Below are 71,391 nucleotides of genomic sequence, written 5' to 3'. Positions count from 1 at the left end.
AAAAAGTTAACCCTAGTTGGTGCCGATTCTAATGCGAATAACAATAATGATTCCAATCCTAATGCTAATGTTAATGCCAGTACATACTCCAATGCGAATACTAATCCCAATATGTAGCCATGCCAATGCGAACTTCCCATTAATACCAATGTCAAAGAGATCTTTCAATGCTATACCAAAAAACAAAACCAAAAACTGATACCAATTTAATTGAGATGATAACATCCATTCTTGACCATCTTCAGTATTGCACGATCTACAACCATCCTTGACCATCTTCAGTATTGCACAAGATTGAGCGGATCTTTACTCGTCCATTTTTTTTCTTTTATTTTTTTCGTAAAAAGTTCAAATAAGGGCATAAGGTCGAGACATGCAGACCTCAAAATGATAGAGAACAAAATACCAATCAAAGACGGATCAAACTCAGTAGAGAGGGATCTAACCAAATTAGAGGATGAGAAAAGAATAAAACTGGTTGCAAACTCTGGCTCTTACTTTATTGACGAAAACAAAGAAGACTACAAAAGTCAGACAACTACAGAAAAAAAGACTGTATCCTATGAGACTTGATTTCTTTTATTGAATTATTAGTATTTGTGAAAATCTAACTTTAAACAAATTAGAAAGCAACAGTAATAAAAAATAAGAATAGTGATAGGTTTTTTTACAACGACCAAATACAAAATCCCTCATATATTTGTTCAAATCGCGTCTCATCAATGCCGGAGAATATAGCATCCGTACATTTTCACGATTATGTTCATATGGAGTTACCCTACTTCCACAGGACTTTGCAGGGAGAAATTAGCAGTCCATCAATTGTCTTAGAGATTTTCATCCTCTACAATCAAGGTCAAGACTATTGATGATCCCCAGTGGCTAATTCAAAGGGGAGTGCAAAATTTGGGGGTACATGATTCGACGGATCCGAAAGAGTTGGCCCTTCCCATTTGCATAAGAATCTAGGATCCTAAAGTCATCATATACGTTGGTTTAAACATTTAATACTTTGGTGGAAATAAAAAATATTGACGACATGAGAAATCTTTCAAAAGTCAACCTCATGTTTTTGGCATAATATTTTAAAATATTGATATGAAAATTAACGTAAAATTATAAGATAAAAGAGAGATTATATAAAGAAAATTACTTTAAGAGAGTTCCCTTAGCATTTTTCTTGCTCACATGTTTGCTTCATTAAGCAGCATTGGAAAAGAAAAATGTACATATACGTACATATGGATTCTAAACTTAACCATATGTCCACTTCACTCGTGTTGTAATGCGGTTTAACTTGCCATCATTGGAGGAGATCTTGAGTACGTGGTCTCTGTCTTACAGTCCTTTTTTAAGTTTTTGTAAATTCATATTTGTCTCAATATTTGGTTTTAATTTGTTTGCAAATAGTGAATTGCTTTAGTGTTTAGGATATTTCTTTTAAATACACTCTATTCCGAATTCTCTTTCTCTTTTTTTTTTTCTTTTAATGTAGATTAATGTAGAATATCTCTTATAATAAATAAAAAAATAAGGGTTTTTTTTTTTAATATGGGCCCACTTTTATATGTATGTTTTGAATGGAATTCACTAGTATTACATCCTTATAGATGGGGTATAATATGTCACTAGTAGAAAAACATGTTTGCGCGACCGAAACTTGCGTGACGCATCAAATTTTGTCGCGCAAAGTCTGTTTGCGCGACGACAAAAACAAAACGTCACGCAAACGACCTTTGCGCCACGACACTTTGCGCGACGTCGGCCTTCGTCGCGCAAAGTGTTGGTGCCAAACCAAGAAAGACTAACCATTTTTTTTCCAACTTTGCGCGACACAGGGACAACGGAGTCGCGCAAAGTGTTTTTTTTTTTTTTTGGGTTCCTTTTCATTTTCTTTTGGGGTTCTTGCATTGCCTTTTTCTTTTATGGTATCCACTTGTGTAAATTTTTTAAATTGGCGATAGAATTAGTTCATTGTGTTCATATAGGTTTAAAGAGTGTAACTGAAAAAAAATATCAAAATTGGAGTTAAAACTACCATTAAATCATGAATTTTCATTTATATCCGTCGAAAAGTTTTATCTTGTTACTTGATTTCTGCATGTTTGTTTTTTGCAATTTTTGGCGTATGCAATCTCGAAGTAAATGCAAACAAGTTTGACGGTTGGATCTTTTAAACTAGTTTTGTACAATACGTTTCCCATCATGTTCAATGGTATATATATTTACTAAGTGAATTTTAATTTATTTATTTTGTACTCATAAGGAAAAAAAAAAAAAAAAAAAAAAAAACTTTTGCGCGACGCAGTTGTCCCTACGTCGCGCAAAGTGTTTTTTTTTTTTTTTTTTTTTTGGTTCCTTTTCATTTTCTTTTGGGGTTCTTGTATTGCCTTTTTCTTTTGTGGTATCCACTTGTGTAAATATTTTAAATTGACGATCGAATTAGTTCATTGTATTCATATATGTTTAAAGAGTGTAGCTATAAAAAATTATCAAAATCGGAGTTAAAACTACCGTTAAATCGTGATTTTTCGTTTATATCCGTCGAAAAGTTTTATCGCGTTACTTGATCTCTGCATGTTTGTTTTTTGCAATTTTTGGCGTATGCGATCTCGAAGTATATGCAAACAAGTTTGACGGTTGGATCGTTGAAACTAGTTTCATACAATGCGTATCCCATTAAAACAATAGATTCACAAACACTTTGAGTTTATTTGTACTTTCATTAAGTATTACATAAGATTTTGTGGTATCCACTTGTGTAAATATTTTAAATTGACTATCAAATTAGTTCATTGTATTCATATAAGATCCAGGAGTGTAGTTGTAAAAAATCATCAAAATCGGAGTTAAAACTACCGTTAAATCGTGATTTTTCGTTTATAACCGTCGAAAAGTTTTGTCCTGTTACTCGACCTCTGAATGTTTTTTTTTTTTGCAATTTTTTGCGTATGTGATCTCAAAGCAAATACAAACAAGTTTGACGGTTTGATGGTTGAAATTAGCTTCGTAGAATGCGTATCCTATCAAAACGATAGATTCACTAACAATTAGAGTTTATTTGTACTTTCATTAAGTATAACATAAAGATTTTGTGGTATCCACTACTGTAAATATTTTAAATTGACGATCGAATTAGTTCATTGTATTTATATAGAATGAAGGAGTGTAGCTGTAAAAAATCATCAAAATCAAAGTTAAAACTACCGTTAAATAGTGAATTTTCGTTTATAACCATCGAAAAATTTTGTCCCGTTACTCGACCTTTGAATGTTTTTTTTTTGCGATTTTTTGCGTATGCGATCTTGAAGCATATAAAAATAAGTTTGACGGTTGGATCGTTGAAATTAGTTTCGTAGAATGTGTATCCCATCAAAACGATAGATTTACTAACACTTAGAGTTTATTTATACTTTCATTAGGTTTAACATAAAGATTTTGTGGTATCCACTTGTGTAAATATTCTAAATTGACGATCAAATTAGTTCATTGTATTCATATAGGATCAAGGAGTGTAGCTGTAAAAAAATCATCAAAATCGAAGTTAAAACTACCGTTAAATCGTGATTTTTCATTTATAACAATCGCAAAGTTTTGTCCCGTTACTTGATCTCTGAATGTTTGTTTTTTGCAATTTTTGGCGTATGCGATCTCGAAGTATATACAAACAAGTTTGATGGTTAGATCGCTCAAACTAGTTTCATACAATGCGTATCCCATCAATTTCAATGGTGTGTATATATATATATTAAGTAGATTTAAATTTATTCATTTTGTACGTATAACACTTAAGAAATTAAAAAATATGTATATATATATATTAAGTACCTTTAAATTTATTGTAGTTGTTATAAAAATATATTATTATGGGTTTTATGTAAAAAAAATTGAATTTGAAAGTAGTAAAGTCACATTTTGAGTACATTTTATAATAATTAAAAAAAAAAAAAAACCTTGCGCGACGCCACTGTATAATCGTCGCGCAAAAATCTTTTGCGCGACGTTGAAAGGTAAATCTGCGTCACGCTATGTGTGATAATTTTGGCGGCACCCTTGCTAAAAATAGGCGCTTTGTTTAAATTTTCGCTATCTGTGATAAACCCAAACTCTCTCTTCTCACTCGATCTCCCTCATCCTCTCACGCAGGTGATCAAATCACCCTCTCTCCCTCTCTCGCTCACTCGGTCTTCCTCATCCTCTCACGCAGGTGAATCACCCTCTCTCTCCCTCTCGCTCACTCGGTCTCTCTCTTCCCTCTCACTCATATTAACTTCCGCCTTATCCTTCATCCTCATCCTCTCCCGACTGCACAGCAGGTATAGACCCAGGTCAGAATCAAGCTTAATTCTTTATTTTTCTTCTTTCTAAGTTCAGAATCAAGCTTTAATGCCTTAATTTGAAGATTTTGGTATTGTAATTAGATTCAATTTGGGAAATTAAATTAGAAATTGGGTTAGGAAAGTTAGGGTTTTAGTGTTAAATTGAATTTTAGGGTGGTGGGTTGGTCTGCTATGGTGTTAGTTTTCTGGTTTTTTTCTCTGCTTCTTCACAAATTTCGTATTCTTACAAGTTCATATTTTTTGTACTGAAAAAGTTTAGAGCTATTGAAATGTTACTACTTACAGGTTCATATTTTTGCACCAAATGGCAAAAATATCGGTTGAAACTGCGGGCGAAGAAATTGGTTCCTCAGTTCAATCGATAAAAATAGAAGACGCATAAAGGAAAAGAATGCAGGAGTGATTAAAGAACTTAACAACTAACGTGACTGCTTATGGACTCAAGTTCCAGTTAACACGATGATACGAAATACAATGTCCTACTGTCACAAAAGAAACAAATGTATGTAGACAATTAGACATCTATGTTTGTTAGCTTTCCCAGTACTGGAAATCTGCTATGTTTCCATCATTTTGATTGCTATTCGCCTTTAGGATTTAACCTAGTTGCAACACAGGTATGTAAAGGCAAAGGAATGTAAAGAAGAACTTTCAGTGCAGGAATTTGCAGTTCGACTTGCAAAGCACTTCACATTGCTTTACCAGCAGGTAAATACTATGTAATTTAAGCATTTTTTTTAAAAATTAAATTTCATTAGTTAATCCCATATTGTAGACGAAAAGGAAAAATGTACGATACTTTTACTATTGTCGCTGCTGAAACGATGGCTGTTGTTGTTATTCTTGGTCGGCTTCCTAGTCTTTGTTTTCTCATATAACTGGTCTTCCTTTGGTTAGAGGTGCATCTTCTTCTAATGGTTTACGGTGTATATGTTATTATCACTAATTGGTGGTACTCACTAAACCAATTATGAATTTCTGGTCACTTTAACTAATCAAGCTTTCATCTGGACAACTTAATGTTTTTACCCTTTCCCCGAAAGCATGACTCATGGAAATTCATTAATATTTCATTTGTAGAAGTTGGTTTCTTTTAAGTTTGATTGGTTGTCTTAAGTTTGGACTTTTTTTTGCTCTGTCTCTCTCTATCTCAAGCGTGAACACGAACACCTGCCCTCTTTCCGATACACACACAGTTTCACACTTTGAATATTGCCTTGTTGGAACTGCAGCAACTTTTTCTAGCCATGTTTTATGCTTTTAGTATTTGCATAATCTAGAAAGAGAGTTGTCGTTTTGAAATATAAAGTTTGGACTTTTTTTTGCTCTGTCTCTCTCTATCTCAAGCGTGAACACGAACACCTGCCCTCTTTCCCATACACACACAGTTTCACACTTTGAATACTGCCTTGTTGGAACTGCAACAACTTCTTCTGGCCATGTTTTATGCTTTTAGTATTTGCATAATCTAGAAAGAGAGTTGTCGTTTTGAAATATAATGTTTGGACTTTTTTTTGCTGTCTCTCTCTATCTCAAGCGTGAACACAAACACCTACCCTATTTCCCATACACACACAGTTTCACACTTTGAATACCGCCTTGTTAGAACTGCATCAACTTCTTCTGGCCATGTTTTGTGCTTTTAGTATTTGCATAATCTAGAAAGAGAGTTGTCGTTTTGAAATATAAAGTTTGGACTTTTTTTTGCTCTGTCTCTCTCTATCTCAAGCGTGAACACGAACACCTGCCCTCTTTCCCATACACACACAGTTTCACACTTTGAATACTGCCTTGTTGGAACTGCAACAACTTCTTCTGGCCATGTTTTATGCTTTTAGTATTTGCATAATCTAGAAAGAGAGTTGTCGTTTTGAAATATAAAAACGATTAAAAAAAAAGGAGAAAGCTTTCTTCTCTGCAACTTTAGTGTTAGAGATATTGATCCAATAAGTTGTCAGATGTTCCTAATTGTTGTGAACGTAAGGCTTCATTTAGAAACAGAAATGAATGATTTGTGTAATTTAACTAAATGGTGACTCAAAAGAATCATTATTGAAATCATGATTGAGTTCAGAATATATATGCAATGGGGTTTATTGTTCTATGATTAAGGAATCACAGTCATCTCAGTACTAGGAACGTGATGCGAGCACGGATGCAGGTGGACTATTTTAGCCAATAAGCTATACTTTGTTGTGAAGAACTTCAATTATAGGTATCATACTGTTATTCATGTTCCCTGTTGTTTTATGTATGTAATCAAACTAGCTATGAATGTCTAGTTCTTAGGTCAACATATAAGCGTACAACAGACGAATCTCTAATTCAAAGGTAAAATTGTATAGGAGCATCCATGTCTGAGGTCACATGGTATATGGCTTAGATGAGCATTCCCTATATGGTATATTATATCATATATATTAACATATAAGCAATTTACCTTGTCATAAAACCCATAACATTATCTGTTGCATTTAAGAAAACTGTTGTAGGATTAATTTCTAATGTTATATTTTTATGGTTGAATAAGTGTATAGATGTCGCAGTTGATTACTCGTCGTCGGAGTGTGACCAATGCACCTCCCGCATTATCAACATCTACTGCTCCAGCCGTGAGTGCTCCATTGATTAGGGAGCCTACAATCTTTGCTGAGGCCACTTCTACAGCGTCCTAGGTGCCCGTATCATTAACGTCATCAGTGCCGGTTGAGCAGCTCAGTGCACGGCGGCCACCTCACCCTGCCGATACCTAGTAGCTTGATGTATTAAACTTAGTTCACTTGTAGTTTTTTCTTTTTTGTTCGGATCTTGTATGTACATTTTCATATATTTTATAATTAAATACTTTTTCTTGGTTAATTAATTATTCTTTCGAATTTAATTACAATATTTATCAAAAATAAAAAATAAAAAAAAAAGTTTGACCAAAACTACTCCCCACTTTGCGCGACCAATCACTTTGCACAACGCATCGATCCGTCGTGCAAACCCACTTTGCGTGACTCATGCGTACGTCACGCAAAGTGGGTTTGCGCGACGCACGCCGTTGGTCGCGCAAAGTGAGTTTGCGCGGCGCATGGCCTCCGTCGCGCAAACCCACTTTGCGCGACGCACGTCGTGGGTCGTCGCGCAAACCCTAGCGTCTCAGACTTTGCGCGACGATTAACACGCGACGAAGGTTGTGTCGTGCAAACCCTTAGGCAACGATTTTTGACTTTGCGCGACGAAAGTATCTACGTCGCGCAAAGTGTTTTTTTTACTGTAGACATCAGCAACTAAAGTGTCCATGATTTTAAATCAACTTACATCAATTACCATTGTATGTTTTAACACAGTTCATCCAGAAATTAATGTGAAATAGATTTGGGAAAATTAATTTATTATTATGTACCATCGTTAGGGAAAAGGGACAGTCGAATAGGTATGTTAATTTGCTGCTGGCTTCATTTTTATTTCTTCTTTGTATCTCGTTAGTATTTGTGCTTTGCGGAAAGATTATGCTACTTGTGATGGTGGAACTGTTTTCCTACCGACGTGGGGGGAATGGGGTTTATGATACCTCTTGGTCAGAAGCTCCCATCGCTATAACAATTATGCTAATTGTTGGGTTCTAAACTTTTCTTCTCGTTAATGTTAATGTTTGTCTTCCTGAATTGGTGGAAAATCTAGTCTAAAATTTGCTTGAATTTTATTGTTCTTCCCGTTGAACATATATCATTATTGTTTGAGTAAAGAAGAGAAGAGGAAAACGATGAGGATTGAAGAAAGAGGAAGAAGATCAACGTGCACATGGTTAATAAGCTAAAATTTAGTAGAATTAGCGTCTTACTTTTTCATGAAATTAAGGGATTATAATAACTAAGAATAAGATTAAGGTAACTTTGGAATGAGAAAAAAGAATGCAAAAAATAGGAATGATACTGATGTGGAATTACAGTCATCGGACCTAATTTATATAAAAAAAAAAAAAACAAGGACCAATCTTAATACAAGATAGCTGAAATCCAAAGCTGCAAGTAATGAGACCTTATGGATATTAAGGGTACAAATGTTATACAATTAGAAATACAGTTAGTAATATAGTTAGTAATGTTGTTAGTATTTGGTTAAAGTAGTTAGAATTTCTCTTATAAAAACAATGTGTGTAATCTTCATTGTTTAGTCAATACAATACAAATCCTATTTCTCTCTCTCTAATATTTCTGTGTTCATCCTTTTGTTCATCCTTTCTTCTTGATTTTTCCTTCAATTCCCAAACATTGCAATGTAGTTTACAATGGATACCTTGTCACATCCCGGCCCGGGGGAACCACTTCCCGGGCTCGCTCCACCACCATAGCACGATATTGTCCGCTTTGGGCCCCGACCACGCCCTTACGCTTTTGTTTTTGGGAACTCACGAGCAACTTCCCAGTAGGTCACCTATCATGGGAGTGCTCAAGCCCCCTTCTCGCTTAACTTCGGAGTTCCTACGAAACCCGAAGCCAATGAGCTCCCAAAAGGCCTCGTGCTAGGTAGGGATGAGAATATACATTTAAGGATTACTTCCCTGGACGATGTGGGATGTCACAATCCACCCCCTTAAGGGCCCGACGTCCTCGTCGGCACACCACGGCCAGGGTTAGGCTCTGATACCAAATTTGTCACATCCCGGCCCGGAGGAACCACTTCCCGGGACCCGAAGCCAGTGAGCTCCCAAAAGGCCTCGTGCTAGGTAGGGATGGGAATATACATTTAAGGATCACTTCCCTGGGCGATGTGGGATGTCACATACCTAGCTAGGTAGTTGCTTAATTATGGGGGAAGACTCTTTTATGTTCTAACACAGACCTGTTGGTTATTGTTGATTTTTTTTTTTTTTTTTTTGGTTAGATGATAGATTTTGTTGGATTATATGTTAGATTAAATCATCGACGGAGTTCGAACCTACTCCGTCATACAATGGCTCAATTCCGTTCCATCATTGTGGTATAAGGCCACTGACGTTGGCTGTTGTTGTTGGTGCATGCTATGTTATTTACTATATACTGTATAATTCGATATTTTCATGTGCTTTTATTTCGTTATTATGTTAATTAAGTACTAACCAAAAATGAGTTACTTATTAAAGGATTTTTTTTTTTCGGTTTTAAAAAGATATTTTTTACGGTTAGTTCTTCATATATATAACTTCAGAACAAAGCAAATTATACACACCACAAAAACCATGGCAGATCTAACCGGAACATGTTTATAATATTAGTTAAACGGAACATTTTTCGTAGAGGACAGATTTTCCAGAAACGCTCAACGTCAATCTAAGGACTGCTTTGATATTGTTGTGTTTTGAAAAAAAAACTACTTTTGTTATGCTGTGAGAATAAGTAGCTGTGAAATAAAGCAGCACAGTGTTTGGTAAACTTTTTTGTAAAAGTGCTTTTGAAAAAAAAAAAAAAGCAGTATTATAGTGTTTGATAAACTTTTATGTAAAACAAATGTGAAAAAAAGCTGGTTTTTCAAAGCTAGGTTTTGCAGCTTTGTGTTTTTGGCTTTTTTTCATCCAAAACTATGAAAAAAAGCTGGGAGTTTTTTTTATAGTCACTTTTTTCAGAATCACCTCAGTACCAAACTAGGGCTAAATTTTGTTAGAATTTGTTGTGGTCAAGACACAAAAGAAACATGCATGGGCCCTAAAATTGTGGGGTCGGGCATTCTCCATGCATAAATGTGAGAAAGGGATCATTTTTAGATTCCTTCTACATAAGCCAATTGAGCACAAAATACGAGTATTTGAAATTTAATTCAACAACTAAAGTTATTATAACTTTTAATGAGGCTTCCTATTTTTAGCCATTGAATCAAATTTCAAGGACCCGGATTTTGTACTTAGTTAGAGGAAAGGGATCATCTCCGGATCCCTTCCACCTAGGCCACCATGACTCAATGATTTATCATAGTACTATTGCATCAAGTTCGTGTCACTCTTCTTCATTTTTAATTAAAAGGTTTTAAGTTTAAATCTCGCGAATGATAAGTTTGATGTCAATTTGTTACATCACCACTTGTATACCAAAACAATTACGGTGATAATAATATTTTGTCATCTATTCCTTCCCAGAAAAATGCCAAAAAATTTCAATATAAGCGAAGTGACTTCCATCCACTTGTTTTCTTGAATTTTTGTTTTATTTATTGTTTTTTAATCAAATAAACCAAAGAAGAATCAAATAATAAAATAAATAAAGTGTATGGAAGAAAGAATAGAGTGCTCGAATACCGTACTTTTAAGTAGGAATATGATAATTAAGTAGAACATATGTTCCTCATTGCATTTTTAATCATGTAGATAAATGTAGTAGAGATCTTGTAGAGAAAATTTTAAAAAACAACGACCATGTACTACAAGGGAGCTGATAGATAATTCTTCAACACCTACTTTATTTTAAGAATGAGGATGCTCTTCGAATTCTCTTTGTGAGAGTTTTAAGAATCTTCAAATTATGTTCGTTTATTATATATCGTGTGGTTAGTTTTCGTTAGGTACTATTCATGTTTAATTTTAAATAAAAATATTTAAAATAATTTCTAACCGCATAGTATACGATGAACGACCATGATTTGAAGATCTTCAGGAGGCTCACAAAGAAGATCCAAAAAAGATCCTCATTATTATTTTAATATATAACTTGACACGTGCCCACCAACTTCTCCTCCATCTCAACTTGACTGAATACAGATTACTTCATCATATTGAATTGCAACACACGAGTAATAATTAAGAGTAATGGTAGATATATTAAAATTTTAAAATAAATGAAGTGCTACTAATAAAAAATAAACATGTTAATTAAAATTTAAATAATAGAGAGATTTAACAAAACACTCTCGATACTGTTCATTTTTAACGAAAAATTACATTTATACATTTTCCTGATACTATTCACTATATCTTTAAAAAGGGTTTTTTTATTAAAAGAGAATTTTTTATAGACTTTTCGTTAGTTTTCCTTAAATACTAATCTAATTATCAATTGTCATACCATTTAATTTAGAGTAATGTTATTCATACCATATTTTTGTACTATATTTTCATACCACCTTAGGTGGCATTTGATGTGTATAGCCACATCATTTGAATTAATCAGATTTTTAAATTTAGTTCATTATTTAATAAACTAATAATTAAGAAAAACTAGTTAATTAAATGATGATTTTGGTATACGTGGAGTATTTCTCCTTCATTTCCTTGGGGTTTTCAATTTTTTCAAATGATATGGCTGTCCACATCAGATGCCACCTAAGGTGGTATAGAAATGTGGTATAAAAATTTGGTATGAATAACATTATTCTTTAGTTTATAATTTGATCTACAAATTTATTCTCTCTAATCTTACCCCAATAATCAAGGATAGAGGTATGAAATCTCCGTTTAGATAATACAAAAAAATATTTGACAACAGTAATCTATGCGTTGTAATGCAGTTGGACAATATAGTTGACAAGCTCTAAAAAATTTCTATGGCGCAAAAGTTCTGTTGCATTTAGTGTTGGCCCCAATTGGACAAGGAAGGCGGACGCCACAGACACCGGGGAGTTCAGAGACAAGATTAGGCTTGAGTCCGCTGGTTGTTGTAGCAGTGTTGACCAAGCAAGTGCAAGCGGTTCGGCGGTCAGGTGTGGTCTGAGCGGCGCCGTTCAGGTTTATAATCCCTTGGCAACATGCTGGTGGCACTGCCCCGCCACTCTTAAAATAAGGAATGCAGGGTCCCACGTACTGTGTCACCTGGCTGCATGATGAGATGGTAGCTTGGGAGAATGGTGCACCCACCACCATGCACACGAGGGCCACGAAGGCAAGCTTGAAGGCCAGAGAGTTCGCCATTGATATTGGATTTAAAGGGAGCCACAGAGCTTGTTGGATTTTTTCTGTTTTGATTTGTGATAGTTTGATTGTGTGGCCCGGAAAGTAGGGTTTCGGAGGGTTTATATAAGAAAATGTGGGAGTGCAGGACAAAGACACGTACGTTTGTGGCCAGAAATAGGATGCATGGTATTAGTTGGCAGCTGAATTCAAAGCTTTTTAGTTGTACTTATTTTTATGCGACATCATTTGAATGCTCTTGAAGCTTCATGTGTAGAAACCTATGAAAATTTGAACTTGTAATCTGCCTTGAGTTGAGGCCAGCGTTGCAGGTGTCTAAAAAGTATGGTAAATCTTACAAGACGAACAGCATAGAGTGCTCGGAAGCTGTAGTTTTATTAGGCCATCTCCATTGGTAAGAGATTCGGGTCCAAATTTAGGGTTTATTACAAGCAATATTTCCCACGCTAAGCTACACTAAAGCAAAGAGGAGAAAGTTTGAATCTGAAATGCAGCAGATTGAAGATGAATTCCCTATTCTTTGGAAAATCTACCACTTCTACCAAAAGTCTTGTTTGAATTTACCTACAAACTTGAAACTCATATTTGAATTCTATTGCATTATAGATTGTTAATTACAAGTTACTAAAGTTCTGTGAGAAATTGTATGCAGCTTCTGTCACATTTGTGTTTCTTGAATTTTTGACAAATTCATGTGGACTAGTTAGTTTGTTTACGGTTCCATTAACAATCATAGAAGAATAATTGACCATATGAACCAATCATACAAGAAAAATAGTACAAGTTATTCTCTATCGTGACATCTTTAGGTCCAAATCTTTCAAGTAGAAGAGATATCTTTGTAAATATTTCGAGTCTTTTGAGTCAGTGAATCTCCTAGTCACCTATTAATTAACTATGTGTTTAAGAAATTTTACTATAGATCATGGACGAAGAATAATTGATGTTCATTGAGCATATGCACTTTGTCATGAAGGGAGAAATCTTATTTGATTTATTCCAAAATCAGATGACACACACACACACTTCTTTTTAACACAAGGACAAATAACTTAACAAAACCATGATCAGGGCACATGATTTTGTTCCCACTTTATTCCCACACCATATTTCCTGAAAATAAGTAGTACATCTCAACTTCATCACTTAATGCTGCAACACAAAAAATCCAACAAAGGAAAAAGATTAATCCAGTTCTAGCTAAAAAAGATAAACAGGATAAAATATTCCGACTTATTGCTATGTCGATCTATTACTGTTACCGAGTGTATAATAATATGTAACAAGTTATACCTGTTGCAGTCGGTAGAGGTGCTGAACTTGTAAGGGAGGTTAACTCCACAGCTGGAGGGAAGGCCAGCGACAAGTTATTAGGCTGGGGTCCTGGAATCGTACTGGCATCTGATTCCAAACACTTACAAACGGTTTGGCGGTCAGCTGTGGTTTGTGCCCTATTGTTTACGGACCTAACCCATTGCAACATGGTACAGCAGAGGCAGGTCCTCCACTACCCGTAAGGTAGCTTATGCGGGGGATCATGGCTTCAGTCACATCGCCACATGTTATGGCCTGCGCTGAAGGTGCACCCATCGCCATGCACAGGAGCAACACACAAACTCCTACCTTCATTGGTACACCAATGTTTGCCATATAGAATGAATAATACCATGAACACAAAACAGTTTTTCTTCTGAGTTAAGATGTTTAGTTCGAGCTGAGATACGGTGGTTATATTGAGTGAAGAAGCTAGATGAATGAAAGAGCCAACTGTAATCACTTAATTTGGTGGTTAAGGTGGGTTCAATGCTTTAATTTCATTTCTTATCTTATCACAATTTTGTGTTGTAATGGTTGAGAGCTTAAATGGTTTCATCGGTAAGGCAGTGAACCTGTTTTGAGTAACTGTATCCAGAAAAAATAGTTGGCTAATATTGGTAAATCGCATTTATAGAGATTACAGATTACAGATATGATCACGTAACTTTTTATTTGGAAGGTTCATCACTTTCACATATTACATTATAACACTGATTTTTGCACCTCTCTTGTTCTTTTACACGTCTAACTCATAGTGGAAATTACTACCTACATACGTAATGAGTTTCGTGTAATTTGAGATTAGCAAAAGTGCACTCCTTTCTTTTCTTGTCAGTACATATTACAATGGACTAAGTGAGCAGTAATAGGGGAGTATTAGTCACACACTCATTTTTACTTTCTACACACTTTTATTATTTTTTGTCAATTAGTCTTCTTCAATCCATTTGATCCGATGATCGAAAATTGAAAATGATGTGTTAAAAGTAAACATAAGTATCGTTAGCACCACCCTATTATATAACCTTTCACTTTTCTCTAGTAATAAAACAATAAAAATAGTTAATTTGTGTAATACTTTCTGCTACAAACAAAAGCGTCTTCCCCTATCTCTCTCTCTTGGTCCTACTTTTTTTTCTTCACAAAATTGTAATTTCATAGCAATTGAAGCAAGAAAAATCTTTTCTTAGATTATTGAATTAGTTGGAGTGAGATACTAACTTCGATTAGAATTTTGATTGTTTATTGAATTTGGCATGAATACCTTCACGCAAAAAAATCATGAAAAACTACCATAGGAGGGTCCTTTTATAAAATTCGGACGAAGGCCAAAGATGGCTCTGCTTGAGCTTTGGCATGTGATCAACAGATTCAGTTGGTCCACTTAATCTTATTCATTTCCATGAGAGAGTAATATATATACTTGGTCTTGTTCAAAACCATCAGAAAGCAAAATTATGATGTTTACGAAGTAGGGTAAGGCCAATTGACATCTTTCCTTATTATTATTTTTTTATAAGAATGTACATAAGGTAGGAGAAAGGCCACTTTCTCAAAACTTCTGGGTGATATGAAAAATGTTGTCTAGATGTGTTTCAGACGATGGTTTGCGTTCTAGAGGATGGTTATAACTGTTGTATGCTCTTCCATGAGACGACACTCACTTAAACGACTATTTTTTTGTGCATGCAGCAGACTAGACGACAGCAAAACAATGCATCCAAAAAAGGTTTCATCAAATAAGTCTATAACAATGTTTTAGATTATATACCCAAGTGAACCACATTTGTAGAAGGTACATGGCGCAATAGGGCCCAAACGGTCAAGTCCACTTTTTTCACTAAAAAGTCAAACCTGACACTATTCATTTTACCTTTTATTTTGTCCTTATCGTTAAAATTCAAAGTTGTCAAACCCTTTTCATTAGTTTTCCTTTTAGAAAATCGAAAAATGAAAGAAAAATAAAATAAAATAGAAAAAAAAATAATAACTGAAAGTTGAAGAGACCGAACTGAAATTTATTGATTCAATTTTAGGTTCTTATTGGATAAAAACCAAACCGAACCCAAAAGAAGCAAAACAACATCGTTTTACACTTAATCCTAAGGTTGTTCCCCCCTGCATATGCAAACTCTCATTAGAGCTCGAAATGGTTAGATGTTAGAACTTTTGAAGTTGAAGTATTGTAGAGTTGAAGCTTGATTTGTAATAGCTTCCATGCTTTAAAGACGTTTTATTTTGTTTAGTAGAATACTTATTTTACGATCGTAATGTTAGATTGTGAATTATCTGTTTTTGTGGTTCATTGAGTGCTTAGACTCTTAATATCTAATTTTATGAATTAATTGTTATTTGTGGATCTTAAAATCGGGTAATCTATCTTCCCAAACCTCAAGTTTTTTTTTCCTTCAATTCTTTCCAATTTCAAATTTAAAAAAAAAAAAAATTGAAATCGAACTGGACCAAACCAAAATAGAAAGATTGAATTTAGTTACTTTGGTTTACCCTTTACGAATTGAGAAAACCAAACCAAAGTTACTCTTCTGTACGGTTTTCGGTTCACCCTTTTAATAACCATATAGTTATAACTGATTCATGTAACTAGATTGGTTAATCAATTGGTTTGAGTTTGTTAGGATAAAGTTGTTAGAAAGGGTAATTGAGTCATTGTGTATTGAGATATTAGCTATTATAAATAGCTGTTGTAGCAGTCGCTTTTAGACAATTACATTTTCATATGCTTCTCAATAATATACAGAGCTTTCTTCTTCTTCTTTTTATCATTCCTTCTGCCTTTGTTCTATAATCTTAGCATATCCTAATATTCTAGGTTAATATGGTATCATCGCCGGCGAAGGCTCGCTGCCACTTCCGGTCCTAAGGGTTTCTTCCGCTACTCTAGTTCAATTTTGCTGGAGGAGGCTTGCTGTCATTTCTGAGGGTTCTTGTGGATTCTTGGTGTTTTCATCTGAAGGTTCTTTGGTTGATTGGGCTACTGAAGTTTACAATGGTGTTCGAAGGATCGATCGTGAGTTGTGTTTGAAGAATTGCTCCATTTCAGGTGATATTGTTCTTGTTTCTTCGTCTGGGTTTTGTTTTGTCTTCCATGTTGATTTCCTCTCTGGAGAATAATGGAGTTTTGAGAGTCTGTCATGATTCTTGTGAATTGGGGATTCTGTTATGTTTTCTCCTGAATTGGTGAGTGAATTCTGATATAGTGGTTGTGGTTTTTACTGGCGTTTGAGATTCTGTCATGATTCTCGTAAATTGGGGATTCTGTTATGATTTCTCCCGAATTGCTGCATGAATGTTGCTCTAGTGTTTGTGAGATGGTTCATTGAAGTATTGATAATGATATTGTGATTTCGTATATCAGTTTCAAGAAAGTGTTAGTCTTTCTTTGTTTCACGTTCTGCTTGCAAGAAAGTTCCAATCTTTCTTGAGTTGTCTAAAGTGTTAGTCTCTGAAGTTGGTTGTTTTGATATGTGGAAGTGTTCATTTTTCTATCATGGTTGCGTCTTCGTTTAAAGTTGAAGGTGTTTTAGGAATGCTTACTATCAAGCTTAGGGATGATAATTTTGCCAAATGGGCATTTCAGTTTCAGTCAGTGTTAAGAGGATATAAGCTGTTTGGTCATTTTGATGGTACAAATCCTTGTCCATCAAAGTTTGTTGTTGATTCAACTAATGGGGTTACAAGGGAGGTCACAGAAGCATATACTGAGTGGGAGACAATTGATATGGCTTTGTTAAGTCTCTTGCTTGCCACTCTTACTGATGAGGCTATGGAATATGTGATTGGGTGTCGAACGGCGTATGAAGCTTGGACTAATCTGGTTGATCGATATGCCACTGTGTCTAAATCCAGAATTAATCACTTGAAAACTGAGTTACACACAATTCAAAAAGGGTCAGATACCATTGATAAATATCTGTTGAGGCTTAAGCATATTCGAGAACAACTTAGTGCTGCAGGAGAATCCATCTCAGATAATGATGTTATGATTGCTGGTCTTGCTGGATTACCTAGGGAGTATGGTGTTATTCGTACTGTTATATTGGCCAGGGAGTCTACACTCACTTTGAAGGAGTTCAGAGCACTGTTACTTGGGACTGAGAGGGAAATCGAAGGAGAAATGAATACACTTACTCAGAATCTGTCAGCACTCTATGTTCAAGGGTCAAGTTCTGGTTCAAATACTGATTCTGGTTCTTGTGCTTCATCTTCAAATTCTCACAGTCATGCTCATATTCCGACCATCACTGCTGGTACTATCACTGCTGTACCTTATGCTTCACAACCATCCTTACAACCATCTCAAGTTCAACATCCCTTTTATTCTCTACCACCACCTCAGTTTCCAAATGATTCATTTGGTTACGGTTTTTCTGCAAACTCAAGTGGTCAAAATGCATCTAGACCACAGTCTGTGAATGCACAGTCTGGATCTTTTGTGAATCACTATAGGGGTAACAACAACTATAGAGGTGGAAACAATTACAGAAATAACAATGGTTTCAGAGGAAGAGGATATAATTCTGGTAATTCAGGGGGTTCAAGGCAATCTGGAAATGGAAATAATAATTGGTCAGGCATGGTTGATACTAGAACTACTTTGCTGATTGAATGTCAGATTTGTAACAAACGTGGACACACTGCAGTTAATTGCTTTCATAGGAATTCGAATGTACCAACCACAGGTGTTGTAGTAGAGTGTCAAATATGTGGGAAAAGGGGTCACTCGGCCTTGGATTGCTATCAAAGGGGAAACTATGCGTATCAAGGACAACCTCCACCTCCATCACTGTCTGCAATGAATGCACAACAGACTTCATCATTTCTTCCTCAAGATGCTTGGATTGTTGATTCTGATGCGTCCCATCATATAACTTCTGATATCAGTGCTCTCTCTCAAGTAATACCTTTTGAGGGATCTGAGAAGATAACAATTGGGAATGGTACAGGTCTACCAATTAAAAATATTGGTTCAACTATGCTTCAAACTCCTACATGTTCCCTGGTTCTTAATAAAGTTTTGCATGTGCCTAATATTGCTAGGAGTTTACTCTCTGTCAAGCAGTTATGTGCAGATAACAAAAGTTGGTTTATCTGTGATGATTCTGAATTCTTTGTGCAGGACAAGAAGACAAAGGAGATAGTGTACCATGGAAAGAGTAGGCCTGAGGAATTGTTCCAGATCCCTGTAGTCACAAGTGCAAAGGGTTCTCAGTTCATAACAAAGTATCCAGCAGCTTATTTGGGCAAAGCAGTGAAGAATACTGTCTGGCATCAGAGATTGGGACATCCAGCTCATGATGTGATGACTACAATGTTAAAACAGTCAAATATTCCAGTACAAACAGATGATAATAATAGTACTTGTATCTCTTGCATTCAAGGAAAGATGTCTAGGATTCCATTTCCTGTTAGAACTGATAGGTGTACATCTCCTTTTCAGAAAGTACACACTGATATCTGGGTCCATCACCTGTAAGATCCATAGAGGGATATAGGTATTATGTAACATTTGTTGATGAATATACAAGATTTGTTTGGATATTTCCCATGAGCAATAAATCTGATGTGTTTACAATCTTTGTTAAGTTCTACAAGTTTATTCTTAATCAATTTGGTGCAACAATCAAGTCATTGCAAACAGATGGGGGAAGGGAGTATACAAGCAAGGGTTTTACTTCATTTCTAGCTGACAAAGGTATCTTGCAGCTCATATCTTGCCCTTATACTCCTCAACAGAACGGCATGGCAGAAAGGAAACATAGACATATTTTGGACACTGCAATCACTCTTCTTAGTGCTTCTGGTTTACCTTCTGAGCTATGGTACTTTGCTTGTGCTCATTCGGTTCTGTTAATCAATAACATGCCTTGCAAAAGTTTGTCTTTCAGTTCTCCATATTTGACTTTGTATAAGAAGGTACCTGATTTACACTATCTTAAGATTTTTGGCTCTGCTGTATTTCCATGGCTAAGACCCTACAACATTAATAAGTTACAACCAAGATCAGTGATGTGTGCATTCTTGGGTTATTCACAAGGGTACAAAGGAGTGATTTGTTATAACTTGCAGACCAAGAAATTTATTCTTTCCAGACATGTCTGTTTTGATGAATCTTTATTTCCTGCGAAAATGGTTCAACACACAAGACCTGCAAGGTTGGATAGACATGAGGAACAGGAACAACCAAGGGATGCACCTGTTATGGTATCTATCCCAGTGTCACATGCAAGGCGACCTACGGATCATGCAGGATCACAGAGTTCCGTCTCTCACTCAAACACAGAAATATTCTCTCCCAATATTAATACATCAGAAGATCATGTCTCAACAAAATCAGATAATCAGGGGTCTGGAACACCTGATGCTCATTCCTCTCCACCTAACACTACTCCTTTGCTTCCTGTCATTGATCCTGCCCAACTCCAGGTAGTTCTTCCTTTTACCTCACCTTCCCATCATACTACTTCAGTCATCACAGATGTAAATCCGAGTTGTATCCAAACCAGGTTAAAAACTGGTACTATTGTTAAGAAGAGTTATGTGGGATGTCTTGCTTTTCTACCTCAGTTGCATTCCTTAAATCTTGATGGATTACTTTTTGCTGATTTTTCTACCAACTTCAGTGCCCATTTGTCTGGGGGTTTTTCTTTTCTTGCTGATATCACAGATGGGGAAGAACCTAGAAATTTTAAAGCTGCATCATTGAAACCAGAATGGCAACTTGCCATGCAAGAGGAATTTAATGCCCTGAAAACTCAAGGCACTTGGATACTTGTTCCACCTCCATCCCATCGATCAGTTATTGGAAGTAATTAAGTGGGTATATAAGGTAAAGAAAAATCCAGATGGTAGTATATCTAGGTTCAAAGCCCGGTTGGTGGCACAGGGATATTCTCAGGAGCACGGCTTGGATTACTCAGAGACTTTCAGTCCAGTGGTTCGACATACCACTGTCAGACTTATTTTAGCCTTAGCAGCTCAGTTTAGTTGGCAATTAAGGCAACTTGATATCAAAAACGCATTTCTTCATGGAGACTTGGAAGAAGAGGTTTATATGAAACAACCACAAGGGTTTGTGGATGCTACATGTCCTGATCATGTCTGCAAATTGGTCAAATCCCTGTATGGGTTAAAACAGGCTCCTCGAGCTTGGAATTCGAAATTTACTAGCTTTCTTCCTGCTATTGGTTTTCAATCCTCTCTTTCAGATACTAGTCTCTTTGTCAAAGTTGATGGTGGAGACATGATCCTCTTATTGTTGTATGTGGATGACATCATTCTCACTGGTTCAAACTCACTCAAAATACAGTCTGTAATCGATGCTCTTGCTGATGTGTTTGATCTCAAAGATATGGGGAGGTTAACATACTTTTTGGGGTTGCATATCCAGTATCGAGATGACGGTTCCTTGTTTATATCACAGACTAAATATGCCAAAGATGTGTTACACAAGCCAGGTATGGAGAACTGCAAGTCTACCTCAACACTGTCTAAACCTCACACTCAATTTCTTGTTGGTGAAGGAACAATGCTATCAGATCCGAGTCACTATAGAAGCATAGTTGGGGCTCTTCAGTATCTAACTTTTACTCGGCCTGATATAGCCCATTTCGTGAACATGGTTTGTCAATTCATGGCACAACCAACTGATTTACATATGTTTCTGGTCAAACGAATCTTGAGATATATACAAGGCACTATTAGATATGGCTTACAGTATACAAAAAGCAAGGATTTCAATATAACTGCTTATTCTGACTCCGATTGGGCAGCAGATATCAACACCAGAAGATCCATTACAGGTTTTGTTGTGTATCTTGGGACAAATCCGATTTCCTGGCAGTCTAAAAAGCAATCCACAGTCTCTAGAAGCTCCACAGAGGCAGAGTACAAGGCTTTAGCACATTGTGCAGCTGATGTCTTTTGGATCCGTTCAGTTTTTAAGGATATTCATCAATCCATATCAGCCCCGCCATCCTTATACTGTGACAACCTCTCAGCTTTGGCTTTAAGTTCAAATCCAGTCTTTCACTCCAAGATCAAACATCTGGACACAGATTATCACTTTGTGCGTGAGAAGGTTCAGAGAGGAGATCTGATGGTTCACTATATTCCGACAGAGGATCAGGTAGTTGATGTCTTCACCAAGGGACTACATAGTCCCATATGTCAAAGACATTGTCGAATCCTTGGCTTGAGCGTTGGTTCTGCAGCAAACTCAGCTTCGGTAGCTCAGCTTGGTTTGAGGGGGGAGTAATAACCATATAGTTATAACTGATTCATGTAACTAGATTGGTTAATCAATTGGTTTGAGTTTGTTAGGATAAAGTTGTTAGAAAGGGTAATTGAGTCATTGTGTATTGAGATATTAGCTATTATAAATAGCTGTTGTAGCAGTCGCTTTTAGACAATTACATTTTCATATTCTTCTCAATATTATACAGAGCTTTCTTCTTCTTCTTTTTATCATTCCTTCTGCCTTTGTTCTATAATCTTAGCATATCCTAATATTCTAGGTTAATACCTTTAAGTCTCCACACTTTATTTTGAACAGTAGCTCTAAAATGAGCTTGAGTATCATAGCATAATTAGTTTGTAACCAAGTAGCTCATGGCAGAGAAAGTCCCAACCCAAATTAATTCATCATTTTTCTCAACTAAGGGCATCATTTACTAACAATAGCAGGCTCAACAACCAGGAGCTTTTAATCTATTGGCTTTCAAAATAAAAAACCTTGAGATTTAGATTTTTCACTCCATTTTTTATTAGCGAAAAATGTAGTAATCTCGACGACATCACAAGTCTTTAATGTTAACAGTCATTGGTGAATTCAATCCAGCGGTTGATCATGCTAGTTTTGCTTCCTTTTTTCTTCGTATCTCTTTCCGTTCCATTTTTGTTTAGTTTCTTGTGGGAGGAAGAGGAATTTAAGTAATTAAAAAGGAATATAGCAAAAGAGGAGAACTTTACTTAAACTTCATATATTATTAATTAATTCTACATGGATGCATAGGGATGATACAGAAGTAGCATAGAATAATTTAAACGATTCCCTCATGAGGAACCCCTTGTGGCCGGATCGCAAAACCACGTTTTATTTTCACTCTATTATAATTATCTGCCGCCGAAAATGATCATCTCCCTTCAAGCTTACTTCACGCTGCAATCATACCGAAAAAGAAAAAAAGAAAAACAAAACACAGAGAAGTCAATAAATTATATCGTTGTTCTTGAGGAAGATGCATTAGCCAAAACAAAAACAATTATTAACGAGGTATGCATTTGTTTAGGTTATGGAATTCAACCGTTAGATCAAACGGGAATTAGGGTTCTGTGAGATACTGTCAAACAGTTAATTTTGATCCAACGGTAATTTGGGTTTTGTGATACTTACGTGGCGCAGTTGGTGGAGGTGCTGATCTTGTAGGGGACGTTGACTCCACACTTTCCAGGAAGCGATTCGGCATTGCCAGGGTTAACACCACTGACGCTGCCGGCAAGGTTCTTCAGGCAGTTGCAAGCAGCCTGGCGGTCAGGGGTGGTCTTGGCCAAGCCGTTAATGGTTTTGATTCCATTGCAGCAAGCTGGAGGGACAGCTCCGCCACTCCTCACGTAGTTAATGCATGGTGCAAGGTTGGCGCTCACCTGGCTACATGTTATGGCATGAGCAACGCTGACAGCCATGCACAAGGCCACCACCAAAGCAAGCTTGATCACTGCAGAGCTAGCCATAACGAATTAATTAGGATGTGGATTACCAAAGTGTGTATGAGTAATGGATGCGAAAGAACTTGAATTGAAGACTCGTGCAGTTAGTGAGTTGTAAAGGCACTATGGTGGTGCTTATATAGAGAAAAATTAAGAGAGAACGTGTGAACGAAGGGTATAGTGGTCAAAAAAATTTGTACGTTTACGTGTTTAATTACTTGTTACCTCAATCATTGCGATGAATTATAAACTTGAAGTACTCCTTATATTTTAAAGGTATTGAAAAATTAGTCGGAACACAACTCAAATTATGATTTGTCTTTAATGAAGAATGATTTCTTTTTTATACAACGATACTTTATCTTAAATGGTAATAGATATTTGGGACAAGTCTTACGATTGATCGATCATAATAATTTAGTTTTGAATTCGTCATGTAAAAGAGTTGAACCTATAGTCAATACATTCTTACAAATGAAAGAAAGTATTTCTATACTCCATTGTTGTGAAAAGTTATATATAAGCAACCTTGTATTGAACTAAAAAACAAAAAAAGAAAACTAACAAAAAGTCCAAAAAAACTTTAGGTTTAATGAAAAAATGACAAATAAACGTGTAGTGAATAGTACGGAAATGTAAAAAAGTGATTTTTCGTTAAAAGTGAACAATACCGAAAATATTTTGTTAAAATTCCAATAAAAAAAAAGCAACCACGTATTTTCCTTGATATATATTCTTGCTAGTAAATATATAGTGAGAAGGATAATGTTCGGGAAACCAAATGATGCATATTACTGATAAAAAATAAGTACGTTAAACGACATTTAATTAGTAATCCAATCATCAACAATTATATCATTTAGTCCACACAATTTGATTTAAAAATTAGATCCCCTAAATATTACCCGAGTGAGAAATACATTACCCAGTGTGCACCCAACTACAGAAGAAAATGCGCATGTACGTGTGGTGGGAGTTGGGAGGAAGTTGGTTGGTCGTTGTGATGAAATTAATGCTTTTGGTACGTACCATGCTCTATTTTTTTTAATTACAATTAAATCCCTTAATTTCTCTTAAGCAAAAAATTGAACTTTCTAGCCCAATCACATGTGAGATTTTTTCAATATGATCGGTACACAAGTTGGTACACCACGTATCATTATACAAATAGTGAGATATGTGTGCTAAAAAGTTAATAATTTAAAAAATAAAATTTCTCACCATTTCTATTAAAACACGTGGTATATCACTTGTATTCCCGTCACAATTAAAATATTCTCCAATCACATAAATGATCCGTCACTCACCACCTACGTGAAAGCGAAGGTACTTAATTATATAATGTTATATATGGAAATCATATTTTGAAAACCATATAATGTTTTAATTGATGGTTAATTTTTTTTTTAATATTAAGGGGTGTATTCAATTGGGATTTTGAGGAATTTTAATTTTTTTTAATGAATTTAGGAGTATTCAATCAGGATTTTAAGTGATGTTCTTAAATTCAATGTGTATTCAATCAGGATTTTAAGATAGTTTATTAAAATCCTTAGAAATCCGAGTGTATTCAATTAGAATTTTAAAGAAGTTTATAAATCCATTAAAATCTCTCAAATTCCTAATTGAATACACCCTCTAAGTTTTTTTGTGTAATTTAAAGAAAGAATTCAATCATCAAATGCTACATCATGTAATCTACAAAATATAATTCAAGTAGATGGTCTCTTTAGCGTCACCTTTGATGAAAACCCTAAGATAGGTTTCATTGCACCAACTAATCAATTACAAGCACTACGAAAAACAACCATTTTATTTCTGCCAATTCGATGCTATTTCATAACCAGTTATTGTGTACTTCACAAAAATGTCACCCTTGATTGAAACAATGAAAAAAATCGTGGTAGATCTTCACTGTGTATATGTCTTTAATGGTAAAACCAGGTAATTAAAAAATATTAACCTTGGATAATGTCTTCCCAGTTGGCTGAAGAAAAACCAAACTTTGTGGCACCCCAAACATGTCTCCGTCCAAATTACTGGTTGCTGGCACCTGGGTGGGCACACAATTAAGGTCGGGGTCCCTTGAAATTAATGGCCAATGGTGCATGGTGTGTAATTGATTCCTGTTCAGTGTCCCTTCTCGTTGACGCGTGTACCTTAGCATCCCTCTCAATATTATTTGTCCTCTGACCAAAATCAAGTAAAAAAAAAAAAAAAAAGAACTCGTGGACCAGATCTCTCGAGGGATTAATTCTCTAGCTAACTCACCCTAACTGGCTCTTTATCTATCTAATTAGTTCTCTTTTCCTCGTTGCTTAATTGTTAAGCTTCAATATTGTGTCAACAAAGTGGTTGTCAATAAGATTAAAGGCCATCTTTTGTTTTATTAAGGGGATACTTTGAATGCGGTTCTTAGTCCCTAACACTCTTTGACTAAAATCTTAATGGTATTCAAAATTTGATCAAAGTTCTTTGACTTTGTACACCTCATTATATTACTATTAATATTTATATTTTTATAGTTTTGACATTAATTGTTTGATATTTTATGAGATTTATAATCCTATAAATTTAAAATCCTTCATTATAATACTATTAGAAACGGCTACAATAAAAAAATTCAAACATTTTGATTGAATAAATGGATAAAAACTATGTAACAATAAGAAATAATAAATGGCAAAAGAATGTATCCATAGTGTTAAAAAAATTGGTACATTTCACATATAACAAAGTGGTACATTAAAAAAGAAGAATGGGTACATTATAAATAAATTAGGGTACAAATAAAAGATTTAAAAATTATGAGTACAAATGAAATTTTAAAAAATATGGGCGTAGAAAAAAAATTAATACATGGGTATAAATTAAAACTAAAAATAAAATACTACAAATTAAAAAAAAGGTTGCAAATTAAAAGTGGGTACAAACTAAAAATATAAATATATGATACAAAATTTAGCCATAAAACATAAATATACTATATGTCACATCCCGGCCCAGACCCCCACCACAACCCGGACTTGACTCCACTGTAGCACTACATCATCCGTTTTGGGCCCTTACCACACCCTCACGGTTTTGTTTCTGGGAACTCACACGAGAACTTCCGAGTGGGTCACCTATCATGGATTGTTCTCGCGCGAACTCGCTTAACTTCAGAGTTCCGATGGAACCCGAAGCCAGTGAGCTCCCAAAAGGTCTCGTGCTAGGTAGAGATGGAAATATACATATAAGGTTTACAGGATCCACTCCCCTGGACGATGTGGGATGTTACACTATATGTAATTTTTCCATCATTGATTAATTATATAATGTCACGTGACAGTAAACACATGGGCACAAATACAAATAAAACTTCAAAAAATATGGGCACAAAAAGAAATTAATAAATGGGTTAAAATTGAAAACGAAAATTGGTACAAATTTAAAAAGGTTTGCAAATTAAAAATGGGTACAAACTAAAAATAAAAATATATGATAGAAAAAATTTTGCCATAAATATAAATATACTAATTGTAACATTTATAACACTAAAGGAATATATTTAAAAATAAAAAATATTGTATTATTGAAATAATTAATGATGTTATTAATACCCAAGGATCTTGATCGACAATTGAAAATGAATAAGGTTTTAATCAATGAAATAGCAAAATGAGGGATGAGAATCTAATTTATTGTAAATCCGAGCAAGTTTTCAATTTTAAAGCTATTTGCCAATGAAATTCACTGTTGAACCATACTTTGAAGAAGAGATTTCTTAGTAGCCTCCGTGTATAGAACTGTTAAATTCTTGGTCAATGATCTAATAACCAAGGTCTAACAACTAAATTTCATTTCATAACCTCTAAAGTGTTTAAGATAGAATTGAATCGATGACGCATTAGATTCAATGATGAAGTAAGAAATGAATGTTTATCTTAAATATAGTCCAAATTGAAAGTCGATGATGAATTTTACCCTTTCCACCTCAACAGGATTGGAAGGTGAATACTTTATTCGTCAATAATCATCTTTAACCTTTAGCTGTGCTGCTGGAGTTATTGGTCATGAGATTTATTATTCTGGATTTATTTAAGTTTTATATATATATTTTTTTTTTTTTTTTGCACAAACAACATTATTTACAATAAGAGGGTGGAAGAGTGGGTCTCATAATGAGCTAGCCATAATAATATAGTTCAAATTTACTTTTAGCGAAAATCGAATCTACATATAATCATAAAAAAATTTCTGATCCCAATTTGGGTTAGTTACATATAATATAAGAATAAACTCCACATTGTAAAAGTTATAATTTTTCTAGATCTTGTCTTCACATAATAATAATTGTCAGTAAGTTCAAAAATATGCAATATTGTTACAAAAAAAAATTGGCTACTTAGTAAATTTGGTAATCCCTTCGGGAGGTCGGGGACTCACAGAGGTATTTCAACCTTCATCTAGTCACAAATCTGGCTTCTACACCAATAACAGGTTTTGAACCTAAGACCTCCAATTTTTAGTTTAGAAAACCTTGTAATCCGTCGTTTACTATTGGACCACTAATTTGTGGTTAGAAGCTAAGTATTGTTCAACTCATTTTAGCTTTTAACACACTTCTTTTTATTTTTTTACCATTAAATTGAATAACTCAAATAAAAACAATAAATATAATTAAATAAATATGTATAAAGCTAAAAAATATGTATTCCTCACCATTACCAATATTTCAATCTTGTATAATGTAGTACGGGTTAGTGTGCCAAGCCCTTTCATATGTGAGCCGATCGACCACATTGACAGACCTGGCTTCTCTACCCTTTTATTTTTCATACATTTTTACGTTAATATTTTATATTAATTTTTTTTATAAAGATAATAAGATAAAAAGTTCAATATAAAATATTGACGTGACTTAATCGTGATCGTACAAAATATAAAAAAATGAAAATGTATGGAAAATGGGACGGCAGAGAACCCGGATCCCACATTGACATCGTGCCATAACTGGCCATGCCTGCACCGAAAGGCAAGAATGGGTTGTGGTCCACGCTCATCTACCTTCATCTTCATTATCTATATTTGGAGAAATTAGGGTTTTGTATCGAATAATGTTAGGTAGATTAAATTTGTAGACTAATTTTATAAATTAAATAATATATCACTTATAGAAATAAGTACGTTAATTAATATTTAAGTAATTATTTAATCATCAACTTCCTCGTTATTTAGTTTACAAGATTTTATTATAAATTAACCTCCCTTACATTCCCTTTTGTATTCACATAGGCTTTAGAGCCTGTAGTCATATTGGTTAAGTTTTCTTGTTTTGCATGGTGGTGGGCATTAAGTCTTCCGTTCTCTCGCCTTCTCTCCAAAATTAACCAAAATAAAATTTTAGGCTTGTATTTCACATGATGTTGGTGACTCGCACGATAGTGGACAGATTGATGTTGAATTGTCTCTGTAAGTCTTCTCGGCTCCTGAAAGAGTGAGCTGCCTTAGCAAAGCCACCAACTAGTTCTTTTTTATTGATTAAAAAAATAATACAGTTTTTGCACACAATATATCAATATTCCTTCTTTCCTGATCGTTACATGTTAACTAGAAACTTCACGTACTACTAACTATTACATCAAAAATTTCTGCCTACAGGTTCAAAGTTGTTTTAATTTTCGATCACAAATTTAGATCTTGGGTTTAGTGGAGAAGTTTTCCATGGAGTTTTTGCAGCTTTGCAAACTGGAATTTGGCGAAGAATAGCTATTATATATTGGATAATACTAGAATGACCAAAATTTTAAACTAAATTTGTAAACAAAATAATGTGTCATTAATATTATTGCTAGCTCATTGTGAGGTTTAGCCCACTCCTACGCTCTCTTGGTGTAGATGATATCATTTGTTAAAAAAAAATTGCACATTTTTTGTAATATTTATAATTGTTTTAAAACTGGGATTGAAGATATAAAAAGAATTTAAAAAAATACGATTTAATTAGGGTTATATTAGTAGGCATATGTCAAAATTTAAAGTTGATGAAGCACTTAGTACAACCGTATAGTGATATTTCTTTGAACTCGTAATTTGGTGAAGAGAGAGAGAGAGAGAGAGAGAGAGAGAGAGAGAGAGAGAGAGAGAGAGAGAGAGAGAGAGAGAGAGAGAGAGAGAGAGAGAGAGAGAACATTAAATTTAACTGTAATTTTTTTTTAATGAATCACAGTATTACTAGCCCATTGTGAGACTTAACCCTATCATTTGTTAAAACACAACATATTTTTTTATATTTATAATTGTTTTAAATGTGGGGTTGAAGATATAAAAAGAATTAAAAAAAAAACGATTTAATTAGGGTTATATTAGTGGGCATATGTCAAAATTTAAAGTTGATGGAGCACTTAGTACAACCGTATTGTGACATTTCTCTGAACTCGTAATTTGGTGATTCATTGGGCAAAGGGGTCAAGGCTATAATGAGAGATTGAAAACATTAAATTTAACTGTATTTTTTTTGAACCACATTATTACTAGTCAATTATGAGGCTTAGCCCACTTTTTCACCCCCTTAGTATAGATGATGTCATTTGTTATATTTATAATTGTTTTAAATGTGGGATTGAGGATATAAAAAGAATTAAAAAAATACGATTTAATTAGAGTTATATTAGTGGGCATATGTCAAAATTTAAAGTTGATGAAGTACTTAATACAATCGTATAGTGACATTTCTCTAAACTTGTAAGTAGTAGCAGAGCTACACTGGTAGCAATGTATACTCACAACCCCAATAACCCAGTGCTTCTCCTTGTATTTGTTGTCTTGACCTCATAATTAGTTCAAAGAAGACCAGTTTGGATGGTGTAGGTGGAGCCGTGCTAGATATTTTTCATACCATCCAATTGAAATTTGGCTTCATCAATTGGACTGGAGATACGAATTTTACTTCCTAATTCATGTGGGCTAGTCATTGTTTGATCTGTTTATGCACTACATATGTTCATCTTTCGCTTATCAATTAGAATATTACAAAACTCACTTATTACGTCTCACATTAATTATTTCAACAACTATCTTCTTATTAAGTCTTGAATTTAATCACAATTTACATTATCATCATACCCTAGTAATCGTAACAATGATGGAGTTTTAGTTTTCTTTTCAATGGATTGAATTGATCCTAATAATTGAGCAATTGTAACGTAAGATATACAATGTGAGCCTTCTGACATTCTTCTAAGACTCATGGCAACCAACCACATATATTTTGTAATTTTTTTAATACAACTATATATTTATACTAAAGAGTAGAGGAATGAATTGGTTGTGAACTTATCATTTACGATATTTGAATCTAAGAAATTTCACTTATAAGTGAAAATGAATAACGTCATACATTATTATTAAGTGACATATATTTATACTTATAAGTAGGTTAATTCATTAATTTTTTTTCTTGTGAAAAGCTTATTTTTCATGATCCTATTATTACAAAATTCTGGCTCCATCACTGCTTGTAAATAAGAAATTTTATGTTCGGTTATCGCTAGAGACGCGAATTAGAAGCACATTATTATGGCTAGTCCATTACAACATTATAAGGCATAGTGTACTCTCTCACCACTTTAGTACTTGTAATATTGTTTGTTAAAAAAAAAAAAATTGAAAAAACAATTTATGGTGTGCGGTACTTAGGAGTGTCGGTATCACTCGTAAATATTGACACGCGGCGGCATAATATGGAGGCCTTCGTCTTTTCAAGTGTAAGAATAGAAGGACGGAAGTGGCACCTGTCGTCAACTCAGTGGAATGGTACTTTTACCCGACCGCCCATAAATTAAATCCTAATGATTCACCGGCAACCAGAGGGTGGACCCCACTGGGGGGTTCTCATTCACCGTCGGTTTTGTTTTGAAATAATTGCGAATTGAGGCCCAATTTGGCCCGAAGCGTCTCAATATGAGAACTGAAGCCCAAGACGGCCCAATGTCATTGAGTGGAACAATATTGAGTATTGTGGGTTCATTTCAGTGCAAAAACTTCATGACCAATATTATTTAACAATCCAATTATAGATGGCCCATATCTCTTAATTAGGGTTTAGGTGAATGTATAGAATTTATGCCTCCTAGTTCCAACTTCCAACTTCCCTCTTTCCGCTTTATTATTACCGTGGCCCCATGCCACACAATTTTAGGACTAATTTCGTGGGCTGCATGAGATTGAGCCTTAAAAATCTGATTGGATTGGCAGAGACTTGTAACTTATGTATAAGGAAATGTTAGATAACTCATTTTATTGTGAATTCAGAACTCATCATATTCAATTTTGACCATCTCCCATTTTGACATAACAAGCAACATACTGGATTCAAGTCCATTTTAATTGGTCACAACCTATTCCATCTGGCTTACTAAACGAAGCCTTACAATATTTAGATGGGGAAGGGGTGGTTATACACTACCCTGCCCATTTTTGCTTTTGTCTTCATCTTGTGCGTTTTTTCTTCCAGATGGATTCGGTCTGGAATTCAAACAGGATTAGATGGATTTTTCTGCCGTGCATTATGGAGCTCTCCAGCTTCTAGAGTAGGTCAAAGAAAAATAGGGAGAGAAAAAGGAGAGATGAAGAGGACTCTAGAAACCAAAAATAAGAAGATAAAACTAATAATGACACATCCCGACTTGGAATGTCCACTTAGACTCCGAATCGAGCTATGTTGGCTGACACCTGGAAGGTGACAAAGCCATAAAGTGTAGTGGTGTGGAAAATGTGTATAAACTTAAACCTAAAAGTGCCTAAGTAATAGAGTGCGCTAAAAGCAGAAATGAACATATTTCACACGTGATGTTGGAGTATAAGTACATTACAGCAAGATAAGTTAAGAATTATACCATCGAAGGTAATCGTCTACACCAAGATTTCCCAAGAATCCTCGTTGACATGTAAGCTCAGCAATAAAACCTGGAGGGGCGAAAAACAAGGGTGAGTGAGCCTAGAAACAAATATTTGTAAAAACCTTTTCGAAAACATAATAACCCTTCGTTGTAAAACTAGTATAGTTTTCAAATTATACATACTATTTATAGTAAGAAAATACTTACCGTAGGCTGCAAAATCTCAAGAATTCATTACGGCACAAATATCTCGTAAATAAGGGCATGACATCCACAATCACAAAATCTCACATAAGCAACATATCATATCGGGTGCTCATCGACACATGCTGACACACAAGTTAATGCAGAGGTATTCTGACATGAACATGATTGGATATAATAATAATATACGCTCTAGTACTACAATCACGTTAAGGCTGATGTTATGCATAACACATACGAGTTGGAGTTGCCTACAGCAACTTGTACGATAGGACTGACACCTACAATGGATTCAAAGTAAGCGTATGGTGTGAGGTGCACATACACATGAAAGACTAGCCCTAGCCCAGACGAGTACCAACACCAGTGCAGCAAACGATGAACATATAACATTAATATAGTCATGCCACATCCATTCAACAATTCTAATCAATATCATACTATTCATGACCGTAAATATAATCAAGGCATCTCTTTATAGTAAGCTTACATGTGCATCCCGTAGGATTATTTCATCATTTCCCAACAATAAGGTATTTCTTATAAACACTAGCCGATGAGCACACACTATGTGTGTGTGAACAATTTCATTTTATTTTTTATTTTTTTATTAAGGAGTGTGATTAGCTTTTAAATTTTTAAAAAGAGTATGGAAAAATGATGGTGAGACAATTTCTCTTAATAAGTGCATATTTTATCTTAATATTACATAATTACTGTTTTGTCCTCCTTATGTAAATAATGTGTATCAAAAGTGAGGTTAAAATAGAAAAAGTAGGGATATGATTGTCATTTTATCAAAAAAATACAAAATTACTATTTTGCCCTCCGTATGTAAGTATTGTGTATCAAAAGTGAGGGCAAAATAAGAGTAAAAAGGGGCAAAAGATACAAAATTACTATTTTTTCCTCCTTATGTAAGTATTGTGTATCAAAAGTGAGGGCAAAATAGAAAAAAAATGGCAAAAAGTTGATAAGGAGGGTTCTCTTAATGATACTATAGATTAATTTAATCATGGGAATCGCATAAAGAATTTATTAATGCTTGTATATATGGAAACTAATTAATATATACAGGGAATTGTTATTGGCACTCCAAAAATCTCATTCTACACTCCAAACTTTCTATATTTGAAAAGAAAAATACACTTACGAGGAGTGTAGAATGAGATTTTTGGAGTGTTAATAACACTTCCCTGTATATATATATAAAGAAAAGACCCACTCACAGATCATGTCGTCGAGTCGAACCCGCCTTGTAGCATCAAGAGTCCTTGCGACGCATTTCGCCTAGAAACGAAACCATTTAGGTAAATATAACGTGCTAATGAAATTATGCGTTTTCGTACAAAATACAGCTAATAAAGGAACTATTTTAAAATGATTGAATTTCGAAAAACAGACGGCGGATTCGGAATCAGCGCATCGAAATACGCTAAGGAGGGTCTCTGTCAAATTTTACAAAAAGTCAACAGTGAACCCTAAAGTCAACAATCTATATATATTCTATTAAGAGAACCCTCATTGTCAACTTTTTTTTTTCCATTTTTTTCCAATTTTGCCCTTATTTTTATACACATTATTGACAAAAAGGAGGGCAAAATAGTAATTTTGTACCTTTTGACAAAATGACAATGATATCCCTATTTTACCCTTTTTCTTTTAGAAAATGACAATCATCTACTTATTTTTCCAATTTTACCCTCACTTTTGATACACAATATTTACATAAGGAGGACAAAACAGTAATTATGTAATAGTAAAAAAAATATATGCACTTATTAATAGAAATTGTTCACACACACAAAGTGTGTGCTCTTTGCTAGTATATATCTGGGATAACTCACTAATCAATATAGGCCCACTAAGCCCTACATAGTCTCTAGTAATACTGATTTTAATATTTGAGATCAATTCGTAGCATAGTGTCCAAAAGTCAAGTCTCTATCAAAGGTGAGGTCCACAACCCTATACATGTCAACCTGGAACTTCCGCCCATGGATTTAAGATCCATAACTTCCCATAGTCCACACAATGCTTCTAGAACAACATACTAAAACTTTTTTACGATCCAACGGTCGGATCTCTACCAATTGCTAGAATTAGGTTGTTATCAACGTTTGTTTTACAAACTTAGAAATTCAATTTGGGAAGATCTGTACGTCGGATTCTCAATCCGCCAATTCCTATGGTCCTCAAATATTACGTACTATAACATATTAAGGTTTGGTATGATTCAACGGTCGGATCGTCGAATCATAAAATGATCAGTGGCGTAGTATTCCATACTAGGTTCAAACTACCGAACTATATCAAACAGTTATCAAATTGAAAGAATATTGAATTTAACTTCAAAAGGCAGCGTCCGCCCGCTGGCCAAGCGCTGCAACGCGTGGTGGTTTCCGGCTACCGGAAACTCACTTTTTTTACTAACTTCAAATTCTACCAAAATTTACAGGAAGATAGAGCTCAACAAGAGGAACAAATTTTATAGCTGACACGAAGTCCAAAAGTGGACGGAAGATGATCAATTTTCCGATAAAGCCGACGGGTGCCCAAAGCTTCCTGGCGTCAATTTGTCGCCTACGGTGGTCCAAAAGGGTCAAAACTGGTCGAGATTTACTCCTGGGATGATGGGCTACAGAACCCAAGTGGTGGTATCGGCCATCGCTTTTCCGATTCACCAGAAAAAGGAAAAGGGTGGTCGGAGCACCATTGGTTTTCATCGGGTTTTGTGGCCTCGCACTGCCATGTACGGTGGTTAATCAAGGTTGTTCTTGGTTGGGTTTTGTAGAGGGGAGTGAGAGATTCAAGATTCTGGTGGTGGCGTTGAAAAAATCCACTGGAGTTGGCTGGAATCGGCGTTGGAAAATGGGAGGTCGCGGGGGTCAATTGGGCCGCGAATTGGTTGGGGTTTCTGGGCTTTTGGGTTAGTTTCCTCAAATGGAAACTTCCTAATTTGGCTGACTAATTATAGAGACTTACTACTAATAGTAAGTCCACATGTATAAAAGGTTTCACTACTTTTGAGGCTCATAACTTCTCCTTCTAACTTGGAATTAAGGTCCATTTACGCCCACGGGTTCGTACCGTTGAGTACTTCAAAAATACGGTAAAATACAGCCTGTTCGTTTCACGAATTGATGGTCAACGAAGGTCAACAATCTCGCCTTAATGGCATTTTCGTCCATTCACTCTTTTAAAATTAATAAAATCATAAAAGTAGGGACGGGTTGTCAAAAATAATTAAGTATTAAAAAAGATATAGATTAAATAGTATAATACTATAATCTGATAATTTATAAAAAAAGTATTAAAAATAATATGAATTAAATAATATAATTTTAGAGTTTATCAATTATTCTGCTTCTTAGTCCGACATTGCACCAAACGTTTCACTAAATCAATCTAGCTTAGTCTAGTTTAAGTCAGTCCAGCTTAATTCCTAAAACTAATCTAAACCGAAATAGTTTGGTGGAACAAAGACACCCTTAGTGTACTACACGTATAAGGGATTAGGCTAGTGTTTTATGGGTATTGGCTTTCAAACTGGGCCTTGATTTTGTGATTGACATATTTCTAGCATTTGGGTGGTGACTAATCAAGGTACGCTAGGTGCTAGTTGGGTATTAGGTTAGTGTCTAGAACCTATGTACTTAGATGGGGCTAGGCAGAAGCCTAGACGGACTAGGCAGATTTAAGTAAATTTATTTATTATCATATAAATGAGTGCCTATTTACACTTAGTAAAAAAAATATAGTTGTATTGAGAATTTGGGTTTATTATTTTAATTACGTTGTTAACATATAACATACAAAAACATCACAATTTTTGCTTTAGTATTTTAGTGAATTTGATTGTATGAGATGAAAGTTCAGGTGACTATGAGCTCGTCATATTTTACGAAATATTTTTCAGAAAAGTGAATTTTAGAAAAAAATAATAATGGTGTCAAATATATGGTATAAAAAGTATTGGTTGGGTACTACATGAAGAGTTGGTCACGAGGAAAATAGAGAGAGAAAATCTTCTTCGTTGGAACCAAGGTCCAAGAATAGCAAAACCATGGTTGTCTTTTCTGTGTTCCTCCTCGTCTAAAATTAAATCATTCTTCTTGTTCTAAATCTTCTATTGCACAATATCTACACAACTCTGGTGGTATTCTCTCTTCCATCACCTGCCCAGACCGTTGGGTGATCATGGAGGTCCTCACAAGCACTCCTTCGAACTCCTGGGGTGGTCTCGGGACCACCAGAGTATGTGAATGAATCTGCCCCTGAAGATATATAAATCCTAAAATGTAAAAACAAAGACAACTATACTTACATATAGAAATATAAAGGAAATTAGAAAGATTGAACCATCACATATTCTCCGGCGACTTGCAATCTATACGCAGAGAAAGAATTGAACACCTGGGTAATATTTTTCCACCGTTGGATTTCCTTGACCTAGCACGTGCAATATTTTACAGTTATTTTTAGTTGTTTTCTGTAGCATGCATGTGTGACCTTAATTTGGAGGGTGAGGGATGCCCTATGTACGATCATAAAGACTTAAAGCGCCCTTCAAAGGTGCATACATGGAGTGAGTGTGTGCTTATGAAGAACTTTTATGAGATGTATAATTGCTGACCTGGCGTGGGCTACCCTAACATAATGCTAATGAAAACGAAAGAGATCCTCTTCGGATCTCTTCCACCAAGACCACTGAATCAAGTGATCCGGACTTTTGAAATTTGATCCAACGGTTAAAATTATTATAACCTTTAAAGGGACCCCTGTTTTTAGGCGTCGGATTAAATTTCAAAAGTCCAGATCACTTAATCCGGTGATCTTGGTAGAAGAGATCTGAAGATGATCTCTTTCCAATGAAAACATTGGTTTACCTGCTAGATGTAGGACCTTCCTCATTTTCATCATCTTTACGTTACTTCAAGTGAAACAATGAACATGCACGCATGTTAATTAGGACATATATTTAAGGGTTAATTTCAGTTTACTATTTTTAAATTTCTTAATTTTCAACATTTGGTACATTAAGTTTTTTTTATTTTTTATTATTATTATTCAATTGAGAGTGGTACTTGAAGTCAAAATATTGGGACGGTTTCATACATCCGTTAAGGTTGTTGTTAAGTCAGTAATTAACCTGTGGTGTGACACCTACGTAGACAATGACTGGGTGCCACATATCAATCTAGGCCGCGTGGATATTAAAAAATTAAAAAACAATTTCAAATTTAAAATTAAAAGCATAAATTTTAGGGTTTTAGTTTTTTTTTTTTTTTTTTGGGTACTTTTAATTGTTAGGTTTTTTTTTTTTTTTTTTTTTAATTTTAAATTCTTTTATAATTTAAAAATTTTTAATATCCACATGAGCCCTATATTGGCACGTGACACTTGGTCATTGTCCACCTAGGCGCCACGCCACTAGTTAACGGTTGACTTAACAGCAACCTCAAACTGTCCCAAAATTTTGACTTCAGCTACTACTAAACTACTCTAATGTTGAAAACCAAGAAACTTAGTAAACTAAGATTGACCATTTAAACTACTCTAATATGCAAAATAGTAAACTTGAACTTGATTGCGAACCGTTCACACTATCTTAACTAACTTGCGTAACCTATATCTGTTTCATCATATTAATAAATAGAATTTTTTGGTTTTGGAAACTATAATTTGGGATGTGCTTCTAAGTTCCAACCTTGTCTCAACTTCTACTGCCACATCATCATCTCCCTAACAAGACTCCTTATTGGGACGGCCAGTAGCTCAACCAATCAATCTATAATATAATCCTCCATGTGATTCAACCCTCCAACAATTAGTACACGTCACTGTAATTTCCATGTCAACCCTATTTTATTGTTCCTACTCCCTCGTGATCCTTCAAATTTTTCTCAGACTGCCCCTCCTCTAAACAAAATACAATTATGTTTAAACTAAATTATCATCAAAATTTTATATTTAGGGGTTGACAATTTACATTACTAGTTATGTGTTTGTCGGTTTAGAGGAAATTAAACTAAATTCCCAAGTTAAATTTAAAATAATTAAGAAAAATGACATAGAGAAGAGTGCTCGAGTGAGCAGCGAACTAGGGTTTTGATTCCAAAATATTTTGAGTTGTGGCCATTTCAATATCATGTGATGTTATATGAGTGAACGTAATACCGAATAAGTTACTGACCTAAAAAGTAATAATGCATATTTTATATATAATACATGTTAGATTGAAATTATACTGAAAAATCTCTAGTTTTTAAGTTGGAATTAAAAATTAAGGAGAATCCAACATATAACATTTTACATGCGTATATATTATTAATTTAATAGTAATCAGTCATGAGGTGATTAAAAACCATTTAGTACGGTTGTTGAGTTCGGCTCAAGCTCAACGTGACAATCGCACCCAACTATTCATTTTTCAATGCTCGAACGGTACTCGCTACTCTTTTTCCTTACTATATATGCCGAGCCACCCTTTCACTCACGAACACACAGACACTCACAAATTGATTAAGATCAAACAATGGCTATGAAAGCAGTGAAGATCCTGCAGTTTTTCTTCTTCATATGCCACTTAAGTCTTCAAGTCACGCATGCCTCCGATGGCGGATGGCATACTGGTCATGCAACATTTTATGGTGGCAGTGATGCTGTTGGCACAATGGGTAAGCTTGAAGTGATTACGTTCTTTATATAGTGCTTACGGTTAATCATTTCTAAATGCTAAATGAGAGCTGCTACGCTCACCAATTTTGTTCACCATTTGATGTTATAGTTTTTCATATACGCAAATTTCGGGTCTACTCTTATTTGTAGGAGGTGCGTGTGGTTATGGAAACTTGTACAGCCAGGGGTACGGGACTAGCACCGCAGCTCTAAGCACTGCTCTTTTCAACAGTGGTTTGAGTTGCGGAGCGTGTTACCAACTAAGATGCAACCATCAGAGTGACCCCAAATGGTGCCTCCCGGGCGGTGTCATCACTGTCACAGCCACCAACTTCTGTCCTCCTAATAATGCTTTGTCTAACGACAACGGTGGCTGGTGTAACCCTCCTCTTCAACACTTTGATTTGGCTGAGCCTGCTTTCTTGCATATCGCTGAATATCGTGGTGGAATTGTCCCAGTACTCTTTAGAAGGTAACATATCTAAACAAGATGAATTCAACTTATCAAGGATTTAATTGACAGTCTAACAACATAACATACCAGACCTGCTACTAACGAGAGAAAATTGTAATAGCTTAAAGACACATTTGTAGTGATTAATTAGTTGTAATTTTCTTGTTTAGGGTTCCATGTCTGAAGAAAGGAGGCATAAGGTTCACCATCAATGGCCACTCATACTTCAACTTGGTTTTGATCACAAATGTTGGGGGTGCAGGGGACGTCCGTGCAGTGTCTATCAAGGGTTCTAGGACAGGGTGGCTACCCATGTCAAGAAACTGGGGCCAGAATTGGCAGAGCAACTCCTACCTCAATGGCCAGAGGCTCTCCTTCAAGGTCACCACTAGCGACGGACGCACCGTCACCAGCTACAATGTCGTGCCGGCTGGTTGGCAGTTTGGACAGACTTTTGAAGGTGGCCAGTTTTAGATCATTTCTGGAGAACAATTACATATACAAAAATAGACTTATATATTCATAAATTAATTATCCATAAAACTGCTTTGCAGTTATCATCTTTGATTTTGTAAAAGTATAATATCACATCAATGATGTAGATGCAAATTTTATACATCCAGCTAAGTATGCCACTATGTTTATATTTCTCTCTCATTAATTGTTTTTGGTAAATGCACAGAATTAGAAAATAAATAAAAAAAGAACTGGTTACAAACTATCAATAGACAATAAAACTAGAGAAAACCCGACAATAAACTGTATATTTGGAAAATAAATAGAAATAGAACCAGTTCTAAACATGTAACATCAAACACAACTTAGTGCTTCTTTATTGACATCTCAAAAGCCCTCAAGCTTCAATTTTTTTTTCTCCAAACCTTTGTAACTAGATTCATTTGTGCATGTTTTCGTTTATTTTTGTTAAGCTTTGCTAAACATATGAAAGAGGACAACTCTTCCACCTTAAGGAACAATTCAATTAATTATGATCCTAGTAAATGAGGGATATAATTGCTCTAAAACGTGGCTTCTTTCACGAAATTAACTTAACATATCAAACTTTTTACTTACAAACACATCTCAAGAGGCAGCACCTACTCACTCTAAAACCACCCAAAGACACAATCCTCTTCTCACTCTTTTTGTCCATCACACAACCAAAGGTTACATGCAAGATGAACACCAAAGACACTACCTCTCACCTAACAAAAAACCATCACTGTGCACATCAATCTTGCAAATGTATAAACGACTCAATAACTTAGTAACGAATACTTCACTCTTAAAACAATTTTCCCTCTCTCCACGCCAAGCTTTCCGCCGGTAACCAGCCAATGACCAGGATGGTCTCGTGGCCCCTTGCTCATCTCAGACATGTCCACAACCTTCACCAACTTGTTGCCAGCGACATGTTCTCTTGAACCTGAACTTGAGTCGCCCATGGATGTTGCTTTCTTTGACTTTTCATTTGGCATATGATCCCACAAGGATCTCCGTACGGTGCAGCCTGGCAGCCTAGAATATGACAGCTTCATGTACAAGACATTTCTCGATCCAAAGTCCCACACTCCGAGCTGTGCACCAGTGACTATGTAGACACCAGAGAGATCCCCTATGAAGGTTTCAGGGTTCTCGATTGGTGCAGTGCTCACATGAGAGAAGTTTTTCCATTTTACTGGTTCAAACCATCGGCTGTCCTGCTCTTCAGGTCCTTGCCACTTGGGAGCACCAATTGCCACATCACTGTCCCAATATGGTTGAAGGATCTTTGGAAGAGATGCTAAGTGTTGAAGATGGATACAAAGTCGATTCTGCTTGCTTCCTTCTAGATATAACCGTAGGCCTGTGACTGGCTTCCGTTTAACAGTAACCTGCACATTGTAAAATTTCATTGATGGGGATTACATGACATAACCAAGAAGGATGTGTAATTTTGACAACTAAGGTTTTTTTTATCAAACCATGAATCAAATTCAGACTGCGAAATCACAAAAAATAATGAAATGGCTATTTATACATCTCAAGGACGTGATGTCCCACTGTCTCATACAATCCAGGCCCCGCCCAAAGAGAATGGAGCAAATTTTTGTCTCATTCTGTCCAAAGACAGATATATGCCTCCTAAAGGATGGAAGAGCTCAGCGAAGAGAGATTGATTGCTGGAAAAAGACATACCTGTTCTTGGCTGACATAAAGCTTTTGCCCCATTATGCTGAATTGCAAGGATGGGCAAACAGGTTCCTTTCTTTGATGCCCAATATTTCTATCATATACAGGAGCCCAAATTCGAGAAATTTGAAACTCCAGGAAATATCTCAGCTCTTCTATTGGAGGCTTATCTACAAGAAGAATTTCAAAACCGTTTATCAGGATTACCTTACTGCTGACGCTAGAGCACACTACAGGAAAAAGAAAACTCTAACTGATCTATGACAATTTCATTTGTCGTACATTCAAGGTAAAGACCAATAGCTCGAGTCAGGTGCTCTTTTCCAGGTATCTCTTCCAGTAGGGCCGCTATAGGAAAAAATGTCATCTCAATTACATCTGGAGAGGAACGGACAGTTCTTGCCCATTGGGTGTGGTTTTGTTCCAGGTCGTCTCCTCCCCTTCTTCTGAAAATGACCGTGACATCCTGCATCAACAATAATTTAAGGTAGTGAGAAATAACATCTAGAACTAACACAACTCGGTAGCAAGGTGATTAAATGTTCAAAGGTGTGCCAAAATCAAGGGCTGGGTGAGAGTTTACTCTGTACTTCTTATGTATTTAAGAAATGGTAAACTATATTATATGTAAGGAAAATAGAGGTTCAGAGACAGAAGCAACTATATACTTTTTTTAAATTTGTTTCTCATGATAAACCATCAAGCGCATCAGAGATACTGCAGACAAATAATAAATGCGTTACATACTTCTTTCCCAGCAAGATATGGTGCACTAGTGGGTTGAGGATATATCCCTTGACTGTTGAATAAACCAGGATCACCACCCTGAATGTATATATATAAAAAGTGATACTCAGAAATTAAATTTCAAGTAAAGACGGAGGCTATTAAGTAATAAAAAGGAAAAGAAACAAAGCGGAACTAGCCTTATCATTGAATTTCATTTGACCTGAAGTTCCATTGCTTTCTGTATCTGAGAACCTTTGAGTTCCAATGTCCCGGACATAGTTTTTGATCTCCATGGTAGACAATGGAGATGAATGGTGTTGTTTAACGTAAATTACATCTTTCCCACCAATTGTTACTGATGTTATGACATGCGTTCCAAAATTTTCAATAAAGCTATCAAGAAAGAGTGACCAGTTATTAGCAAACATTTGTAACTATTTCATCACTATATTTCTACTGAAGTTATACATAATCATACCTTGCCAAGGATGCTGGATCCCAACTACTCGGGACAGCCTGTTTAACATTTTCTTGCAACACTATTGGGGATTTGAAAAGTTGGACCTTAGCAAGTGGAATATAGAATCCATCCACACAAAGAGTCTTTGTGGCTGCAGCATCAATATGTTTTGAACCAGTGAAGCTAAATGCAAAGTTGAAACTCCCAAGAGGAAAGCTGCCAGATGCGTTAGACTTTTGATTGAAATACTCAACCATCTGCAACCATTTGCCACGAGGATCACATTAAATAACTTTGGGGTTCTCCCTCTCACACACACGCGCACGAGCACACACACAGTGTTAAAAGTAAGCCACAGCCTCTTAAAAAATGCAACAGAGATAAATGCTGTTGAGCACAATCACCAATGTCTCAAAACCACTAAGATGCTGCTCTTGTTTGGTTGCTAAACTAGCTCATACAAGTACCTACAAGCTGAGCATTCAATCGCCCGGCTATTTCCTAGTCCATTACATTATTAAAAAGGTTTAACACGTTGTAGCTAGTGCGTCAAGGGAAGTAATTTACGAACATTATTATCACACATGAACCGTGGCAGGACACAAAACATGGAGTCGGAGCCATATGGAGATGACCATTTTCCGTGCCTTTACATTAAACCCGTCCGACGCTAAAAACAAACACACTTATGAAGTTCCATTTAACTTTCTGCAACTACCCATCATTTCTTACTCAAATTTGCGACATATTTCTCAAGAGCATCAATCGCATAACTTAAACACGTATCCGCTTTCCCTACAGTCACATCATAGTAAAACGTTTGCAAAATTGCAACCTAAACCCAATTCACAAACTCTTACAACATCCACCTAAACCCTCATAGCAAACACAACAACCTAAGTACACAATCAAACAACAATCCCATAATACAATGAAACCGTAAGCATTACCTCATGGAAGCTGCAGACTCCAGAGCTCTGCCGGCCGCCGGCCTCCTGCGAATGCTTGATGTCCCTCGAAACACCCGGTACAACTATCTCATCATATAGGCAGATATCCCTGGTGCACTCCTCGTCAAGCTCCAGAATCCTGGTACCCACAGCTCCCTTACAGTATAGCAACCTTGTATCGAAGTTCACGTCGAAACCTCTTCCTAATGCCTGTACGGAGTTCACAGCTGTGTGCAAAGCTGCTGCATTTTCTCCCATTTCTCATCACACTACTGCCCCAAAACCCTCTCACTCTTCTTTCGATCACGGATGATAAAACCCGACCCCAAATTCGAAACACAAAACCCAGTTGCCTGTTCGGGTTCTGGAGCTCAATTCAAAGGACCAAGTTGGAAACTTTCCCAGAAACCCACAGGGGATTGGGAAATCGTGGCGTTTTCTGAATTGGGTTTTTGGAGATTTCTCTGTTCGACCATTTTCTCGAGAAAGCTCGGGACTTGTTCTTCGGCTGACTTCTCTCTCTCTCTCTCTCTCTCTCTCTCTCTCTCTCTCTCTCTCTCTCTCTCTCTCTCTCTCTCTGTTCTTCGGCTGCTTTGACTCTGAAAAATCTTCGATTCGAACTCGATATGTCGAACAAGCTGGAGCTCTTTCTCCTTCCTCTAGATCTCAAAAATCCATGGAAAGATTATCCAATCTTTCTCATTCTCTTTCTGTGTGTATACTTCTCCCACCCCTTCTCTCTCCACAATTCTCCCTCTCTCCCTCTCTCTCTCTACAGTTCTCTCTTTCTCTCTCTGTAAATTTCGCTTACTTTTCTACCAGCTTCCGAGTTACAACGAGGAGACGGCATTGACTTCGAGTGTTTGTTTTTGATTCCGCCACGTGCGTTTCTGATTTGATCAGACGGCTTCCGACCGGTCAACAACATTGCCGTCTTACACTGGGGTCAGGTCACACGTACGGGATTGAATTTGAAGCTCGGTTGTTGTTGCCTTGTTGGTCTAATTCTATTTTTATTATTTTTATTTTGTTTTATTTTACTAATTTATTTTGATCCCAATGTCCTCATCAAGAAATTTCCAAAAAGACTAAAAAATGTGATAGTTCATATTTTTATTTGGTCAAAGAATTCAAATCACCTTACCGTTTAAAACTCCAAGGCATAACTATACTTCGGTGCATAGTAATTAAAAACTTTGAAATTCAAACTAAAATTGGACAACGAATCTGAAATTTAGAATCTTTGAGTTATCCGAATTTCACGGAAATAGAAATCCATAATAAATTTTCTTTGAAAAGTGCTTTTGGCAATTTGGCCAAAAACAAAAGGAAAAGACTGGAAACTAACAGTCTTTTGGAAAAATCTCTACTAATTACTTGCTTACATGGAAAAGGAAAAGTCTTTCCATAAAAGATAAGGGAATGTCTTTCCATCAAAATAGGCCACAATTTCAATTAACTTCAAGAGCCAAGTGTACAAGTGCAGTTTACTTAAAGGGTGTGTTTGTTTGACCGAATTAGGGGGGACTGAACTAGACTAGACTAATTGCTAGTGTAGTCTCATGTTTGGTTTGCACAAGGATTAGGTTTAATGGGATTAAACCAGACACACTTCGACTAAGTCCTTCGTTAGAAGGGCTTAGCAAGACCCCCCCAATCAGTAGGGGACTGCTAAGACCGTTCGCGTCCTTTCCTCCTCGCGTCATCGTCCAACTGTCCTCCTCGTGTCTTTGTTTTGGGTTTTGGTTTGCTCGACCAACTTCGTCGGACCACGCCATCGACGGCAACGATCGTCGATGAGATGTACAAAATCTCAGCTTTGCACTTCTTTGGGTTTAATCTAAGCTACATAAAAGATGAGAACGACGACGATAGGTGCAAGGATGAGTCTGAGCTCTCCACTGCCGGCAGCATGGCCATTCACGTCAATTGGAGGATGGGATGAGGATGGGTCATCGGAGAAGAGAGGTTCGGAGGAGGAGACGATGGTGGGGTCGAAGGAACATGGATGAATTTGGTTGACTGAGATCCGCAATTGAAAATGGAGGCTTGTGGCTGGAGGTTTGATTCGTAGATAGAGGCCTCAATGACGCAGATGGAGGCCCGATTTGCTTACCGTTCATGGGAAATATATTGCCAATGCGTGGCCTTTGAGAAATTGAGGTTGTAAATCTTTGGTTTTTAATAGAGAACATGAATTTTGGGGGTAGATTATGAGTTAATTTGCCAATTCTTCCTCTGGGTAATATGCAATTTAGAATTTGATTGTAGGTTAGTTGAAATTGAAGTTGGTTGAAATTGATTGAAATTTTGGTAGAATTTGGGAACTGGAAATTTTAGTTGAAATTGAAGTTGGTAGAATTTAGGAACTGGAAATTTTGGTTGAAATTTTGATGTTGGTTGAAATTGAAGTTGAAGCAAATAACAATAACATGGATATTTTTTTATATATAACCGGTTGTTTTTTCCTTTTTTTTATTATTTATAATTATTCTGTTTCTTAGTTCGACACTGCACCAAATGCTTCACTAAATCAGTCCAGCTTAGTCCCTCAAGTTAATCTAGTTCGAGATAGTCCGGTGCAACAAACGCACCCAAAGAGACAAATGTACTTTTCCCTAAATATAGAAAACCTCAAATTACCATTTTATTAGGTGCAGTTTACACATGACATTGCATCATTAGTAATAACATCACAAGGACATTGTACTTGTGCCTCTAAAGTCATCCTACACTTGAGATACTCATGATCACTGTTCTGAAAATCCCCGCCTAGCGCCACCTAGGTGCTAGGAGGTTGGCCACCGTCCCGATTAAAGCCTAGGCGTTTGAAAATTAAGAAAATGCACCTAGACTACCTAGGCACCCGCTTAGCCCGCCTAACTCGCTCAGACCCACCTAGGCACCCATCTAGGTTGTGACTCACTTAGACAGAATATAAAAAACTTTCATTTTGCATTTTATTTTTCTCAATAAATTGTAAAAGACTTGTTCAATATTTAAATGAACACACATTATATGCTTGTTCCCCATTTTATCATTATGTTCCACTACTTCATAATATATATGTAATTTCATTTTGTAGTTTATATTGAAATTATATATATTTTAAGTATAAATAGACACTTATTTACATGAAATATAATAGATTTACTTAAATCTGCCTAGTCTGCCTAGGCACCCGTCTAAACTCCACCTAGCCGCTAGGTCCCAGCTCGCCACCCGACTAGCGCCTAGCGTCTTTTAAAACCTTGCTGTGATAGTCCCACACTCTTATTGGGAACAGTTTTCACGTGACATTGCATCATTAGTACATGACATCGCAATACGTTGTACTTGTGTCATTAAAGTCATCCTTAACTAGAGATGCTCATGATAGGCCCACACTTTTATATAAAGGTTAAAACACATGACAATAAATGATCAGCTTACAACACCACAATGACATCTCAATTGTAAGGTACAAGTAAATTTTCTCTCCCTTCACTAAAGGAACCTTTGTCTATATGACACCCTTCAAACCAGAATAAAAGATAACATATCGTCGCTGTACCATCCGTGTGGTCACTACGTTCCAGGTGGAGGTAATTTTCTTTGCTTTTAATGAGGGAACCTTAGTCTATAGCCAAAATAGTAGACAGTGACATGTGTATGACACCATTAAGACCAGAGGAAAGTGTCGAACATGGTCATGCATTGTTGCCTTCATCAGTCCTTCAAAGTCCCAATACCACACGCCAACATGCAAACACAGAGAGAGTGCAGGCACAGCACCATTGCACGCCTGCTAGGGTAAGGCACATGAAGGCCAAGCACTACTTTTCAAAAGAAATTACCAGGTGGTCCTTGGACCACCATTCACAAATATTTTCAAAGCTGATAACAAAAACAACGTGATTTCCGCACATCTTTTTCTTGTACGTTCTTGTCTAACAATACTTAAGTTCCAACCCAAATTTGCACGATAGAATGAAAATTGACTAACATAATTACTTGTAAGACTTTAGAATTTCAATTGACAAAATCTGTTACAAAGTGGTTTTGTTTTGCTGACAAATTATATCCAATTATCCATATAAAATCATAACTTGTCTTCAATTACTTCGTCTCTACATGGCTGAAGCCGAGCGTTTTGGGGACTCCCTTACAAATCATCTCGTTCCTCAAACGCTCAACGTCGTCCCATCTCTCTGCTTCTGCATAGATGTTTGACAACAAAACATAATCTGCATCCCTTGGAGGCTCCAATTTCGCAAGCTGCCGAAAGCTTTGTTCCGCCAATTCTACGTTTCCATGCACCCTACAAGCACCCAACAAGGTCCTCCACAGCAAGGACGTTGCGCCGCTAGGCACAGTTTTGATCATCTCGTAGGCTTCTTCAAGCAATCCCGTTCTGCTGAGAAGATCAACCATGCAACCGTAATGTTTATTGTCCGGCATAATGTTGTATTCTTGAATCATGTGATTGAAATACCGGCGTCCTTCTTCCACCAAACCTTTGTGGCTGCACGCAATGAGAACGCCGATGAATGTAATCCGATTAGGCCTGACTTCGCCATGCTGCATTTCCATAGTTTTGAACAATTTCAGAGCCTCGTTGCAGTAACCATGTACGGCCAGACCCACAATCATCGCGTTCCAGCAGCCGACGGGTTTCATTTTCAGCTCATGGAACACTTCCCAGGCTGAATTCAATTTTCCGCATTTCGAATACATATCTACAAGGGCAACCCCCAAATACCCTCCAATCTTATGGTGCTTCAGGGACTCGTGGACCTTCCTTCCAATCTCCATCGCGCCAGTTTCAGCACAAGCACCCAAGATTGATATGAGCGTTACTTCAGTAGCTTCCACCTCGGCAACTTGCATTTCATTGAAGAGCTTCAATGCTCCATCGTAATCTCTAACCTGAACATACCCAGCAATCATAGAATTCCAAGAAACTGAATCTCTCCCTGTCATTTCTCTGAACACCATTTTCGCAGCCTCAATGTTGCTCCACCTAACATGCCTTGCCAACAAAGTATTCCAGGAAACCACATTCTTCTCAGGCATCGATCGAAACAAAGAATCAGCGGATTCGAAGTCGTTAACCCGATCATAAGCCGATATCATAATATTCCAAGAAGCAACACTTCTCTCAGTCATTTCGTCGAACACGCACCGCGCAAGTCTCACAAACCCACACTGACAGTACACAAAAAGCAACGAATTCCGCACATACAAATCACGATCGAACCCCAACTTCAAAACCCGGCAATGAATTTCCCCTCCCTTTCTATCCACCCCAAATCCGTGTGTTTTCACACCATCTTCCATCTGCTTCACCACTCTGGCGCAAGCCTTGAGCGCGAAATTGAAGGTGAAGTGATCAGACCCAACACCCATCTCCTGCATACGGTTGTAAATTTGTATTGCTCTGACGGGGAAGACGCTGTTGCTGTAAGCTCTGATCATGGTGTTGCAGACGAAGGGGTCGTCCATGGCGGTCTCTTCGAACAGGGCATGGGCGTGCGCCAGGCATCCCAGCGGCGACAGCGACGCGAAAGCAACGAGCTTTCCGACAATGGGTTGGTGAGAGAAGAAGAGACCTGCCTTCGTGAGGAAAGCTTGGGCCGATTCGACTTGCGCCATGGAAGAGAAATGTGGAAGTTGCAGAAGCTTGGAGAGTGTGTGGGAGACGGCGAGTTTCACACTCAGCATCTTCCATTCCGAAAGCTCTGAGCTTTCTTGGCAGCTGATTGGATTTTTATTATGTATTTGAAGAGTCCCGAAACGACGACGTTCGCATCAGATGTTATGACCATGGTAACCCTCTATTAGCAAACTATTTTGGCTGGAATTTCTTTACCTAGAAGGCTACAAATGTAAATACACGGAATGATTTGGCATAAAAGAAGGGGTTCCATTTGATGAGAAGAGAAAATTGTTCCTTTACAATAAGGTCACCTCCTACACAACAACCAACCTCAATTTTTTTATGTTTATTTTCTTGATGAATTTTCCACCCATCAAACACTATTTGATTTCGTGTTTTCTCGTCTTTTGCACATCATATCATCGTTTTTCGAGTGATTGATCACGAATTTGCTAAAATTGTATCTACGATCGTGTGTCTGCCTAGTTCCTTTCAGTTGGAACAAGATGGTTTCCAAAAATATGTTGCCTGCTCACTGTGAGCTCTTGGTCCTCTTGGCATTGAACAGTTGCCTGAGGAAAGCGAACTTCCCTCTTGTCCTGGCAGATAATTCAGTCATGGTACCGTTACTTGCTGCTGCTTCTTTCATGTCAGTGTCTGGTATCGGCGGTGAGGGTGGTAAGAGTTTGAAGAGGAACGAATTGAGCATGCGGATGATCTGGCTGAACGTAGGCCTTAGATTGGGGTCCTCAACCCAACAGGACTGAATGATAAATGCAAGATCGGGCGATATGTCCTCCGGAAGTAGAGGCCTCTCTTGCTGCATTCTCAGACAACAATGCAAGAGTAAGCAACATAAAAAAGAATACTGGTTTTAACAGAAATGACAGACTGCACAGAATGACCCAATGCATTAACAGAAATAACAGATTGAATTGTTATACCTTGAAAGCAGCAGCATAAGCGGCCTGCAAATTGGACATGCCTTCGAAGGGCATGCGGTTAGTCAATAATTCCCATAAGACAATCCCAAAACTATATACATCGACCTTGTTATTGTAATGCTTCTTCTCTCCCTGTCGCAAAGTTACTGTGCTATACAGCTGCAAGATACATTAAAGCAGATCAATATAGCTTTTAAGCAGATTCAGAAACAAAAACCAACCAAAAGGACCCGAATGGAACTACAAAGCTTGACTCATCAGCGCATAACGTTGCATGATTGATAGTGTTCTAACATTTTGTTAAATGATACTTGGGATACATGGTAACTAGTTCAACGTATTATACAAACCCTCACTCATCCCCTCCAACCCTAATTAAAATAGAAACCACGAACTGCGAAATTAGAATCCATATGTAACAGTTAAATATCTGCATCAAGTCATTATCAATGTCTATGTTTCTGTGTGTAGGAAAGTCCTTCCAAACCCAAAATCAGCCCCAGCAACCAGAGTAGTTATGGACAAATCAAGGTTTAAAATTATTCTGGCAATATTCGTATTTCAAATGAAGCATTTTCAAACCTATCTATCATAGATACACAATTGAAATGCACCTATAAATACGTTCAGAAGGCAGAACGAGAGTAATAACTTATTGTTCTGCATTCTACTCAAACAACCATGCAACGTTTCAAAACAAAAAGGCTAGACCTGTCCAGTTTATTCAACCAAATAAAAGTTCTTGTATCAGCGATTAAAAGTAATATAAAACGAGCAAGATAACATGTTGACAAACCTCAGGAGCCATCCAGCGGTAAGTCCCAGTTTCTGCTGTCATCATCTCTGTAACCGTTTCTTCTCTTGCAAGACCAAAATCTGCAAGCTTTACATGTTTCTGATTCGCCGTAAGCAACAAATTGTCTGCAATATGACATTTCATATGTATCATTAAAAACCATAAGAATAATAATACTAATTGAGCCACATAAAAATGCTTCATGTGATCCACGAAAACGAAACTTACTAATTTTCAAGAGTAATGATACTAAATTGAAAAACCAGCATCACATAACCCAGCTGAAAATAAAAAGGGCAAGCATCTAGAACTAAAGTACAGCCTAGTCTTGCCAAGTGAAGCTGCATTCTTTTACCATTTATCATTTCAAAACTGTTGGTCCTAGGATAGCATAAACTGATCATATGAAAGCAACTTTCCGAACTAAATGGAAGTCCAACAAAAAGAATAATTCAACTTGGAGAAAACTGTAAGCAACGTCTGCGGCAAGGGGGTAAACTTCTAGCTCAAGCACCATAAAAAGAACCATAAAAAGAAAGAGACACAATGTTTCCCTTATAAGAATTGGATTATTTACTTAATTTTATTCATTAAAAAAACGTCTGTCAACTGAAAAAGTAGGGTAGTGCTATCCCAGCACCATTTTTACCTCCCTCACACCCCTCTCAAATTCCGGCCATTGGATTGGATGAATTGAAGAAGATCAATGGACAAAAATTAACAAGGGTGTGTGGGAGGTAAAAATGGGTGTGTGAATAGCACTATCCAATAAAATATAAACAAGCCAATTGTTCCACTACACATTATCCAGCAATAAAAAACCACAGAAGTGAAGTACAGCTCAAACTAGCAATACGGTACCCGGCTTTAGATCTCTATGTATGATCCCATTGGCATGTAAACATTCCATAGCGTGAGCGATGTCAAGAGAAAATTTAATGGCTACGTGGAGTTCTAATGGATTTGGACGAATACTCATCAGGTACTTCCTAAGTGACATCCCAGGTAATAGCTCAGTAACTATCACCATAAGCGGCTCCTTACAAGCTCCAATAAACTGTAGAAAGAAGAATTAAATTAAGAATTCCAGTGAAACAATATGAAAACCAACGGTTTGCAAACCGTTTGAGCATGCATGAACTAAAGAGGACATGTTTAATCACGGCACTTACCTTAACAAGATTTTCGTGTTTTACTCGGGACATCATATTAACTTCACGGGCAAAACGACTCTCAAGCGCAGCTCTTTCTTCAGTAGTGCTCCCACGATGGAGGACTTTGACAGCAACAATTCGATCACCGTATCTGAAAAATCATTAGACTACATGTACATAACTAATACACTTGATAACACACAGACCACTCACAAACATTCCTCGCAATAACACAATGGTACAACCTAATTCATCTGATGACACCAAAATCAGTAACTCTCACAAATCTACAAACAAAACTTTTCAGCTGATAACCAGGACTTGCATTCATCCAAATAAAACGTTAATCGACAGCAAAGTAATCTCGAAGAAGTACATTACATTTTTTTACCAAACACAGCAAGCAAAGTAAATAGCAACTAAGTTGAGACCATAAGAGTTGACTGAAAAGGAATTGAGACTGACCTTCCTTCATAAACCTTGCCATGTGCTCCCTCACCAATTTTCGCCCCGATAAACAACAATTTCGGGTCCACCAGCAAATTCTCGTCAATTGTCAGCTGCTGGGCAGCAATCAAACCATTCTGCGAGCCCGAGTTGGTCTCGACATCCACGGACTTCCTCAAAACGGCTTGCTCGCGCTCCCTCCCTTCTCTTCCGCCGCTCCTCACGCTGCAACTCATGCTGCAACCCTCAGACAATTCCAGAATTCCCCATTCCAACCATCTTTTCCACCTTAATCACAAAATCCACATCATCCCAAATCAATTTTCCGACCCTTCATCAAGTTTAACTCAACATTTTCTCCAATTTCCACAAAACCAACATCACAAAAAAACCCAATTTCTCCAAAGATTGAAACTTTCTTATCCAAACTAAACATTCAGAGCAGATTCTACTCCCACTACTACCAGAACTCCACGAATTTATATCACAAAATGGAAAGAAAAAACAAGGGGAAATTGCTACAAAGAAAAAGCAGTCAATTTTTTGATTTCCCAAAAAAAAAAATTATCTAAAATTCAAACATGTAAGAACAACTTTGCTTGAGGTGGAAGACTCGTCGGTTTATAAAAGGAATTTTACAGCATAGAAAAACCAGATAAATGGGCAAAAAGCAACTTACAGTCGACGCTAAATTTTCCCGAGAAAATTTATCCGAGAAAAAGATAATTCCAATTAAAATATCAGTAATAAAGCAAAGAATCGCGACCTTTAACGTCTAATTTTTAGCTCGGAGCTTCTTTTTCTTTTTCTCTTTGAACTTCGACACGAAAAAGGAAAAAAAACCCTAACCTAGAAAGCACGAGAGAGATAGTCTAATCTCTGTTTTCCGAGGTTCGCTTTCCTTTCTCTCTCTATAAATCGTGGCGTTTTCTCTCTCTACCCACTGAGGAGGAGAGCTCCGATGAGAGATAAAAATTCCGAGAGTGTTCCGACGAGGGTTTAAAGTTCAAAACTTTAGAGGTGAGAGTAAAAAGAGGAAAGTGATGTGACGAATGGGTAGGGGACACGTGGAGAGCATACAAGAAGGGTTTACTCGTTGCGGGCGTGGCATCTGCGATTTGGACGTTCATGGTCCCTGGCAAACGGATGTGTTTGTGCTGTGTGCGTCGTTTTCGTATCATACTCGTTGTTATAATAGATTGTGTCATTCTCGTTATTTTAACTGATGACCTAACAATAACCTAATTTATTAATAGATTCTTAATGAGCGATTCAATAACGTTCCGATTCCTTAACAAGTTAACTCGAAATATGTTAATTTTTGTGTTGTTTCTTGTCAGGTTAATGGTTCCTCCAAGAAATTGCTAGCCTAGTCGAGAGGTTGCTTAGATGGAGAAGTCATGTTGTGACAAAGGCATCTTGTTCGGCTCGGCTCGGTTTGCGCTTGGATGGGAAGTTGATATGTCCTATTCATGAGAGTTAGGCCCGTCGGTTTACAGTATTTGAGACTATTCGTGTTCAAATTCTCATTTTTGTAAAGTAAAATAATTTAAAATATCATTCTGTTAAAAAAAGAATTACAATGAAAGCTACAAGGGGTTACAATTAAAACTAAAAATAATTAAAAATATTTATGCGTGAAGAGTTGTGTAAAGTCACATAATAGATCAGCATAATTGTTTAATATCGAACACATTGTCAACGAGAATCTGACTTAATTACATTAGTAGATATACTACTAGTGGCTCCGCTCCCTTGATATAAGTTGTATAAAATTTTGAAAAGAAGTTGGGAGTTAGGACAATTTTTTTTTTTGGATTTGGATCCCATATGGATCTAAATTATGGGGATTCTAGGGATCCTCACATATTAGTCATTCATCATGCATCGTGTGGTCAGAAAGCATTTGACTTTTTTTATTTAAAATTAAACACAAATAGTACATGACAAAAATTAATTGTATGATATACGATGAACGACTAAAATATAAGGATCCCTATAATTCCCACAAAGTGGATCCGGAGAGGATCCTCTTCCATCTTTTTTATCCATTGCTTTTTTCAAATCTATTTATCATAGTATTTAATAAAATGAATGAAAAAGACAACTTTGAATTTTCTTATGAAGTAAGTGGGAGTATTTTTGTGTATGGGACGTCGGTGTTGATATTTCTTTAAATTTGTATGAACTCAAATGTGTCTATTTTATTGACCTAAAAAGAAAATGTGTCTATTTTGATTTTAAATGTCAATCTTTACACCTTGATAAGGAGAGGGCGGCCATTGGATATTAGGGATTGTGATATTTCTTGACACTTGGAGTTTGTTTCCAAAGTCTTGTTTTTGTAGTTGTTAGATGGAATTTATTTGTGTTTAGATATTACTTGGTTCACCTAATTCACCTATTCAAGTGAATATAATACAATATTATATGGTGGACTAAGACTTATTCAAAGTTAAAAGGAATGAAAAACCAATTCTCATATATTCGCTTACATGAATATTTGAAAATGTTATTCGATTTTTATGGATTTACAAAATGTTATATGTAGCGATTGTGCTGTTACTGGCACTCTACAAAATTTATTATGCATTCTAAACTTGTCACCGATTCACAAAATTTTAGATATAACAATTGTATTGCATCAAAGATTGTATCAACGTGGTACAATCAAATAGACAAAAATTTGGTCGATGAAATGATACCAGTCATTGCTGGTGATATGAATTTGAGGTTAGCCTTGGTAGTAAAATTAATGATTAAAAAAAATCGTAAACAACAGGAGTTGTATTGTCTTGGTGAATAAGTTCTTCATTTTCAACTCATTATGTCATCCCCCCCCCCTCCCCCCCGGGGTTCAAATGCTCCCTCTCCCCTCAGTGTAGCTTAAAGTAGTAAAACAACTAGTTTTGAACTCGAAACTAATGATCGTTCAAATAGGTCCATATATAAATTGAGATGTGATGTCCTTAGATGAATTGGGCCAATTCATAAGGATAAGATAGTGCGCATTATTTTCTTGCACTCAAATTCGAATTTCAGTTCTTAATGTATCAATGTCGACTACCTTAGCATATCCTTAAGGCCTAAGGGTTTGGTTTTCAAGTAAAATTCTCAAAATAACCATGCCATAAACATGGGTCAGAAAAAGAAAAGTAAATATTTTGACATATTATTTGGTGCCAATTTGTATTACCATCATCATAAGAGTAAAATTCTCTTCTTTCATATTCTCATCTTTTTCCCTCTCTTCCTCTTATATTTATCTTTTTATCTTTTCTTTTTATTATATAAAAGAATCGATACAAAATATTAAAGTGGTTTAATTATAATCTTTCAAATAAAACGAATAAAAAGAAGAGAGAGATTGAGACAAGAGAATATCGTCTTCTGTCCATGATGGTGTGGGAGCTTTGTCCCCGAAGAGGACTTTTCAATGTTTTGTGCCTGGAAGGCTTGGAGCGTTGGTTTTGGAGCCTGGGAGAAATATCTTAATTTTGAAATTTGCACGTGCAAACATTCTAGTGGCCTGTAATACATTATGAACATGAAATAATAATATAAATAAATTGAGTAATGCACTTCCAATTAATTCATGACACGTGAGAGCGACACGTGACACGTGAGTGAGGATTGTGGTATGGCCGCATGGGCCATGACTTGACCTGGAGGATTTGAGGGTGTGGAGAGAGTTTGGGCCCCTTGGGAAGACCGGGGATGTATTGGGGGTTGGGGGTTGGTTGGGACCAGTTGAGTGAGTCGGCCTTAGAGGGTGGGCCTACTGGGTGTGATTTTTCTTCTTTTAAGTTTTGACATGTATGTGACATGAGTGGATATGGGTACCCACAGGTCCCATCGCCATCTGATTGGAACAAGTGTGTGGAGATTTTTACACTCAGATTATCCGTGCAGGAATGAAATTCATTCTGAATCTTTGAGCCCAAAGCTTTGGAGCGAAGCAGCTGGATTATTACCATTTAGCATTATAATTTGATGATATTTTATTTTGTTTGAAAGTAAAAGATTTTAGGTTTGAATATCGTGGATGACGAATTCGATACCAAATTAGGTTGTACTGAACCCCCCCTCACCTTAGTGTAAAAGTATCGATGTACTAAAAAAAAGAAAAGCTGGATTGTTTATTGTTTTTATAGAACAAGGTGCTTGTCAATTTCTTTGAATTAATATCCTAAATATTTTTTATTTGGCTAATATTTTTCAAAGATGATCTAAAAAATGCAACTTGAAAAATAGACAATTCAAATTGTTTAAGTTTGATGTGGTGTGAAGCCTACAACTAATTCATATGTTCAATAAAAAAAAAAGACCCCTTCACCTAAGGGCCTCTAGTATAGACATATACATGTTGTTTATCTAAAGGGATCTCTATATTTTTGCAAATATAGGGACTAGTTGTGAGGCATACTCCCCAACAAATCCAAGTTGTCTATTTTTAAATCTCTATTAATAGATTATCCTTACAAAAACTCAAATCGGTCCGAAACCATTTAGTCATTTGATTCTCATGATGAAATTCAATGTTTTTAGAACATAGTGTTCGTATCAAATTTTTAACTCAATTAGCTACCTAAAACATTTCCAATTTGACTAAAACATTTCCAATTTAACTAATATTTCAAGAATGATTTATGAAATACAATTTAAAAAATAAACAATTTAGATCGTTAAAGGCCAACATGGAATGAGCCACACACCTATCCTCATTTAAAAAAAAAAAAAAATTGAAGATCCCTATAGATTTCATGTTTATCCCTATCATGGGCTTTAATTTCAGCTTCCAATGAACTATTGATTATGTTAATCCAATTTTTCCATTGTTCTGTCGGCTTTACCGTACGAATTTGAAATAGCGCCGTAATCGTAAACTCGATGGCCGAGAAAGCCAATGGAGTGGTGGAGCAGAAACCGAAGCAGCAACCGGTGATGAGACCCTATCCTTTCCACGAAATCAACATCAAATGGCAGCGTCATTGGGAGGATATCAGACTTTTTCGAACCCCCGATGAAATTGATACCTCCAAGCCCAAATACTATCTTTTCGATATGTTCCCTTATCCTAGGTCTCTCGAATTTTCACGAACTCTATCCCTTTTTTTATTTTTTATTTTATATTGCAAGTGCAAGTGATTGTTTATGTAGAAAATATGAAGACACACTTAATTTTAAAAAGTGATTGTTTGAGCAATTGTTTTAACTGAAAAACTTAAACTTTATTAATTTATATGCCTTACGGAAATTCCAGCGCCAGGGTTCTAAGTGTTGTTCCCGTGGATGAGGTCCTGAGGATGCCTTTTGGAAATTCCAGGAGGGATGTTCCCATGCATGAGTAGGTAGAGAAGAATATAGCTCTTCGAGGCTTCAATCACCATCTAAATTTTCTGAAGGTCCATTTTTGAATTGGTGAGTACTTAAATCACCGTCCTTATTTTCTTCTTTCTTTCCAGAATTACGAACAATGATGGGGCCTTTAGAGAGTTGCTGCAGAATTACACAGATGATATGTGTAATGTACTTTATTGGTCATATGAGAAAGGTTTCATTTCATGCCAACATTATAGTTCCTCTACCCTAACATCTTTCCAAATGTTACTGATCCAGTAGTCTGGAAGCCACTTTTAATTAAATCCCCTTAACCATTGTTTGCCTTCTTTGTTTGGTTGCAGGATAGCCTGGCTCCCGACGATAACAGACTGGCACCTGGCATGTCTTACGGAAATGGAGCACAAACGAGCATCTGATGGTAGTGATGTGCCTCCTGGTTTTGGTTGATGAGATTTCATGCATTTCAGTTTTCGCAGTTACTCAAGAGTTGTTTCCTATAATGTAAAGGTACAATTACTGTTTGGAATTTTTCTGCAATATATTTATATTTGTTATCTTTTCTTTAACAGTTTGTCTATCTCATGACAATTCATTTTTACTACCAAAATAAGGAAAATTATGGACATATGAAACTAATGCATGCAGAATACAAACGCAAAAGGGTAAAAAAAACTTTGTATTTTGTGCGTAGCACGCCGTTACGTAGAAAATGCCTTTCTCAGGTAAGGCTCGTACAGAAAAACTAGTACTAGTTAAATCCAAAACCTCATATGTGCTAGATAAACCAAAGTGTCCGTATTATTTATTGACTGCCATATATTGTTGACTTTTTAATTTTTTTTTTCTTTTAAAGTTGAGAAAAACATGTCATTGGTTTAGACACGTTAAAACTATTTAAAAATATATATTTTTTCTTGTTGTATTAAGACGAATTTGGCAACTACTTTTATTTTTTTTTAAATAAAAAATTGTTGATTTTCTTATTGTATTGGTAACTACTTTTAGTTTGGTAATTTTTTAATAACTACTTTCAGCTTGTAATGAAAATATTTAACAACAAAGAAATCAACAGCCTTTCATAACACAGTCTTAATTTAATAAAAAAAAATTGAAAATTTGACAACTCATTTGATAACTACTTTCAATTTTTTAAAAAATAAACAACCAAAAGTGAAACTACTATATTGAGCTCTTAAAATTTCGCTTTTAGTTTCATATTCTTGAAAAATCATAGTTTGATAAGAAAAGAACTACACTTTTCTTTTTCATTTAAAAAAAATAAGAACAACTGACAGCAAACTATGATTATCCACCTATTTTGGGAACCGGAAAGACTCACAGAGACATTTCTAACACGCAGCCTAAAGCAACGTAAAATGTGAAAGTTGATCACCTAAACATATCCCACACTTTTTGAATGAACACATCATTCTCTCCCATTCATCCTCATCCCTACATCCCAATTCCCAAGTTAATTCCCAGCCCTCTTTCCCGCTCTTATACTGATTAACTAATCTTGCATGAACATACGGATTATCCGACGTGGTTAATGGAAAAATGCCACTTTTTGGGCCAATAATGTTCTAATTCAGCTGTATAGGTACACCTCGTGGACGAAAAACCGACAACAATCTTTGATGCAGTGGATACCTAATTCTGATGTGATCATCTGGAGTGAGAAAAACGTGATCGTTGTTTATTAGCCAACTAGACAAAATAAAATATCGAGATTGTTGGGCCACTCAAACCCTATTTCACGTCACATATGGTGTGACATCCCACATCGTTCAAGGGAGTGATTCTTATATGTATATTCTCATCCCTACCTAGCACGAGGCTTTTTGGGAGCTCACTGGCTTCGGGTTCCATGGGAACTCCGAAGTTAAGCGAGTAGCGCACGAGAGCACTCCCAGGATGGGTGACCCATTGGGAAGTTCTCGTGTGAGTTCCCAGAAACAAAACCGTGAGGGTGTGGTCGAAACCCAAAGCGGACAATATCGTGCTATGGTGGTGGAGCGGGCCCGAGAAGTGGTCCCCCCTAGACCGGGATGTGACAATTTGGTATCAGAGCCTAACCCTGGTCGTGTGTGTGTCGACGAGGACGTCGGGCCCCTAAGGGGGGTGGATTGTGACATCGCACATCGCCCAGGGGAGTGATTCTTATATGTATATTCTCATCCTTACCTAGCACGAGGCTTTTTGGGAGCTCACTGGCTTCGGGTTCCATGGGAACTCCGAAGTTAAGCGAGTAGCGCATGAGAGCACTCTCAGGATGGGTGACCCATTGGGAAGTTCTCGTGTGAGTTCCCAGAAACAAAACCGTGAGGGCGTGGTCGGGACCCAAAACGGACAATATCGTGCTACGGTGGCGGAGCGGACCCAGAAAGTGGTCCCCCTAAGGCCGGGATATGACATATGGGTAGCCATCTTACGTTGCATGAATCCGTCATATTTTGGACCCACGTCGGTGTGATACATATGCCATGTCATCTACAATGCAACTATACAGGTGGTGTGTCTAGTGGCAGATTATATATCCTCCCGTACTAGCTTCTAAACATTGATGAATATGGAGTCCATTGAAATTATAAGGGCTTAAACCTGTTTGAGGAGGAGCAAATTTTATGGTATGAATATATTATTTCTGTAGCGTTTTGTGTCAGTAGTATAATGTTGGTGCTTTATATTTGAGTTAAAATGTCTTTCAAACACCTTTCATTTTCTTAATTTGGAAATTAGTCGAAAGTTGAAAAGACAATAAAATGGGCAGTGCATGAGTCAAAGTAATACAAATTTGAAGGCCACGAGCAACGCCAGTCCATCTTTCCAATCTAAAAGGCAGGTATATATTTTCAATCTGAATTTGATGTGTTTTCATCACTGTTCTAAAAACGGCGCTAGGTGGCTGGTTACCGCCCCAATTAATGCCTAAACGTATGAAAATTAAGAAAGGTAAGGGCACACATACCTGTTGGGGCGCTTGCCTAGATCGCCTAGGTCACATCCCGGCCCAGGAGGGACCACTTCCCGGGCCCGCTCCACCACCCTAGCACGATATTGTCCGCTTTGGGCCCCGACCATGCCCTCACGGTTTTGTTTCTGGGAACTCACATGAGAACTTCCCGATGGGTCACCCATCCTGGGAATGCTCTCGCGTGCTACTCACTTAACTTCGGAGTTTCAATGGAACCTGAAGCCAGTGAGCTCCCAAAAGGCCTCGTGCTAGGTAAGGATGAGAATATACATATAAGGATCACTCCCCTGGGCAATGTGGGATGTCACAACCTAGCCCGTTTAGACCCGCCTAGGTTGCGACTCACTTAGGCAGAAAATATATAACTTTCATTTTACATTTTATTTCTTTCAATAAATTATAAGAGACTTGTTAAATACTTAAATGAGCACACATTATATGCTTGTTTCCCATGTTTTCATTATGTTCCAATACTTCATAATATATGTGTCATTCTATTTTATAGTTTATGATGAAATTATATATATTTTAAGTATAAACATACACTTATTTACATAAAATATAATGGATTTAGTTAAATCTTCCTAGTCCACCTAGGCGCCCAGGCGCTAGGTCTTAGCTTGCTGTCTGACTAACGCCTAGCGTCTTTTAGAACCTTAGTTTCAATTAAAGGTGTTAACCTCATGCAATAGGAAATGCTAGTCCACCTTAGTTGTATATCATTAATACCCTCAGTGAAACTTTATTCGAACCCAACATTTCTCTTTATAAATTCAACTTATAATTTTTTTTTTTTTTTGAAATTTATATTATACCCCATATACTAAATAGGTTTAAAAAGAAAAAGCCAAAAAACTGTCGATTAGTGAAAGTACGTCTGATTACTTCTTCCTCACCCCTCCACAAAAGCACCCCCTCTCTCAAACCCCTGACCGACGAAACCCTTGTCATTCCTATTGAATGATTTATGAGTTTCAACCTCAAATTGGTTGATCACAAAGTAGTCATTTTTTTTTTTGTGAAAATGAAGAAAGAAGAACTAGGATCCTACATACATACTCATTGAATTAATTTTAATGATTGACATGAAAGAAATTGACTTAATTAGATGATATCTCTTAATCGATTGATTATTATAGCGTTGAAGTATTGCAATAAGACCTAATTGAGTCTTAGATTATATCATCTAATTAGATGATATCTCTATATTACGGTGGGATGAGATTTGGGTCTTAGATTGTGGGTGGTAAGAGAGATGCAAGTGGTGTGGCTGGGTGGCTGGGGAGGGGCGAAGAACATTGGGTGTCTATGTGTTTGGAGAGGTAGGGGTGGATGTCAGAGGTAACCTTGGCGGGGTTTCTTTTTCGTTTTGTTTCTTTTTCTTTCTCAATCCATTATGTATCTGGGATAAAACAAAGATTTCAAAATAAAAAGTTACAGGTTAGATATAGAAAGAGAAAGTTTGGGTCCGAATGCCATTCCTAACCTTTGATTAATTCAGTTATCAATAAGACCTAATTAGCTGGAAGTGAAAATTTTCTAATACTTATTTTTCTACGGAAACGATAGGAGATCTCATTAAACTTAAAAGGAACATAGTACATAGCATAATTTTGGTTGAAAGTCGGTCCCTGATATTGACAAAGACTTCTTATGGTTAATAATAGTAATTTCATTTAGCATGAATACCACGTCTTAAGGGTTGCATGATTTTTCAAAGAGTTTTTATAAAGTTTAATGAGTCTTGCATATTTAGATTGATCTGAATTTACAAATGAATTGCTTTGATATACGTGCTAGATTGGGAGCCCAAGTAGAGCATACGTTAGGAAAACCGAACCTTCAAAATATGCATATATAATTCATAAGTAATTGGCAGAACAACGTAAGATTGTTAAGGTGATGGTAGAACTCTAGTGTTTTTTTAAATTGATTTTCAAAACTGTTTTCTTTTAATTATTTTCCTTTTGTTGAATTTGTTGGCGAACAATTTTAGAAACAATAAAATAACAGAAATACAGAACTGAAATAGTTATACTTTATTATTAAAAAAATACTTGCAATACAGAATGCAATAACACAATAATTACAAAAAAAAATTAAAATGATACTAGCTTGAATGAATTGAAGGTAGAGGCTAGTGCAAACGCTATGTCCTTCGAACAGTATTTCCGTCCCACTCGTGTGCTTGTGATTCTACAATGTCTGCTCGACCAGGATACAACTACCTAATTCTACAACCCGCACTGGATTATAGAACTCTAGCGAATTGCTTTGTGTGTTTATTCTCTGAAAATTTTGTACGGAAGACAAAGGAGAAGAAAAAGATAATGATTGATGGAAATGAGGACTCTAGCTATATAGGCTCTTTCATACCTCTTCAAACACCTTTTGGATGTATCTGAAGCTATATAGCTCTTTCCAATTAATCAAAACGTTTTTAATTAATTTAATTAAAAACTTAATTCGAAATTAAAACTAATTGATCAGATTAATTTTAATTCCTTGGCCCCAAGTGCCCTTGTCTTGATTAATTTATATTCATTAATATTAATATTATATTATAATCATCAAGCCTAATCCACACAACCATAAGGCCCAAGCCTTCAATCCATTTCCAAATGGTCCAAGTTCTAATTACTAAGAAAAAAGAATAAGCCTATATAAAGGCTAGTGAAAAAATATTGTTGACCAATGTGGGAGAAGAGAGTCTCAAACTCCCACAGAATCTTTTAACTTGTTTTTGTTAAATTCATTTTTATTATCTTAAGTCACAAAATCAACATTTTCCAAACTTTGTTTTCAAATAATTAATTAAGATTTGGTTTTTATATAAATTATTTATTCAATCCTTGTCGAGAACGACCTTACTAGAGCCGACTATACTTCGATTACCTTGTACTATTGTAAGTATTTTATGTGATTTTAACACGCTTTGGGCAGGTATTAAAAATCCTATCAATGTGCCATCGACATTGACCTTTAAATGAGTTTAGAAAGAAAAAGCCAAAAGTTGTCCATTAGTGAAAATACGTCTGATTACCCCATCCCCACCCCTCCATGAAAACACCCCCTCTCTCAAACCCTTGACCGACGAAACCCTTTGTCATTTCCTAGAATGATTTTATGAGTTTCAACCTCAAATTGGTTTATCACAAGATAGGTGAATTTTTATGAAAATAAAGAATTAAGTACTAGGATTCTGCACACATACTCATCGAATTAGTTTTTAATGGTCTGAGATTAAAAAAAAAAAAAGACTTAATTAGATGATATCTCTGAATTGATTTATCATTATGGTGTTGAAGTATTGTTTCTATGTTATGATGGGATAGAATTTGGGTCTTTTGATTGTGGGTGGTAGGAGAGGTGCAAGTGGCGTGGCTAGGTGGTTGGTGAGGGTATGAAGAACATTGGTGTCTTTGGGTTTGGAGAGGTAAGGGTGAATGCCAGAGGTGACTTTGGCTGGGTTTCTTTTTCGTTTTCTTCTTTTTCTTTCTAAATCCATTTTGAACGTGTGGGATATAATAGAGATTTCAAAGTAAAAAATTTATAAGTTGGGTTTAGAGAGAGAAATTTTGTGTATGAATAAGACCTACTTAGCTGGAAATGGACATTTTCTTGTACTTGGCTTTATAGCAAGCGCCTCTCAGCCTCTTTGTGTTCTCTTCGAGTTGCCAATCGGGAAATTCTCCATCAGCTGCTTTTCCCTCTCCAACAATTCCACCTCTCCATCAGCTGATCATCTCCTGACTCCGGTATAATCCACATACACATCTCATTATTTCAACGTACAACCTTGCGGAAAAAGATTGATCCACATCCACATGCATGGTGAAAAGTAAAAACAAATGCATGAATGGTAGCAAAGTTGTATGTGTATTAAAGAATTACTTATAGGGAGGAGTTAGAGACATGCATGAGTGTTTCTTGCTAGGTCTTGAAGGCTGGCCAACTTGCGATAGGGCCAACGAGGAATTCCCAACTCCCGACACCTTTTCTTCAAGATCGTTTGGCTGATATTCATTTCCTTGCCTGCCCCAGATAGGGGCATGTAGAAGTGCTAGGTTATGGAGAAATTATTGAACGATGACTTCTTTTCTCTTCTAAATTTCTAATTTGCATGTAGTGTCTTCCCTCAAACCATTGACTTTCGTTTCTTGAATATCCAGTGATGATGATGACGAGTAAAACAGAGTTATATATCTTCCGGTGAAAATTCGTATTCCCAATCCAATAGAACATAGGCGCTTCCCCTAAGACACATTGGAAAGATAGATATGAAGATTAATACTACATCCAATTAAAGTTTTGTGAACGAGGAATGCTATCACCCTTTGAATTTTAACGTTCAATTTCTCTCTTTTTGGCTCTCTTTGCAATACTACAATTTTGCATACGATGATCAAAAGTGTCTATTTTTTAGGTTGTCCTTTAAAGATCAATTTTGTCAAAAATTAACTAAATTCAAAATTGTTTAGTCATCTAATAGTTATCCAAAAATTAGGCGAATATTATTCCACAAAACACTGAAAGTTCAACCAATGTTTTAAAAAACTAGTATTAAAACTAGCCTAGACGGTATTTTGTGCGGTGCTATCAAGAAAACCCCTCTACCCAGCGGGAGTAGGCTGTTGACTAGCCTCGGCGTTTGGGAGGAGCGACTGAGGCATTGTCAAGGCACCACTTGGGCGTTTGAATATTTTATTAAAAAAGCCCAAACCCAAAACGACAACGTTTTGGGCAGAGTTTATATAAAACTCATGTTAATTTTATATTTCTAACTTAGTTTCTATTAATAATTATTATAACTTTGTGAATTAGAGAAATAATAATAGTCAAATATTTGATTGCTTGGTAAAAATGTTCGCATGAAAAAGAGAACCGAAAGTGAGCCAAAAATAGGAGAAATATTTCAGTGTGACCAGCACACGGGATGGTGTACCATGTGTCTTTATATAAATAGTGAGATATGTGTGTTAAAAAGTTAATAACTTAAAGAATAAAATTTCTCACCACTTACATAAAAACACGTGGTGTACCACCCATATTCCCGTTACAATAAAAAATTTCTCCAAAAATAGTCACTACTAAATTAAACAGTTTGCGCAGTGAGGAAGATTTTGTCGCGCAAATCATTATTAGGTCGCACAAAAACTATGGCGACTAGAAAATCGTTGCGCGTATTTTGTCTCGCAAAGGTCATGAAAAAAGACATTGCGCGATGAACAATTTCAAACTTGTCGTGCAAAAAAAAAATGGCATGACACTTTACTACTCGTCGCGCTAAAGTTATATGGATGAAGGTTTTCGTCATACGATATAAAAGGGTACAAGTGCGCTTTGTGACTAGTTCGTCTTGAAAAGTTTGCACGACGAAAAATTTTAGCGGCACGTGGTAATGCGCGACGAAGTTATAAGACGTGCTTAATTTTGCATGACGACTGGTCGACGTTGCACAAGTGTAATTTTTATTAAAACTAAATAAATAGAATAAAAGGAAATTTAAAAAAAAAAAAATTCATACTAATGACAAAAAAAAAAAATAAAAATTAATGAATAAAAAAACAATTTTTATTTATAATATAAATAACAATGTACGTACAAATATAAAGTTTTAAAAGAAAGCGGGAACAAAACTATGAAAAAAAAAGCGGAAAAATCTATAGGAATGTCATTCGAAGAATCTTGCTACTGGTTGGGGACTGGGTCGGAGGTTAACGGGCCTGATTGTTGTGCTTGCTTGGTGTGGAAGGGTTGTGAGGGCGATGGTGCAGAAAAACTGGGGAGATGTATTCTGAAGGAACTGAGGGCTTGTACAAGCATTGAGATTTGAGACTTGTACAATGCCAGCTCACTCCTTAGGCCAGCGACTTGCGTCAAAGTTCCATCAATACCTCTCTATTCGCACTACAAGTTTTTTTTTTGCCAGAACCATCTCCAAATTTGGCCATTCTTTTTAAACAAATTTGTTTTTGAAAACTAGGGCTCTGAAACTGTGTTTATATAGCACTAGGACACCTTTACGCGACGAACATATTCGTCGCGCAAAATGTGTCATCAATGCGCAATTAATTGGAAGGTTTGAACCCACGTTGACCGTGTTTTGTGCGACAAACACATGTATTCGTCGAGCAATATTTATTCTAAAAATAATTAATATTTTATTCGTTGCGCAATATATTGAGCGACGATAACTTCGTCGCGTAAGGAATCTTTGTGCGACAAACACATGTATTCGTCGCGCAAAGATTATTTACGTAACGAAGTTATTGTCGCTCAATATATTGTGCGAAGAATAAATTATTAATTATTTTTAGAATAAATATTTAAGGTATTATATAATACCTTAAATATTTATTCTAAAAATAATTAATACTTTAAATAGTTATTTTATAAATAATTAATAACTGAAATATTATTCTATAAATAATGAATGCCTTAAATATTTAGTCTATATATAATTAATTACTTAATCGATACAATTATTTTCAGCAGAAGTACAATATTCATTGAAGATAGTAAACACATATAAACCGAGGATAGGGTGCTTACATTAGGTTTCAATAAAAAAACCAACAGGAATTGAAACCTAATTAAGTCTGAATACATAACATATAAAAAAACACCTTAAATTTAAATATTGTCTTACAAAACATAAATTTAAAACTACTATTTGCATGATCCTGGTCCATTTCACAAGACTTCATAACGCCATCGATTGTAATCTCCCTCCAACACATTATCCATCAACTTAATCAATTGTTCGTTCGTATCATCATCAAGAGTATACTTACACTGTTACACATATATGCAAATAATTAATTTCAACATATAACTAAAAATTTCACAAACTTAATTATTAATCCATCAAGAATAATATACTTATTAATATTTCATCCATCACAGCCTTCTTCACATTCCTGAGCACATCTTCCCAAGAACGCCACTCAATAGTGGGACAATTATTCCTCATGGCTACAACGATCGCATGCGCAAACTCAAAATGATCCCTTAAATCATGCGGGTTGGCATCGTAAACACTCTCACCCTTGTTCTTATCCACCATCGTAGCACGAACATAATTTTGAAGAATAAGGATAATAGAATTGTGAAGAATTAGGATAGCAGAAACGAATATTTATAGGTAGGTTGGGACCTTTGCGCGACGAAGCCTTTGTCGTGCAAACACCTATATTAAATGCGATATTAATTCCTCGGATTCACTTGTAGTAAATGATGAAAACTGATAGGAACTTGCGCGACGAATTATTGGCTGCGCAAATTCTCCTTTTCGTCGCTCAAGTTTTTTGCGCCAAACAAAATTACCCCACATTTTCTTGCTCACTTTACGCGATGCCAGCGATTATTCGTCGCGTGAAGTGTTCTTGTGCGACGAAACTCTTCGTCGCGCAATTTTTTTTTTCTCCTCTCTTTTCTATTTTGCGCGACGAAATGTATTTTTCGTCGCGCAAGTACGTCTTGGCGAAATATTTTTCGTCACGCAAGTTGTTTTTTCTACTAGTGAGTGGATAGAAAAGATAAAAAATTTATTTACCTTCTCGTTTTGTTCTTTCAGCTCTTTTTTTACTTGGACCTTCTCATTTTGTTCTTTTTATCCAATTTGAACAAAAATAGTAGTATTAGAATGAAAAAAAATTTCTTCATGAATAATTAGTAAAAAATAAAGTAAGAACATATCGAATGAAAGTCCATTGTATATGCTTTATTGGAAAGGTGTTTCCGATTCCTACGGTAAATTCTCAGAATTTTTTTACTCTTGGAATCAAAAAATTTCTGTATGCTTCATTCAATGTAGATTTTATGTAGTTTTGAGTTGAAACTTCATGTTAGTCCCACATTGTTGGTGGGAAGAACTTTCAAGTAGTTTATAATTGTTGGTCCACATTTGTGAGAAATAATTTTTTATTTTTCTTAATATTGTTTCTTAGTTTTTTTTATGGGAGGAGTTATTTGTTTCTAAACGGGTTGGCAGGCATAAAAAAAGGGGTTGGCAATTAAAGAGAAAGAGAAAAGGATAGAGTGAGTCTCGAGGGTAGTGAGAGGATGATATGGCTGTGAGGTTAAAAAAAAGTAAAAACTTGTTTGTATAAAATTACTTTAACGCCCACATTTTTTTATTTTTAATATTTCTCAGTTATGTACTATAGGGTTATAACTGTAATTTTATTGGTTGTTTTTTTTTGTTGATAAGGTCTTGTATGAGTCGGCCCATGTGGTTTATATATTGGTTTTAGGCTACATGATTGACTAGGACGAAATTTTTAATCCGGATGTTAGGGCTAAATCTGAGTTTTCAGTTTGTCTGCAAAACCCACTTTTTGTTCCAAAACCTGAACCAGTTACATGAAGTGCCCTATATATGCTCAGTTAGCCTTGCATTGTTATAGTCATTCAAGTTTTTTCATATACCAAGAGATGCCCACATATCACGTCTGTGCAAATGATAGGGATTTGTTTCGTCTTACATTTATATTTCTTAATTTTCTTCATATAATTCTCCTTTTTAACTCTGAAATCTGAATAAAGACCAATCTAAAGGAGCTATAAGATAAAAAAATGATGTATTAACATTCAATTTCGTAATTAAGGACCAAGTAAGTTGATTTTTTCTTATGGTTTCTTTCCAATGCTGTAAACACCAAAAAGAACACTAAACAAAAACGTTGTGATTTCTAACCAAATGATTAATTTGTACTGAAGTCCCTATGAAAATTATCCCTGAAACAATTGTAAAACTTAGAGTTCAGTGGGAGTTAGAAGCCCACTTTCTTCATCCTCTGTCCTCTCTAAGTTCTCTTCAGTCTCGTTTTTCACTTCCATAGCCTGACTCAGCTGCCCAGCCCTCATTGTTTGTTGTCTCCAATCAGTGTGGATCAATGTGTACACCATCATACCTACACAACACAACTGTGCTGATAGCAGCCCAATCCACAGCCCCACAAACCCTATTTTAAACGTAAAAGTTGCAAGAATAGCAACTGGCAGTCCGATTAGGTAAAATGCCAACAAGTTTATTTTTACTCCAAGCTTAGGTCTTGCAGTAGCTGTTAACACTCCACAGGCAGCCGTTTGAGGAACGTTGCCCACTTCACACAAACCCAAAAGCGGAAGTGTGGTTGAAATCAAATCAAGAATTTGTGGATCGTTTGTGAACATTGTCCCCCACATGGACCTCAAAGCAGTCATAAAAATGAATGCGGAGATCCCAAAAGCAAATGCCACACTAAGCCCAATTATGGTGGCCCATTGTGCGCGGGTTGGTTGCCCTGCGCCCAGAGATAGCCCGACACGCGTTGATATGGATGAACTTAGAGAAATTGGGATAATGTATAACATTCCCGTTGTTTGCAACAAAATTCCCATTGCTGCAACACTTGCTTGTGGGTTACTCAACCAGCCACAGATGAACAACATAATTTCATACCACCACCACTCCAAGCAAATTGAAACACAACTGGGTAGAGACAATCTTAGCAATGGCCCCCATCCTTGAAAGGCTGAGAGCATGGTGAGCCCATGCCATGGCTTCAAAGCATGAGGTGAGATGGCGAGATAAATTACCAAACCCAAATTAAAAAGAAAAGTGTTCCAAGCAAGCCCCAATGCAATACCTGCAACCCCAAAATCTAAATATGTGACCAAAAAATAGTTCATCGGTAAATGAAAGAGGGCTGAAAATGCGGCTGCTAGGGTTAGTGCGGAGGTTAACCCTTGTGTTCTGAAAAGGACTCTCAATGGTAGAAGCTGGGCTTGCCCTAGCAATTCAGGAATGGCAAAAAACATGTAACGTTTTGCAACCCTAGTGATTTGTGGGTCCTGTCCTAACCATATAAAGATGGGCTCCATGTTGAGCCACAAGAGTGCGATAGGGATGGATACAAGGAGGAGGAGGCAAAGGGTTTTCTGGAAAGTTTGACTGATAACTGACCATCTTTGAGCTCCATAAGCTTGGCTACAAATGGGGTCCATCCCCGTTGATAAACCTCTGAGGAGTGAGTTGCCTGTAATATTAGAAAACCCTAGAGCCAATGAGCCTCCAGCCAATTCTGTTTTCCCTAGACGGCCTAAGAATAGCATTGAAACCGCAGATCTTGAGTATATAAGCATGCTTGTTATCACTATAGGGCCTGCAATCTTTAGGAACGATCTCAACTCTTCTGCTATCTACATGGATTCACAAAAGGATCACAAAGTAATTAGAAAATGGAATTTACTTTTTCTGGAAAGGAAAATTACAAGAAGCCCCCACTACAACCTCCAATAAAAAACTGTGGAGGTGGAAAACCAGAAAACCA

The 71,391-nt window shown here is 36.3% G+C and overlaps 5 protein-coding genes, 2 long non-coding RNA genes and 3 pseudogenes across 13 annotated transcripts in view; 3 read left to right on the top strand and 7 right to left on the bottom strand.

Annotated features, from left to right (window-relative positions):
• The first annotated feature begins 4,088 nt into the window (after nucleotides 1-4,088).
• LOC137711969 (uncharacterized) lies at nucleotides 4,089-7,199 on the top strand. Of its 3 annotated transcripts, XR_015961789.1 has the most exons (4): nucleotides 4,089-4,328; nucleotides 4,626-4,842; nucleotides 4,958-5,048; nucleotides 6,871-7,199. It is a non-coding gene; the product is annotated as an uncharacterized LOC137711969 (long non-coding RNA). The 3 variants fall into 3 exon arrangements; XR_015961788.1 differs by lacking the exon at nucleotides 4,626-4,842 and having other exon boundaries at nucleotides 4,107-4,316; XR_015961787.1 differs by lacking the exon at nucleotides 4,626-4,842 and having other exon boundaries at nucleotides 4,107-4,328.
• A 4,567-nt stretch (nucleotides 7,200-11,766) lies between these two features.
• Nucleotides 11,767-12,247, bottom strand: LOC137722118 (non-specific lipid-transfer protein 1 pseudogene; annotated as a pseudogene).
• A 1,114-nt stretch (nucleotides 12,248-13,361) lies between these two features.
• LOC148697604 (non-specific lipid-transfer protein 1 pseudogene) lies at nucleotides 13,362-13,883 on the bottom strand (annotated as a pseudogene).
• Nucleotides 13,884-22,501: 8,618 nt separating this feature from the next.
• On the bottom strand, nucleotides 22,502-23,365 carry LOC137722577 (non-specific lipid-transfer protein). The gene is made up of 2 exons (XM_068461614.2): nucleotides 22,931-23,365; nucleotides 22,502-22,696 (listed from the first exon to the last, which is right to left on the bottom strand). Exons 1-2 carry the CDS (start codon nucleotides 23,266-23,268, stop codon nucleotides 22,687-22,689), a joined length of 348 nt encoding a protein of 115 aa, XP_068317715.2. The 5' UTR covers nucleotides 23,269-23,365; the 3' UTR covers nucleotides 22,502-22,686.
• Nucleotides 23,366-38,825: 15,460 nt separating this feature from the next.
• Nucleotides 38,826-40,109, top strand: LOC137722603 (expansin-A4-like). Its single transcript, XM_068461645.2, has 3 exons — nucleotides 38,826-39,010; nucleotides 39,162-39,483; nucleotides 39,636-40,109. Exons 1-3 carry the CDS (start codon nucleotides 38,869-38,871, stop codon nucleotides 39,937-39,939), a joined length of 768 nt encoding a protein of 255 aa, XP_068317746.2. The 5' UTR covers nucleotides 38,826-38,868; the 3' UTR covers nucleotides 39,940-40,109.
• Nucleotides 40,110-40,479: 370 nt separating this feature from the next.
• Nucleotides 40,480-44,610, bottom strand: LOC137722560 (MACPF domain-containing protein CAD1). The gene is made up of 7 exons (XM_068461591.2): nucleotides 43,777-44,610; nucleotides 42,845-43,083; nucleotides 42,564-42,759; nucleotides 42,385-42,462; nucleotides 41,920-42,103; nucleotides 41,644-41,807; nucleotides 40,480-41,339 (listed from the first exon to the last, which is right to left on the bottom strand). Exons 1-7 carry the CDS (start codon nucleotides 44,032-44,034, stop codon nucleotides 40,722-40,724), a joined length of 1,737 nt encoding a protein of 578 aa, XP_068317692.2. The 5' UTR covers nucleotides 44,035-44,610; the 3' UTR covers nucleotides 40,480-40,721.
• A 3,155-nt stretch (nucleotides 44,611-47,765) lies between these two features.
• On the bottom strand, nucleotides 47,766-49,479 carry LOC137722636 (pentatricopeptide repeat-containing protein At5g15300 pseudogene; annotated as a pseudogene). The gene has a single exon (XR_015961786.1). The product of XR_015961786.1 is annotated as a pentatricopeptide repeat-containing protein At5g15300 pseudogene (transcript).
• A 181-nt stretch (nucleotides 49,480-49,660) lies between these two features.
• LOC137722637 (serine/threonine-protein kinase STY13) lies at nucleotides 49,661-53,805 on the bottom strand. 4 transcript variants are annotated; one of them, XM_088692820.1, is made up of 7 exons: nucleotides 53,605-53,805; nucleotides 52,774-53,043; nucleotides 52,327-52,459; nucleotides 52,016-52,211; nucleotides 51,155-51,279; nucleotides 50,359-50,517; nucleotides 49,661-50,234 (listed from the first exon to the last, which is right to left on the bottom strand). In XM_088692820.1, exons 2-7 carry the CDS (start codon nucleotides 52,989-52,991, stop codon nucleotides 49,947-49,949), a joined length of 1,119 nt encoding a protein of 372 aa, XP_088548946.1. In that variant the 5' UTR covers nucleotides 52,992-53,043; nucleotides 53,605-53,805; the 3' UTR covers nucleotides 49,661-49,946. The 4 variants fall into 4 exon arrangements, with proteins under 4 accessions (XP_088548946.1, XP_088548945.1, XP_088548944.1 ...); XM_088692819.1 differs by having other exon boundaries at nucleotides 53,435-53,745; XM_088692818.1 differs by having other exon boundaries at nucleotides 53,522-53,745.
• Nucleotides 53,806-57,561: 3,756 nt separating this feature from the next.
• Nucleotides 57,562-58,664, top strand: LOC148697603 (uncharacterized). The gene is made up of 3 exons (XR_015961256.1): nucleotides 57,562-57,836; nucleotides 58,019-58,176; nucleotides 58,440-58,664. It is a non-coding gene; the product is annotated as an uncharacterized LOC148697603 (long non-coding RNA).
• Nucleotides 58,665-69,742: 11,078 nt separating this feature from the next.
• Nucleotides 69,743-71,391, bottom strand: part of LOC137722116 (protein DETOXIFICATION 53-like) — a 3,444-nt gene continuing 1,795 nt past the window's right edge. Inside the window, exon 2 of the mRNA XM_088692018.1 lies at nucleotides 69,743-71,260. Within this exon, the coding sequence (XP_088548144.1) occupies nucleotides 69,833-71,260 (1,428 nt within the window). The 3' untranslated portion in view covers nucleotides 69,743-69,832. The remainder of the gene's footprint in view (nucleotides 71,261-71,391) is intronic.

Source organism: Pyrus communis, chromosome 4 (genome assembly GCF_041283825.1).
Source record: "Pyrus communis isolate YQ-2024b chromosome 4, ASM4128382v1, whole genome shotgun sequence".
In the NCBI taxonomy this organism is placed as follows: domain Eukaryota; kingdom Viridiplantae; phylum Streptophyta; class Magnoliopsida; order Rosales; family Rosaceae; genus Pyrus; species Pyrus communis.
This window is presented reverse-complemented; position numbering and strand designations above follow the sequence as displayed.

Excerpts from the sequence above, each read along its gene's own strand:
- LOC137722637 (XM_068461685.2), bottom strand. The coding sequence starts at position 52,991 with ATGAGTTGCAGCGTGAGGAGCGGCGGAAGAGAAGGGAGGGAGCGCGAG. Across the intron at positions 52,212-52,326 it reads AACACGAAAATCTTGTTAAG|TTTATTGGAGCTTGTAAGGA; the intron begins GTAAGTGCCGTG and ends TTCTTTCTACAG. Across the intron at positions 51,280-52,015 it reads ACATAGAGATCTAAAGCCGG|ACAATTTGTTGCTTACGGCG; the intron begins GTACCGTATTGC and ends GTCATATTGCAG.
- LOC137722603 (XM_068461645.2), top strand. The coding sequence starts at position 38,869 with ATGGCTATGAAAGCAGTGAAGATCCTGCAGTTTTTCTTCTTCATATGC. Across the intron at positions 39,011-39,161 it reads TGATGCTGTTGGCACAATGG|GAGGTGCGTGTGGTTATGGA; the intron begins GTAAGCTTGAAG and ends TCTTATTTGTAG. Across the intron at positions 39,484-39,635 it reads GTCCCAGTACTCTTTAGAAG|GGTTCCATGTCTGAAGAAAG; the intron begins GTAACATATCTA and ends TTTCTTGTTTAG.
- LOC137722560 (XM_068461591.2), bottom strand. The coding sequence starts at position 44,034 with ATGGGAGAAAATGCAGCAGCTTTGCACACAGCTGTGAACTCCGTACAG. Across the intron at positions 42,760-42,844 it reads GATCCAGCATCCTTGGCAAG|CTTTATTGAAAATTTTGGAA; the intron begins GTATGATTATGT and ends CTTTCTTGATAG. Across the intron at positions 42,463-42,563 it reads AAATGAAATTCAATGATAAG|GGTGGTGATCCTGGTTTATT; the intron begins GCTAGTTCCGCT and ends ATATACATTCAG.
- LOC137722577 (XM_068461614.2), bottom strand. The coding sequence starts at position 23,268 with ATGGCTAGCTCTGCAGTGATCAAGCTTGCTTTGGTGGTGGCCTTGTGC.